Here is a 60,948-nt window from a genome sequence, read left to right as displayed (position 1 = left end):
GGGAAAGCTGACAAATGTAAGGAAATGTTCCTGATGACAAACCTCAGTTGGTCTCTTCACCGTCTGTATCCTGCTCTTAGTTCTGCTCCCTGGAGCCAAACAGAACAACATCTCTCCCACGTGCTCTCGGCTACTGGTTCAGAATCAGGATTGCAATGAAATGAGACATGTAGATCACAGAACAATTAACAAAAGGAAAGTTGCACAGTAATAGCAATTTCTCAGCTGTGCAGAGCTAAGTTCAAACAACACGATAAGGTTTTCTTCCAGTTCCCACAACTGAATCAGTTTTTCTCACAGGATAGAATTTCGACTAGACACATAATTGAATAGAAAGGGAACTGAGCTACCTCCAGAACTGAGTCACAAGATGAACTCACTCCTTTCTCACAATTAACCACTTGCTGTCCTAATCACTTTGATTCCCTCACATATACACAAATGCACATGCACATATGCAAACGTACACACACATAGTCATATAATAATGCACATACACTCACACATGACCGCAATGCACATATACACATTCACCCACAGACACATATCACCCACACACATGTGCACACGCATACACACACACTACAAAAATGATCCCCAGGAATACTCAAAATCCAAAGTCCCAGGCTTTGCATGGCATACCCCATAGAAGAACAGCTTCTGAGATCTTGGTGATTTTGTCCATGTGGTGGGGATGGATGATATGAGGGTCAGGTCCAAGGCATCTCAAGATAAAAAACAGTGATGATGAGCAGAAGTCTCACCAGGGACATCAGGGCCATGGTGCCAACAGTAACAAGAGTTTGTGGCATTTAGATAGCACTCCAGGGTTTGCAAAGAATATGATTTATATTGCCTCAAACTCAGGTCTTCCTGACTCCAAATCCAGCACTCTATACATTTCCTGGCATTTCCAGCACAATAGCATGTACTTATCACATTTAAGGATCATTTCTAAGATGGTCGTGGTGCTAAGAAAAGATGGTGCCCTTCCTTACAACCTAGACCAGGGCCTGATTTACTACCAAAATTAGCCTCATCCCATAATCCTTTTCATGATCTCTGACCAGAATTTCTCCCCACCCCTAAAAGTCCCAACATGGGATTCATGCTAAATCTTGGCCCCTTTACAAGTCTTTCTGAGGTACTGACCCCTTCTTCTATGAGAGCTAGATAAAGAATCTTCCTCATCTTCAATCAGAGACTCAGAATAGATACCAAGTTATCTAAGAAAATTTGAGATTCAAACACAAGACTCAAGAGAAGCACAAGAAATCATAAGGGACTTAATAAAGTTAAACTGTTTATATTCTTCTATAAGAAGATGATACAAACTCCTAAAAAATTTATCAGTATTTGAATAGAGTCAACAAAGACAAAGGACATGGATATGAGTCCATTATGTTGCAATGATCTAAAAAAAATGAAAAGGTGAAAAAGAGGGGTGCACTAGGAGAAGGGGGAGAAGAGAAGTAGAATAGTGAAAATTTTTCTCACATAAAAGATGTTTGCAAGGAAGAGCTTTTACAGTAGAGGGGAAGGTGGGGAGAGGGAGGAACAGGCAATGCTTGAACCTCATTCACATCTAAATTGGTTCAAAGAGGGAAAGCTATGTGTACACACTCAATTTAGTGTAGAAATCTAACTTATCCAACAAGGAAGTAGGAGGAAAAGGAGATAAGAGAAAGGGATTGGAAGTGACAAAAGAGAAGGTGGATAAAAGAGGGCAGTGGTCATAAGCAAAACAGACAAAAAAAGCAGGATCATTATCTCAGATGAAGCAAAAGCAAAAATAGACCTAATTAAAAGAGACAATCAGGAAAACTACATTTTGCTAAAAGGTATCATAGAGAATCAAGTAATAGCCAAAAAAAAACTTACAGCAAGTTACTTTGATAAAGTTCTCATTATTCGAATATATGGGAAAAAAAGATATAGGGAACTGAGTCAAATTTGTAAAACATGAGAGCCATTTTCCAATTGAAAAATGGTCAAAAACATGAACAAGCAGTTTTCACAAGAAGAAATCAAAGCTATCTATAGTCATTTGATTAGAGAGATGCAAATTAAAACAGCTCTGAGGTACCATCTCACACTTATCAGAAATGACAAATGATGGGGAGGATGAAAGAAAATAGGTACACTAATGAATTGCTGGTGGAGCTGGTACAACCATTCTGGAAAAGAACTTGAAACTATGTGCAAAGGACTATAAAACTGAATACACCTTGCTTTAGCAATACTACTACTAGGTCTGTACCTCAAAGAGATCAAAGAAAAAGGAAAAGGACCTATATGTACAAATATATTTTAGCAGTTCTATTTGTAGTGGCAAGGAATTGGAAATTGAGGGGACGCTCATCAAAGGGGGAATGGTTGAACATGTTATGGCATATGATTGTGATGAAGTAATATTGTGTGTAAGAAATAACAAAGTAGGGTGGTTTCAGAAAAACATGGGAAAACTTATATGAACAGAAGACATGTATACAAAAGGAAATAAGTAGAACCAAGAGATCATTATGTACAGTAATAGCAGTACTGTAATGCTGATCAACTGTGAAAGACTTACCTGCTCTCATCAATTGCTCCAAGTTCAATTCCAAAGGACTCATGATGAAAAAAATATTATCCACCTCAAGAGGGAGAACTGATGAACTTTGGGCACAGATTGAAGCATAATTTTCTTTTTTTTAATTGTATTTATTTTTAGTTTTCAATATTCCCTTCCACAAGATTTTGAGTTCCAAATTTTCTCCCCATCTTGTCCCTCTCCTCACCCCAAAATGGCATGTAATCTGAATTCCCCTAATCTGCCTTCCCTTCTATCTCTCCCCCCCCCTTCTCTTATCCCCTTCCCCTTCAATTTTCCTGTAGGGCAGGATAGATTTCTATACGCCATTTCCTGTATATCTTATTTCCCAGTTGCATGTGAAAACATTTTTTTAACTTTTGTTTTTAAAATTTTGGGTTTCAAATTTTCTTCCTTCCTCCCTCCCCATCCACCCTCATTGAGAAAGCAAGCAACTTGATACAGGTTATATAAGTGTAGTCATGCAAAACACTTCCACAGTAGTCATATTGTGAAAAACTAAGTATATTTCCCTTCATCCTATTCTGTCCCTGACTTATTCTATTCTTTCTTTTGACCCTGTCCCTCCTTAGAAGTGTTTGCTTCTGATTACCCCTTCCCCTAATCTGCCCTCCCCTCTATCATCCTTCTGCTGTCTTTTCCCCTACCCCCCTTATTTCCATACCCAATTGAGTATGTATGTTATTCTCTCCTTAAGCCAAATCTGATGAGAATAAGATTGACTCATTCCTTCTCACCTTCCATCCATTTCCTCTCCACTGTAAAAGCCTTTTCTTGTCTGTTTTATGTGAAATAATTTACCCCATTCTACCTCTCCCTTTCTCCTTCTCCCAATATAATCCTCTCTCAAACCCCTTAACTTTATTCTCCAGATATCACCCCTTCATTTTCAACTCACCCTGTGCCCTATATATATACATGTATATAAATATATATATATATATAGATAGACATACATGTAATTTTCCCTCCAACTACTCTAATACTGACAAAGAGTTACATGAGCTACAAAGAGACATGAATAACAAATATCATTTTTCCATGCAGAATGTAAACAGTTCAACCTTAATAAGTCTCTTATGTTTTCTCTTTCCTGTTTAGCTCTTCATGTTCCTCTTGAGTCTTGTATCTGAAAGTCAAATTTTCTATTTAGCTCTGGTCTTTTCATCAAGAATGCTTGAAAGTCCTCTATTTCACTGAATGTCCATTTTTTCCCCTGAAGGATTATGCTCAGTTTTTCTGGTAGGTGATTCTTGGCTATAATCCTATCTCCTTTGCCCTCTGGAATATAGTATTCCAAGCCATGCAGTCCCTTAATGTAGAAGCTGGTAAATGTTCTGTTATCCTGATTGTGTTTCCACAATACTTGAATTGTTTCTTTCTGGCTGCTTGCAATATTTTCTCCTTGACCTAGGAACTCTGGAATTTGGCTACAATATTCCTAGAAGTTTTCCTTCGGGGATCTCTTTCAGGAGGTAATTGGTGGATTCTTTCAATTTCTATTTTGCCCTTTGGTTCTGAAATATTGGGGCAGTTTTCCCTGATAATTTCTTGAAAGATGATATTTAGGCTCTTTTTTTGATCTTGGCTTTCAGATAGTGCAATAATTTTTAAATTCTCTCTTCTGGATCCATTTTCCAGGTCAGTTGTTTTTCCAATGAGATATTTCACATTGTTTTCTATTTTTTCATTCTTTTGAATTTGTTTTACAGTGTCTTGATTTCTCATAAAGTCACTAGCTTCCAATTGCTCCATTCTAATTTTTAAGGAAGTATTTTCTTCAGTAGTCTTTTGGACTTCCTTTTCCATTTGCCCAATTTTGTTTTTTAAGTAAGACATTCTTCTCCTCATTGGCTTTTTGGACCTCTTTTGCCATTTGGGTTAGGCTATTTTTTAAGGCGTTATTTTCTTCAGTATTTTTTGGGTCTCCTTTAGCAAGCTGTTGACTTGTTTTTCATGATTTTCTTGCATCACTCGCAGTTTTCCCTCTATTTCTCTTACTTGCTTCTCAAAATCCTTTTTGAGCTCTTCCATGGCCTGGGACTAATTCATATTTTTCTTGGAGGCTTTGGATGTAGGAGCTTCGACTTTGTTGACTTCTTCTGGTTGTATGTTTTTATCTTCTTTGTTACCAAAAAAAATTCCATGGTCTGATTCTTTTTGTGCTGCTTGCTCATGATCCCAGCCAATTACTTGATTTATAAACTCTTTGTTAAGGAAGGAGTCTGATTCCAGTGTGGAAAATGTACTGTCCCAAACTTCAGGGGTTTTGTGCAGCTGTTTTCAGAGATACTTCTAGGGACCTGAAAATTTTCAGTTCTTCCAAGGTGCTATGATCAAGGGTGAGGTGTTTACTCCTTTCCTGGCCTGTGCTCTGGTCTATGAGTGACCACAAGCACTCTTTGCTGTCTTGAAACTGTGAGGATGATTTCCACTGAACCACTACTACAAGCTCCACCATGTCAGTGTTCCTCCTCACCACAGGACTGCCACACAGAACTGTGACTCAGATCCAAGCACAGGCAAAGCAAGAGAATCCTGCACCAGCAGAGAGATCCCTGCAATGCCCCTCTGATCAGCCACTCGATTCCCCCTCAGTCTGTGGGCTGGAAGCTCCAGAGGCAGCCCCCACCCCCAGGGCCTACACTCACGGAATGGGGCTGGGACCCCATGCTTCTCTCTCACCCCCGGCAAAGACTTTTCCTACTGACCTTCTACTGTCTTTGGTGTTCATGGGTTAAGAAGTCTGGAATCCACCACAGCTGCAGGTGATTCAGTCCTCTGAGGCCTACTCCAGGTTCACTGTGGTCTGCATGCTCACACTAAACTGTGTTCCTCTCCCAGCCTGGCATGATATACCTTTCCAATCAACCATCCAGGTTGTCTTGGTCTGGAAATTTGTTTCACTCTGCCTTTTTGCAGGTTCTACTGCTTTAGAATTTGTGTACAGCCATTTTTTACAGGTATTTGGAAGGGTTTGGGGGACACCTCAAGCAAGTCACTGCTTTTACTCTGCCATCTTCACTTCACTGAAGTATAATTTTCTCATTTTATTTGCCTTGCTTGGGCTTTGTTTTGTTTTATTTTGGTTTTGCAATATGGCTAATATAGAAATATTTCTCGTATGATTTTACATATTGCTTGTCTTCCAATGGGTAAGGGAGGGAATTTGGAACTCAAAACTTTACAAAAAGAACACTAAAAATAAGCAATTTTTTTAAAAAACACACATATTTTATGTGAGTGTGTATATCTGTTTAAAAAAATAGAGCACTTTCCAAAATTCTACCCTTTATTTTCCCAAGGTCTCCTTGGAAAGATATTGTCCAGATCGTGGAGGTAGCTCAAGGCCTGAGTGATTCCAGAGAGGTAATAAAATAAGAAAGTACCTAAAGACAGCCTGACCTCACTGAATGAGTCTTGGAGGTAAGATCCAAGAAACTGCTGGATCAGAGAGCCCTGCCTCTCTTCCTAGGCAGCTGGTGTGCAGTGAATAAAGAACTGGGCACAGAGCCCCAGAGACCTGGGCTTTCACAAGTCACTTAACCTCCCTCTGTCTCAGTTGCCTCAACTGTAAAATGGGGACAATAATTGCACCTACCCAACAAGATCATTGTGAGGATCAAACAAGATAAAATTTGGGTTTTTTTTTTAATTTTTAAGAGCACTTTGCACAGAACCTGGCATATATTACATGCTATACAAATGCTTACTCTTTTTACCTCCTTAGGCATTTATTTGTGGAATTTGGTTCTGGGAGGAAGAGCCTGGTAATCAGGAGCACAAAAACAAAATCATTGTTTTGAAACTGATATTTCAAAAGTCTATTCTAGCATTAGTCCAAGATCTCTCTTCTAACAACTTATTCTTGGGTAGACAGCAATCATGGGGTTGACCCCTGGATGCTGTACTAGAAGCAATGTGGAAGGACAACAAAACAACCCTTCAAATATTTGAAAACAAAAGGCCCTATCATGGGCCTTCTCAGTGTTTTCCTCTAAACATTTCTTTCAACCAGGTCTTGGCATGAACTCAACGCCCTTCACCATGCCCGTCACCTTTGGCTTGATAATTTCCAATGTACGTGTGTCTTTCCTAAATGTGGTGTCTAGAATTAGACATAGTAAGACAGATGTGGTCTAGCCAGGGCACAGGACAACAGAACCTTTCCTCCCCCCTTCCCAAATGCTTTGTCCCTGTGAGCACAACCCAAGTTTGCATCAACTTTTCTGGTTGTCCTAACACACAACTGTCTCACATTACTCTGGAAGTAAGTTCACTAAGACTTCCAGACTTTTCTTTTAGATGAACTGTTATCCAGCTTGGGTTCCCCATCTCATAGGCTTGTAAAATAAAATGAAAGTAAAAGTAAAAATAAAAACCCACATGTTTTAGACAGTTTTGAATTCTAAATCTGTCATCTGCAGTATTAATTATCCCTCCCAGCCATGTGTCATACAAAAATCTGTTAACATGTCATTGATAACGATACGTGCTGTTTTTCCTACTAGAATGTAAACTCCCTGAGGGAAAAGGCTCAATATTTCGGCTTTTGATCAGCCTAAAAACTTACATTATCTAGGAATGAATGTCATACTTGATAAAAAATACTGGGAAAAGTAGACATAAGTCTAGCAGAAATAAGTCTTAGACCAGCAGCTCACACCATATTCCACAGTGAGTTCAAAATGGAGTGACCTGAATACTAAAGATCATATTTTTTTTTCAATTAAGGGAGAGAGAGAGAGAGAGAGAGAGAGAGAGAGAGAGAGAGAGAGAGAGAGAGAGAGAGAGAATTATATTTGTTTCAAAGACCTGGGTAGGGGATGAAATCTTAACCAAACAAGGGATAGAGGCAATTTCAAAAGACGAAATTGATCATTTTAACTGCATGAAACTGAAAAACTTCTGCACAAAATTAATGCATAAAGGACAGGAAGGGAAGCATTGTTTGGCCCACTACTGGTACTTTCCCTTCTGTCTCTGGAAGCAGAGGCCCAACTATTCCTTTTCAGAGATAGGACCTTTGAACAGAGAGATCGAAACAGCAGATTTTCTTTGACCAGCAGAGGGCACCAAATTCAAACAATTGTCCGCTAACGTAGCCTTTAAACATTCAGTGTAGGGTTTCCCAACCAGCTAAGGGCGCAGGACAAGAAAGATCAAGAATTCGAACTTCTGCTTTCTGTTGGGAATGGAATTTCGGTAAAATCATTAGCTGGAAGACATCCACCTCCTTCTCCCCACCTCCCAACCTCCTTCATCTAACTGAAAAGCCTCCCTCTTCTATCAGGAAAAGGCAGCAAAAGGGTGAAGCGAATGCGAGAGGAAAGCACAGTGCGCGTGGAGGCAGGAGAACCTAGGTCATTGCTGTGTGACCTCGGGCAGGTTACTTCTTTTCTCGGAGCCTCAGTTCCCTTATCTGTAAAACAAGATCTAACAGGCTGTGATTCTGTGGATGAAGCAGGGTATGGAAATAAAGGGAATCAGACAGGAGGGGAGGAGAGAGGGAAACGGCAGGGCAAAGAGGTGCTTTCTGGAAAGATGAAGGAAATCTCGGGGTAAAGCGGTTTTATAGACCTCACAGCCCGCAGCCCGGGTCTTTGACAAACCCCTTAATTTGTAGATTTTGTCCCAGAAGACACTAAGTCCGGGAGAAATGGGAGAATGAAAGCGGGGAGGGCAGGAAGGGGACTGGATAAAGAAATATTAAGCTTACTACTATCTGTGTGACCCTGGCAGGTCACTTAACCCCGATTGCCCCACAAAAAAAAAAGAAAAATAAAAAGAAGAAAGAAAGAAAGAAAGAAAGAAAGAAAGAAAGAAAGAAAGAAAGAAAGAAAGAAAGAAAGAAAGAAAGAAAGAAAGATTACGCCTGAGTCTTTCCTGCCTAATGACAAAGCTCAGTACCCCTCCCCCAGTTCCTCCCCAGCATTTATCCTTAGGCAAGAATTTATCTCAGCCCGGAAGACTCAGAAGCCGATGCCCAGTCTCTTGGATTCCAAGTCCAGCTCCATTCCTCAGAGGGTCCCGGAACCGTTTCACAGATCACCTCCCGTGTAGACGGGACTCGATCTCGCAAGGTTAGACAAGGAAAGATGCCTGGAGATAAATGTCTTACCCCTCAGTGAGGGGTGCTGTTACTAGGAACCAGTTGGGGTTCGCAGGTGCTTATCTATCACTATACAGCAAAGGTTCTTAACCTGAAGTCCAAGACCTTCTCCCTTCTCCATGGATGGATTTGAGGAAGTCCTTGAATTTAGGTGGGGATGGAGTGGGAAATCATATCTTTACATACAATTGGATTTCTTTGTAATTTTCTGTATTTTATTTGTGCATTTAAAAGCATGATTCCCAGAAGGGGTCCCTAGTCGTCATCAGACTGTCACAACCACAAGGACACAATAAAGGTTAAGCACCCCTTCTCTACACTTCCCCTCCTATCCCTGACTCCTGTAGCTCAGGGCTAAGAAAATTCCAAGATCCTCGGGATCTCAGGTCAGGCTATGGTCACAGGACCAGCCACAGACCGGGAAATTCCCCGGTTTAAAGGAAAGCATGAGTTTCTTTTTCCTGCAATAGGAGCCTTCCCTAACCAGACCGATCAGTAATCAGTGACGTTTCAGCATCTCGGAGTCTCGTTGGGTGAGGAGTATGCGTGGGTACAAACAGATCATTGTTAAATTAGAAACACCTCCTTTCCCCACTGTAGGATGTCTGCTCTGCCTCCTTGTTTTACTGGCTGTTTCAAAAGGACCAAAGCAAAATAACTGCCCAAGAGAAACAGCATGCTGTAAAGGCAAGATTTCTGGGCTGGTGTTCAGGAAATCTGAGGTCTAGTGCCCTTTCTGCCACCTTGCTGTGTGACTAGGGAATCAGTCATCTCCTCAGGCCTAAGTTTTCTTATCTGTCCTAAATAACATTTTAATACTTTGTAATTATATTGTAATTATAGCTCCATATGTATATATAAATACATTGAAATTATAATAGAGTATTCCATTACATTAACATGTCGCAATTTTTTCAACCATTCCCCAATTGGTAGGGCATCTCTTCTATTTCAAGTTCTTGCTACAACAAAAAAAGATAGTTACAAATGTTTTTGTACATAGACCTATTTCTCTTTCTTTGAGCTCTTTAGGCTAGGAGTGATGTTGCTAGTTGTTCAAAAGGTATGCACAGTTTAATGTTTTGTTGTTGTTTTTTCATAACAGTTCCAAATGGCTTTCCAGAGTGGCTGTATAACATTCAGCTACGTCAGCAGTGCATTCATGCCTACTTTGCCGCAGCCCCTCCAACATTCGTCATTTTCTTTTTCTGCCAACTTTGCCAGTGGGATGGATGAGCAATGGAACCACAGAATTGCTTTAATTTTAATTACTCCAATTAACAATAATTAGGAGTATTTTTCTTATGGCTATTGATAGCTTGGATTTCTTTAAAAATTACTCATTCATATCCCTTGACCATTTATCAGTTAGGGATAGCACTTAACTTTATGAATTTGAATCAGTTCTTTATAGATCTTGGAAATAAAACCCATCAGATAACACTGACATAACAATTTTCCCCAGTTACGTCCTTCTCTTTCTATTTTTACCTGCATAGATTTTTTATGTGAAAAAAACCTCTTAATTTTCTGTAATGAAAATTGTCTGTTTAACCTTCTGGGATCCTCTCTATCCACTGTTTAATCAGGAACCCTTCCACTTCCTGTAGGTCAGGAAGGTAATTTCTTCCTTATTCCTCTCCGTTTATGATGCCACCATTTATGTCTAAGCCATGGACTCATCTCAAGCTTATCTTGTTATACAGTGTGAGATGTTGGTCTAGTCCTAGTTTCTACCAGACCTTTCCCACTGTTTGTTGAAAAATTAGCTCTCCCTGCAGTAGCTGGGGTCTTTAGGTTTATCAAACACTCTGCTATACTGTTCATTGCTTCTACACGTTGCGTACCTAATCTGTTCCTCTGATGGAGCCAGTACAAAATTACCTCTGATGATTAAGGTTTTGCAGTATAGTTTGAGACCTGTTGCTACTAGGCTCACTTCCTTCCCACTTCCATGATTATTTCCCAAGGGGTTCTTGAGCCTTTATTTCTCAAGCCGAATTCTGTCTACATGGCTCAGATTCAACCCCATGTCAAGAAATTGCATAGCCAAGATGAGGGGGCAAAAGTAAGTTTTTGCCCTTGATCAGACCATTCTGAGAGCACTGAGAGCTTGCAGGACCCTGTCTTGAGTTGGCCCTGAGAACCTGGAATAAAAATAACACTTAATACCATAAGAAAGTTCCAGCAAGACCAGCTCAGCCCTTCCCTCCAGAAGTGTGCAGAGCCTAGCACTAACATCAAGTTAGTCCTCTCTTTCTCACCATCATGTTCATCCTTAGAAAAATGCTTTATTGACTGGCAGGCCCACACCCAGGTATGCAGAGCTCTGAACAGAAGCCGGGAAACAACATAGTCTCTTGAAAGGGATATCCCTGGGGGTACCTCTTGTCCAAGGCCCCATCATCTCCCCAGCTATAGTGACTATTGCACAGGCATTCGGGCTAGAGGCACTCAGAGCAAGGATTGCCCTGCATCCTAGAGACTCTGACCCAAACCCAATCGCAACCGTACATAAAAAGCTCTCCTTCCTCCAGGGACTCAGTCTTCAAGCTGTCGCTGCACCAGGCGATGATAGAGGCCTCTCTGGGCCATGAGCTCAGTGTGGGTCCCCTGCTCCACCACCTTCCCTTGCTCTAGCACCAGAATATGGTCAGCAGCCTGCACTGTCTGCGGGCGGTGTGCAATCACCAGTACTGTCCGACCCCCCTGCAGCATCTTCTCCTGAAGCTGAGGGTGAGAAGACTGGGCATTAGAGAAACAAACACTAAAACCTCCATGCCTACCCCAGCACTGCTTACTGCACCTAAGATAATAATGGAAATGCGGCATGTTAGTGGGTAGGGCAGGATTTGAAGGAAAAAAGGGAGGGAACCATGGAAACCCACCATTACCACCAATATCCAGTATCCACTTGTGCTCTGCCAAGTGGGATGTAGGATACTGAGAAGAGATACATGGGTAATTTCCCTACTATCTTCTTCATTCTCAGGGTCCATAATCATCCCAAATCGTGGAGACACCTGGCCCAGGAATGCTTTCCCCCATCTCCCTTGCCCCACACAGCCCCTGTCAGCTCTGCCTATCTATGACACCACCACCGTATGTGCCTCAGGCCCCGACCTCATTTGCCTCCAGAGTTCTGACTCTTCCCAGCACCTTTCCCTTACCTCCTGTTCACACTCCATGTCCAGGGCGCTGGTGGCCTCATCCAGAATGAGGACACGAGGATTCCTCACCAGGGCCCGAGCGATGGCCACACATTGCTTCTGTCCTGCAGACAACTGGCTTCCCTTTTCCCCCACAGCTGAAGAGACAGAGACAGGGTCCTGTGACTTCCACGTGGAGGAAACACTTTTGTCTCCATCCTTACCCTCCGCCATTTCCCCTTAGATCAGATTAAGAGAATCATAGGGATATATGCCCAGTGGTGCCATCCAGGGAGAGGCGGCATCACATTTCACACAGATCACATGGTCTTCTAGGCAAAAAGCCTGGATGAGTAGGCCCAAAGTACTTTTTTATAAAATAGAAGACCCAGGGTAGAGGGAAAAATAGGGAACAATGCCAATTTTAGAACTAGTATACCCAGGCACCCTGCTGACTTCATTAAGGAATGGTCAAGTTCTCTTTTATCTAGAAATTCATTGTTACAGTCTTGAAGATTGGTGAATTTACCTGTGTCCAGTCCATGCTCCATACTGGCAATGAATCCATCAGCATGGGCTGCCTGGGCAGCAGCCCTCACCTCATCATCCCCACAGTTCTCCAGCCCATAGGCAATGTTGTCCCTCACAGACCCTGAGAACAGCACAGGCTCCTGCCCAACCACAGACACCTAGTGCAAGAAGGGGACCCTGGGTGAGCTAAACCAGGACAGGGACCCAAGGCACCCTCCCCTACTCCATAGGTCTTCAGGAGAACAAATCTATTTCTCTCTTCCTTAGCCCTGCCCACCCTACTTCTCCCAGTGTTTCCTTCCTCAACTTCATCTCCCTCTCCTCCTCCTTATCTCTGGTCACCTGTGAGTGCAGGTATTGGTGCTGGTACTGAGCCAAGGGCTCCCCATCCAGCAGCAGCCGGCCCCCTGTGGGCTGATACAGATTCTGCAGCAATGCAGCCACTGAGCTCTTCCCAGCCCCATTGGGCCCTACTAGGGCTGTCACCTTCCCAGGGTACAGAGTGAATGTCACTCCCTGGAGGGGAAAGGGAAAGGAAGCAATAATCAGTGAGAGAAATGGGTGAAGACCTCCTCCCTCACCTTGAGGTAATCACCATCTTGTGACTCAGGAAAATCAGGATTAAAGACCAGGGTCAGCCCCACCACATAGAGAAAAGCTGAGGGCCACAAAACTGGATCCTGGGTTTCCTCCCAGTCACCTTGAGTACAGGCTTGGCTGGCTGGGTGGGATAAGCAAAGGAGACATCTTGGAATTCCACGAGGCCCTGCAGGGAAGAAGGGGCCAGTGTCCCAGGAGGAGGCATCTGTGGCTTACGTTCCAGGTATCGGAAAACTTTCTCTGCAGCACCCACATTGCTCACCATGTCCCCACAGATGTGCACAAGAGTCTAGAGAAATACAGTGATGCAGAGTCACAAATTAGAGTCACTGAGATCTAATTCTTTAATAACAGAGCTATAGAGCCACCACTGTTTCCTTACATAGAATCAGGCATATGGAAAAATCAGTCTTTCAAAACTTGGCATTCCACCCCCCACAACATCTGAAACTGAAATAAAGACAGAGCAAGAGTCTGTTGCCTTACCTGCATGTAATTCCCCACGTTCCCCTGATAGAGCAGAAAGGAGACAAGGCCTCCCCTTGTGAGCACCCCAGCCAAGATCTGCCTTAGCCCACAATTCAGCATTAACACTTGCATCCCCAGCTGAAGTCCCTGAGGGAGAAGAGGAAAATGGGCTGAGGATAAGGCTGGTCACCTCACCAGTGGTCCTTCTCCAACTCTTATCCCTATTCTTCTTACTACAAGCAGAGATCAGTGGTGATGAGAGTCATTGGGAAAGAAGGGACAAAAAGGTTAGGAGTTGAAGAGGTAAGATCACACATCAGAGATCAGAGGCTGAGAGCAGCATCACTTAGGGATATACTTACTATCTTTGAACCCCTTTGGCCTGGCTCACCCTCCTGAAGAGCAGATACACTGCCTGCTCCCAGTCTCGGTGCCACTCTAGCTGACGCTTGTGCTCCAAGGCTTTCTCATAGCGTTGGGCCTCATCCTCCTCTGCTCCAAAACTCCTCACAGTTTTCAGGCTTCCCACCGCCTCCCGCACTATCTGACCAGCCTCTGCCACAGCATCCTGGATCTGCTGTAGCAATGCCTGAGGAGAACGTATCAGAGGAAAGGCGAGTGAGGCAAGGGAGACCCCCTCCACACGCCCCAGAATCCTAGCTCCCATATTGGAGCCAACCTTCAACCTCAATCCCAGCTCTCTCTTTCCCCAACCTTTATCCCCACCCTTTCTTCCAAGGATCTATCCCACCAACACCAGTCTATGCCTCTCCCCTAAGCTGTGCTCCTGCCCCACATATACCTGGTATCGGACATTGTAGACCCTCTCAGTAGCCATTGAGAGGGGCACTTCAAGCATGGAGAGGAGTGTGAGTCGAGGTGAGAGACTGAACATGAAGCCATACAGCCCTATCACCTTTACCAAGCTCCGAAGGAACACATTGGCATTTAAAGGGAGCCAGCGGCTCATCAAGTTGGTATCTGAAGATAGGCGTGAGTTTAACTCCCCTGGGGAAGAAAGAATGAAGCTATGCTCCAGAATGGGACAGACAGACCTAGAAACCACAGTTGGGGAAGCTCACCCTCAAAACTCAAAGAACAGCTTCTATGCCCCTACCTCCTCCCCTCTGCTTGGGGAAAGAGACAAGGTCACCACAACCCACCCTGACAGGGACCCAGCTCAATGTGCATTCAACTACGGAAGGAGAGGGGTAGGGCATGAAAGGGACCCTGAGGGGTTAGGAAAACCCAGAGGAACCAAAGATCCAGGTCTAAACCCCACCTGTCTTGGTCTCCTGGAAGAAGCTGAGGTCCTGGCGGAGCAGAGAGGAAAAGAGCATACGTCGAATACGCAGGTTGTTTCGGGACATGACGAAGGTAAATAGGCCTCCTCGGCAGCCAGCAGATAATGAGCTGGGGAATGAGAAAGATGAAAGCATAAGAAGGAATATAGTTGGGGAAGAGTCAGCCTGAGGTGTCATAGGAAGAATGGATGAGGAAGAGAGGAGAAAGTCAATGGGGAAAGAGGGATATGGGTGAGGGAGAGACATAAAGAGGACACGAGAGAGGGAAACAAAGGGAAAATACCACCAGAAAGAATAGGTGCCAGAATGGATGGATGGGGATAGAGGGGAGACATGACAGAAGAAACCTAAGTGGAAGAGGGAGGGCAGTAGAACCCAATTCCACAGACATAGTGAGGACTTGTTTTGTGCACAGCTCTCCACCACAGGCTGTTGGGGCTATAGGAGAAGCGAAGAGCATGGTGTGATGAGATAGCACCATCAGAAAGGGAATAGGGATTCTGCCTCCCCCCAACAACTTATCTGATTATCTCACCTAGACTCTCACTCTCTGCCCCAATTTTTCTGGTGCTTTCTGAATTCTAGAGTTGGTTCATTCACTGCCAGAACGTCCCTAAGGATTCCTCTCTATCTTCACAAAGGGAACAAATCCCTTTTCCCACTAGTTCAGCAAAGACATGGAAGATTTTCACAGGAAGTAATGATAATAAAAGCCAGTATTTATATAGCACTTACTCTGAGTGAGGAACTATGTTAAGTACTTCAACAAATATCTCATTTGATCCTCAACACAATCCTAGGAGGTAGATGTTATTATCTCCATTTTACAGTTGAGGAAACTGAGGCAAACAGAGGTTAAGTGACTTGCCCAAGGCCACACAGCTAGTAAGTAAGTATATGAAGCTGCATTTAAACTTAGGTCTTCCTGACCCCAGGTTCACTTCTCTGTTCACTGCACTACGTAGCTATCTCTAAGCCTTTACTGAGATGCTAAAAGAAAATAAAACTAAATGCCAAAAAAAAAAAAGAAAGAAAGAAAGTACAGAATGGGATGAGTTCTGCAAAATGAAGCTCCTATGAACTAACCTCAATTCAAATCCCACCACAAAGCTAGACTGCTTGATAGAGCTAAGAGGACATGTATCTCCAAGTCCTATTCTTTCACCTCAATCTTGTTTGAGAGGTTGAAAACCTACCCAGAGCCCTCTTTGCAGAGTGTAGGCTTTTTCCCCTCTTATGAGCATGAATAGTCAAGTGACAGCATTACACTATTTTCTGGCTAATAGGTCAGCCTCCCACCAGTATGGAAACCTTCACATACCAAGAGCTACACACTTTCACGAACAATTCTCAGAAATGATACCCACACTGAATAGGGACGTTCTTCTCTCTTCTGAAAGGCAAAGGGTCATGCTACCACCAGAGAGAAGTTATTCCTACCTTTAAGGACTTATCAATTTATTTATGAACTTGTCAAACAGTTAGGATACAGTACAAATCATATACAAAGTAGTACAAAAATTCAATAGATAGAAGTGATGCAGGATTTGAGAGAAGAGGGTGGTCAGGATAGTAGGAACGATTTTATAGGAAACAATTTTGTCTTGAGGTGGTTAGGATTTACACAGGTTGAGAGAAGGTGGGAGGGCATCTAAAGGAGGGACAAAAGAATAGCGTGAATGAAGAACCTAAGAGCCTTGGGAAGAGCTTTATCTCTCAACACAAGACCAGCTTCCCTGAATCCATTAATGAAGAGAGAAATCATCATGGAGATAGGGACATGTTCCTCAACACAACTCACAATGACAGCTGACCATCTGCCATCAGATAAGCATAGAAACTGTGGAATTGGCATCAGATCCCTGACCACCAGCCCTGATTCTAGGCCAGTCACTGTGGGCATCATTTGGGGAGACAACTCCTGAAGAGAAGGGGCCAGACACAACTGCCACTCACAGACTAAGCTAACCTTGCTGAGACAGCAAGGCACACTGAGGGGGGGGGAGAAAGAGAGAAAGGCTGGGGGAGAGAAAGGTGGGGGGGAGAGAGGAGAAAGAGGAGAGAGAGAGAGAGAGAGAGAGAGAGAGAGAGAGAGAGAGAGAGAGAGAGAGAGAGAGAGAGAGAGAGAGAGAGATGACAGCATATGTTAGGGAAGTCAAAATACCACATTACCACTATTTCCACTCAGACCCTGATGGAGATAATCTTGAACACAAGAATGTTGGAAATAACAATGCTTCTAGCTCAGTGCCCTCAGGGATTATCCTGGATAGCAACTCCTGTGGAGATACAGCCTGGCAACTGTTCCTGCAGGTCCTATAGCCACACACTAATAAAGACTCAAAAGCAAATATCCTTGACCCCAAAGTCTTTGGCACTCTCAGATGATTCGATAGCAGAAGCTGAAAATTTTCAGTGGAAATGACATTAAAGAGACATTACTATCTGCTTTACAGCTGCACCCTAAGGACCTTTCCCTCTGATTTGCAGCTGAAACCTTCTGTACCTGTTGATTCTCCCATTAGAAGGTGAGTTATTTGAGTGAAAGGACTCTCACTCTTCTATCTGTATCCCCATTGCTTAGCACAGTGCTTCTCACTTCTCACAGAAAGAAGGAATGGAAACCAGAAATGTTAATGATAGAAATGGAAGGAATCAGAATATGATCAGAGTAGCAAAAAATGTCCTGAAGTTTTGATATTCAGTGAATAGAATTCTGATGCCATAGACAAGGAAGTAGAGGTTGAAGTAGGGTGGTGGGATGTGCGGGTGGTAATAAGTCTGTTGTAGGCAGTCTGAGAAGACTATGATGAAATTAATTTCGGAATGATTTCCAGAAGTGAATCTAAAATGGTGGAGAGAAAGCACTCAGCTGAGTCCTCCCAGCATCCTCCTCCAAATAACTTTAAAAATAACACCTAAAATCGAATTCCGAAGTGGCAGAATCACCAAAACATCGAAGTGAGACATTCTTCCAGCCCAAGACAACATAGGAAGTCAGAAAGAGATCTGTGACAGGGGCAGGAGACTGACTCAGAACCCATGTGCATGAAACACTAGTGGTGGGACTAGGTGGTGATGACATAAACATTAGCAATTTGGCGAACTCTTTGTTTGTTTGTTTTGGTTTTGGTTTTGGTTTTTTTAGGCAATTGGGGTTAAGTGACTTGCCCACGGTCAAGTGTTTGGTCTGAGGCCGAATTTGAACTCAAGTACTCCTGACTTCAGAGCCAGTGCTAATTTTGGGAACTCTTAAGCCAGTAACAGTAAGGTGATAGGGCAACGGGTCAGAAAAAAATTATAGGAGACCGACCCCTGTGCTAGCACTAGACATAGGATAAGATGCTGTTTGGTAACTCCATTGCCTATACCCACTTCTGAGTTCAAGGGTAGAAAGGAGCACTTTTAGTCAAGAGGGAATAGAAAGTCCTGAAAGTATCACTTCTGGTCCCAAGGGACTTGGGATCCTGAGGAACAGTGTTATTTCTGAAACCAAGGGAGCAGGGGACCCTGAAGAGCAGTGTTGATTGTAATCCCAGGGATCAAACGCCCTTCCTAGGTAAGAACCACAGTGTACACAAGAAGAATGAATGTATTTTTGGTGGAGTTGTGAAATGATCCAACCATTTTGGAGAGCAATTTGGAACTATGCCCAAAGGGCTGTAAAAATGTGCATACCATTTGACCCTGCAACAGCACTTCTAGGGCTGTATCCCAATGAGATCATAAAAATAGGAAAAGGACCCACATGTACAAAAACACTTATAGCAGCTCTTGTTGTGGTGACAAAGAATTGAAAATTGAGGGGATGCCCATCAATTGAGGAATGGCTGAACAAGTCGTGGTATATGAATGCAATGGAATACTATTGTACTATAAGAAATGATGAGCAGGCAGACTTCAGAAAAACCTGGAAAGACTTACATGAATTGAAGGTGAGTGAAGTGAGTAGAACCAGGCAAACACTGTACAGGGTAACAGCCATGTTGTGCGGTGACTAACTTTGATAGACTTAGCCCTTCTCAGAAATGAAGGATCTAAGACATCTCCAAAAGTCTCATGATGGAAAATGCTATCCACATCCAAAGAAAGAACTATGGAGTTTGAATGCAGATTGAAGCAAATTATTTGCTCTTCTTTTTTCTTCTGTTTTGTTTTGTTTCCTCCTTCTTGTGGTTCCTTCTATTGGTTCTAATTTTTCCTTACAATATGACTAATATGAAAATATGTTTAATAAAAATGTATTGTATAGCCTATGTCAGATTGCATGCTATCTTGGGAAGGAAGGTGGGGAGGGAGAATGAGAAAAAATTAAAACTCAAAAGATCATGAAAGTGATTGTTGATAAATCAAAATAAATTAATTTTTAAAAAAGAGTGACCACACCTTTACCAAGACTACACTACCTTGGAAGCACCAAAAACTTCCAAATACCCAGAACTAGCTCTAAAAACAGCAGTGTGGAAAGGTCTGAAGCTTAAGAGAGTACTCTTTCACTCCCACACTTAGGACAAAACCAATATTAACATAAATGTTAATATTAACACATTATATTAACATAACATAATATTAATAATATTAATCTAAAAATCAAGCAATAGAGTGGAAAGATGAGCAAACAACAAAAAAGAACCTAACCAAAAAATCTACTATGATGACAGGGATAACCAAGACACAAACTCAAAAGAAGATAATGAATTCAAAAGGTCTACAAGCAAAGCCTCAAAGAAAATTTTGAATTGGACACAAAGCCAACAAGAATTCCTGGAAAAAGGGTTTGTTTGGTTTTTTAATTATTTTAAAAATCAAATAAGAGCAGGAGAAAAAAATAGGTTAAAATGAAAAGGAAGAAAAATATGAAAAGACAAAAAAAAAAACTTGGACTTTTACCACAAAAAAAAAAATACTAAAGAAAATAACACCTTAAAAAAAAAAACAGAAAAAAAAGAGATACAAAAATATACTGATGAAAACAACTCCTCAAAAAACAGAATTGGCCAAATAGAAAAAAGATACAAAAGCAATTAATTAAGAAGAAATTAATTCCTTAAAAATTAGAATTGCACAAGTAGAAGCTAATGACTCTATGAGACATCAAGAAACCATGGAAACAAAGTTAAAAGAATGGAAAAATAGAAGGAAATATGAAATACCTCATTGGAAAAACAATTAACCTAGAAAATAGATTGAGGCAAGATAATTTAAGAATTGTTGGATTATCTGAAAGCCATGATCAAAGAAAGAGACTAAACATTATATTTCAAGACATTATCAAGGAAAACTGTTTCAATTCTGAGGGTAAAATAGAAATTGAAAAAAATCCACCAACCACCACCTGAAAGAGATCCTAAAATGAAAATTCCCAGGAATATTATAGTCAAATTCCAGAGCTTCTAGGCCAAAGAAAAAGTACTTCAAGCATCCAGAAAGAAACTATTAAAGTACCATAAAGCCACAGTCAGGATCACACAAGATTTAGTAGCCTACCATATTAAAAAAGCAGAGAGCTTGGAAAATTATATCCTGGAAGGCAAAAAAGCTGTGATTACAACCAAGAATAAACTACCCATCAAAAGTGAGTATGAGCCTTCAAGGGAATAAAAGAAAGTTTAATGAAATAGAGGACTTTCAAGTATTCCTTATGAAAAGACTAGAATTGAATAGAAAATTTAATTTTCAAATACAAGACTCAAGAGAAGCATTAAAAGATAAACATGTTAGAAAAATTAAAACAGATTCAATAAAAGTTAAATGGTTTGCCTTCCAAATGGGAAGATGATACCTGTAACTTCTAAGAACTTTATCATTATTAGGGAAGAGAGTGCTGGAGTGAGTTGATAATGTTGGGGTGATTTTAAAAAATGAAGGGGTGAGAAAGAGGAAAGCCCTGGGAGAAAGAGGAAGCAGGAGGAAGAATGGGGGAAATTATGTCACATAAAAAATAATGCATGCAAGGAAAAGCTTTCACAGTGGAGAGAAAATGCTGGGGTTGCCAGCACTTGAAACTTGCTCACATTTAAAGTGGTTCAAAGAGGGGAAAATCACATGTTATATGTATATATACATGTTTGTGTGTGATAGGTAATAAAAATCTATCTTACCCAATGGGGAAGTAGAAGAGGAAGGGAACAAGGGGAGGGGTGATAAAAGGGAGGACAGATAAAAAAAGGCAGCAGTCAGGAGCAAAACAGACTTTAGAATGGAAACAGGATAAAAAGAGAGAAAGAGGATAAACAGAAGAAATTAGAATGGGGGGAGCAGAATGCACAGTTAATAATCATAACTGTGAATGTGAATGGGATGAACTCACCCATGAAATGGAAGTGGGCAGTAGAATGGATTAGATACCAGAATCAGAAAATAGGCTGTTTACAAGAAACATACCTGAACCAGAGAGACATACACAGAGAGTTAAGATATGGGGCCAGAGCAGAATATGTTATGTTTCAACTGAAGTAAAAAAGGCAGGAGTATCAATCATGATCTCAGACAAAGCAAAAATAAAAATAGACATAATTTAAAATGGTAAGTAGGTAAACTACATCTTTCTAAAAGGTTACAAAAATTACATTTAATAAAGGGCCACAGAAGCATAGATTAAAAATTGATTGGAAACTAAATAATCTAATCCTAAGAATGAGTAGGTCAAAGAATAAATTAGAGAAATAATTAACAACAAGACAACAAGGAGATAACATTCCAAAATTTGCAAGATGTGGCCAAAGCAGTACTTAGAGGAAAGTTTATATATCCAAGTGTGTACATCAATAAAAGAGAGAAAGAGCAGATAAATGAATTAAGCATGCAACTAAGAAAACTAGAAAAAGAACAAATTAAAAATCCCCAGTTAAGTACCAAAATGGAAATCCTGAAAATCAAAGGAGAGATAAACAAAATTGAAAGTTACAAAAAAGAAAAAACTATTATGCTAATAAAGAAAATGGGGGGAGGGTGCAAGTAGGTTTCATAGTGCAGAGTATGGGCCCTAGAGTCAGGAGGACCTGAGTTCAAATCCAGCCTCAGACACTTGACACTTACTAGCTGTGTGACCCTGGGTAAGTCACTTAACCCCATTGCATAGCAAGAGAGGAGAGAGAGAGAAGAGAGAGAGAGAGAGAGAGAGAGAGAGAGAGAAAGAGAGAGAGAGAGAGAGAGAAGTAGGAACTGGATTTATGAAAGAGCCAATAAAATAGATAAACCATTGGTTAATTTGATTTAAAAAAAGAAGAAAAGAACAAAACCAAATTACTAGTATCAAAAATGAAAAGAAGGGTAAATTCACCACCAATGAAGATGAAATTAAAATAATTATTAAGAATTATTTCACCAAAAAAAATAAAAAAGCATTATTTTGTCCAATTATATTGCATTAAAACTGACAATCTAAGTGAAATGGATAAATATTTACAAAAATATAAACTGCCCAGATTAACAGAAGAGAAAATAGAATGCTTAAATAACCCTATCTTAGAAAAAGAAATTGAACAAGTAATCAAAGAGCTCCCTAACCAAAAATCCCAAGGACCAGATGGATTTAGAAGTGAGTACTACCAAACACTTCAGGAACAATTAATCTCAATACTATATAAGCTATTTTTTAAAAAAGGTAAAGAAAGAGTCCCAGCAAATTCCTCCTATGACACAAATATGGACTTGATACCTAAACAAGACAGAGTCTACGAAATCCATAGACCCATTTCCTTAATGAATGTTGATGTAAAATTTTTAAATAAAATACTAGCAAGGAGATTGCAGCAATATATCACAAAGATCATAAATCATGACCAGTGGGATTTATGCCAGGAATGCAGGGTTGGATCAATATTGGGGAAACTGTCAGCATAATTCACCATATCAATAACACAAACAACAGAAATCATATGATTTTGTCAATTTTGTTGTTCAGTCACTTCAGTCATGTCTCACTCCTCATGACCCCATTTGGGTTTTCTTGGAAAATATACTGGAATGGTTTGCCATTTCCTCCTCCAACTCATTTTACAGATGAGGGAAATGAAGCAAACAGGGCTAAGTGACTTATTCAGGGTCACACAGCTAAGAAGTGTCTGCAGCTGGATTTGAACTCATGAACATGAGCCTTCCTGATTCCAAGCCCAGTGTTTTATCCACTATACCTCCTAGCTGCACATGGATGCAAAAAAAAAAGTCTTAAACAAAATGACACATATTCTCATTAAACTAGAAAGCATAGGAATCAAAGGTGCTTTTCTTAGGATAATAAGTAGTATTTAACTAAAACTAAGAGCGAGCAGTATCTGTAATGGGGATAAGCTAGAAGCCTTCCCAATAAGATCAGAGGTGAAGCAAGGATGTCCATTATCACCACTATTATTAAATATTGAACTAGAAATGCTAATTTTAGCAATAAGCCAAGAAAAGGAAATTGAAGAAATAAAAATAGGCAATGAGGAAACAAATTATTACTCTTTTTGGATGATATGATGGTATACTTAGGGAATCAACTAAATACTAGTTCAAACAATGAACAACTTCAGCAAAGTTCAGGATATAAATCATCAGTATTTCTATACACTACCAACAAAACCTAGTGGGAAGAGATACAGAAATTCTATTTTAAACAAGTGCAAACAATATAAAATACTTGGTAATCTACCTGCCAAGACAAACTCAGGGATTATATGAACATAATTACAAAACACTTTTCACACAAAGACAGATCTAAACAACCGGGGAAATATTAGTTGACTGTTGGCCACGCCAATACGGTAAAATGACAATTATACCTAAATTAATTTACTTATTCAGTGCCATACCCATCAAACTACCAAAGAATTGTTTTATAGAGCTAGAAAAATAGTAACAAAAAATCATCTGGAAGAACAAAAGGTCAAGAATATCAAGGAAATCAATGGGAAAAAAATGCTAAGGAAAGCAGCCTAGCAGCTCCAGATTTCAAACTATATTACAAAGCAGTAATCATAGCTATAATCTATTACTGGCTAAGAAATAGGGTGATGGATCAGTAGAATAGATTAGGTACATAATACATAATGGTAAATGACCATAATTATCTAGTGTTTGATAACCCAAAGAGCCAGTAAGAACTCACCATTTGACAAAAATTCTGGGAAAACTGAAAATCTGTTTAGCAGGAACTAGGCATAGACCGACATCTCACACCATACACAAAGATAAGGTCAACATGGATAAATGATTTAGATCTAAAGGGTGATATCATAAGTAAATTAGGGGAGCATGGAAATTTACACTCATCAGATCTATGGATAGGAGAAGAGTTTGTAACTAAACAAGAGATGGAGATTATGGGAAGCAAAATAGATAATTTTGATTACATGAAGTTAAAAGGCTTTTGCACAAACAAACTAATGCAGCTAAAAATAGAAAGAAAACAGGAAACTCAGGGGAAAAAAATTATGCAGGTTTCTCTGATAATGGCCTCATTTCTCACATATAATGGTAACTGGACCAAATTTATAAAAATAAGAACTATTCCCCAGTTGATAAATATGAACAGGTAGTTCACAAAAGAAGAAATCAAAACTACCAATAGTATGAATAGTCACATGGAAAAAATGCTCTAAATCACTTCTTATTAGAGAACTACAAATTAAAACAACTCTGAGGTAAAACAACTCATACATATCAGATTGGCTAACATGAGAGTAAAAAAAATGAAAAATGCTAGAGGGGAAGTGGAAAAAATTGGGACACTAATGCATTATTGCTAAACTTATGAATTAGTCCAGACATTCTGGAGAACAATTTGGAACACAATGTGTATGTGTATACACAAAGAACTATAAAGTTGTGCTATATTCGACCCAGCAATACCACTCCTAGATCTGTATTCCAAAGAGATCAAAGAAAATGTAAAAAGACCTATTTGTACAAAAATATTTATAACAGATCTTTTTGTGGTGGCAAAGAATTGGACATCGAGAGAATGTACATCACCTGAGGAAATGACTGAACAAGTTGTGACATGTGATTATCATGATATGATTGTGATACGATTGTGCTATAAGAAATGATGAGCAAGATAGTTTCAGAAAAACCTGGAAGGACTTACAAAAACTCATGTGAAGTGAAGAGAGAAGAACCAGGAGAACATGGTTCACAGTAATAACAATATTGTAAGGATGATTGGGATGGACTTAGCTACTCTGATCAAGACAATGATAGAAAATGCCAAAGGATCCATGATAAAAGATGCTCTCCACCTCCAGAGAGAAAATTGATGAACTCTGAATGCAGACTGAAGCATCCTTTTTAAAATTTTCTTTATTTTTGTTTTACTTTGTTTGTTTTCCTTTACAACATGGCTGATATGGAAATATGCTTTCATGACCACACATATATAATTGATATTAAATTGTTTGACTTCTCATATAGGGGAAGACTTAGAAGGTAAGGAGAGAATTCAGAACTTAAATTTTCTTAAATATAACTGGAAAAATATTTAATGAAATAAATAAAAAATAGGAGTTTTTTAAGAGATTGATTTGGTATATACTGAATTGAGGAGACATAGAGACATCCAATGGAGATGTCTAGCAGGCATTTGAAGATGTAGGCCTGGAACTCAGGTGAGGCATCAGGACTAGAAACATAGAGACCAACATCTCACACCATACCCAAAGATAAGATCGACATGGATAAATGATTTAGACCTAAAGGGTGATATCATAAGTAAATTAGGGGAATCATCAGAATGGAGGTGTGAAACCATGAACATAAATCAACCCAAAAAATACAGAATAAAAAAAATTGGAGGTCTGAAGACAAAAGTTGAGCTTTAGGAAATTCCCACATTAAAAAGTCTGGAGATCATGCCCATAAAAAAGGAAAGAGTATAGTCAGAAATATAAAAGTAATAGCAGTGTGCGGTGACACAGAAGTTAAAGGAGATATCAATCATCTCAAATGCTACAGAAAGTAAAGCATTAAACTTTAGAAATGGGGCAAGATGACAAAAAACAATAATTGCCAGATGTTGGAGGGCCTTTGTGGGAAGGCAGGCACACAAATACCCTGTAGCTAAGGCTATAAACTGGTCCAACAATTCTGAATTGTGCAAGTAAAGTGAATACACTATCCAAACCTTCTAACTCGGTGATCCCACAATCGAGCTTATACCATAAGCAAATCAAGAACAGAAACAATGGTCCAAAATGTACCAAAATGTTCATATTAGCACTTTTGACAGTAACAAAGAACTGTAAACATAATGTGGACCCATTGGCTGGGGAATGATTGAAAAACAAAGTTATATGAATCTAACAGAATGTAACTGTGCAGTAAGAAATACAAGGAATTCTGAGAAACATGGGAAGATTTTTTATACACTGATACAAGATAAAATAAACAGAACCAAGAGAACACTATATAAAATGACCACCACAGTGTACATGAAAAGATAGCTGAAAGTAAATGAAACTGCATATCTAAAAAAAGACAGGAAGGTCCTTGAGAGAAGATAATGCACCATACCTCCCCTCTCCTGGAAGAGAAGGCAGGAGACTACTAGGACAAAATAATGTTCCCACTGTCTGACACTAAAGAAATATTTCTGAATGAATTAAAAAATTGAATAAGTACATTCACATGTTGTTGAACCTTTTGTCAAATCTCTGACCACTGTCTGTCTTCCCCATCAGTCATAGCTCAGGGATTACAGGTTATTTCACCTACATCAACAGAAAAAGAACTTCCCAAAGATGGAAAATGTATTCCTTCATTAAAATGGGTGCTCCCTGAGGGAGAAAGGCGTTCATGTCTCCTACCTCAGAGTAGGAGCATCTAAAAAAAGTAGCATTCCCAGATCCAAGTCTTGTGGGAGAGATGCTTTCCCTGCCTTTCAGGAGGGCAGCTTCTATATCTAGAAGCAGCTGGACAATGGATATCACATTGGTTTTGGTGATGAGAAATCTCCTCAGGGTCACAGGATTTGTAATTGTTAGCATCTGCTCCAACCCCTTTCATTCTATTAACGAGGAAACTAAAAGCCAGAAATATGAAGTAATTTTCTCAAGGGCACACAAACAGTAGGTGGCAGAGCCCTAAAGGATATGGATATGATTTCCCTACCTCCACCTGCCCCTACCAAGTCACTAACCTTCCAAAGGAGAAGAGGCACATGAAGAAGATGGCGGTGGCAAAGGCATCAGGGTCAAAGTCCTGGCCCAGGATGTCAATCACACGACCAGTGTAGTGGGGGATGAACATCTCACCTGGAGTGGGGCATGAGCAGATGGACAGGAAGTAACAGCAAGGACCCTTTTCCATGTTAATTTAGATTCATGCTGTCCCCCACACACTCCCACCTTGCCCATTTACCTATGACTGCAGCAGCCAAGAAGAAGAAAGCAGCAACAAGGATGGGGAAGTCAGGCCAGGACAGCTTCAGCAGCCTCCACATCATGGCTTTGTTCTCCTGGACTTGCTCCTTCTCCTGTGCTGAGGGAGGGGCTTCTGAGGGACTCAGCACCTTCCACACAGCCCAGCCCAGTCCCACTGCTCCATAAGCCAGCAGGAGCCAGGTCCATGGGGCTGAGGCTAGGAGCACAGGGGGAGTACTCAAAACCCCTGGAACCAGAGCCCTCAGGGACAGGAACAGGGGGGTGCTCAGGCACAAGGTAGGCAGTAGTTGCCCCACCTTTCCAAGCTCCCCCAATAAACTTAGCACCCCCCACAGGACCCCCACCCGAAAAGCCCCCTCCAGCCAGAGGACAAGGAGCCCTGGAGGGAAGAGAGTTCCCAGCAGCCCCTGCAACAACCAAAGCAGGATCAGGTCAGTCAGAAGGAGGGGAGCCCAGGGCCTCAGGGCAGGAAGCTGCATGTTGGGGCCTGTGAAAGAATAAGGAGAGATCATTATTATATTATTACCATTGTTAATATAACAATAATAATATGTAGTTATAACAATGAGAGACATTATTCTAAGAAGCAACACCTCCAATCAAGTCTACCATTTATCCCTTACCCAAGATCACTTCCCTCCCTAGCTCCCTAGCCCAACCCCAAACTCCTCAGCAGATTCTCAGTCATAGCTTGATTGATGGACTCGTAGGAAGTATCGTTGTTAGGGGCCACAGGGACCATCTAGTCGAACCTCAGGCATTTTTACAGATGAGGAAACTGAGTCTCAGAGAAATGAAGCGGCTTGCCCAGGGTCAGAAAGAGAGTAAGTGGCAGAGCAGGGGTTCAGGTATGAGCCCTCCACCCCCAGAGCTCTTTCCACTTCCCCAGGGCTCAGGGTTTGGTGCTGCTTCTTGGGAGGAAGGGGCAGAGAATTCCCCGAACATTTGGTGATGATGAAGGAAGGGGGGCACTTCTCTAAACCAGCAAATATCCTCGTTCCCACCTTCCCAGTTCCTAACTGCACGGGCCTGCCCCTGCCAGGACTTGCCTGCACGCAGCACGGACTCAGGGGCTGCAGTCGGAGTGGAGCTCGACGCACGATCAGGGTACTGAGCAGCGTCCAGGTGTGTCTCCAGCGCCTGCTCTGGTTCCCCAGTCCCTTTTATCCCTTCTCTTTCTGCCTCACGCCCCAGCCCAAGAGCCTGGGTTTTCACTTTCGCTTCCCTGTACTGCCTTCCCAAACCGGGGAGTCCCAGACCTGAGTCGCCCACAAGGGGGCGCCCAAAATTCTTAAGTCAAAGAATCTTTTACTGAAAATCTAACTTTATTCCTGTGTTGGTCACCTCTGTCTATCCCACCCCAAAAAGACTTTGTATGGCAGCTACTGTGAAGTTTTAACATGATGCTCTTGAATTATAATTTTCAAGCTTAGCCCCCAAGAAGACACAAAAGACACCTTTCATTTTCTGCAAAGGTGGGCAACTATATCTGTGGAACATTAGATATATCAGACTTGTTCTATATGGTGATTAAATTTGATGAACTGTTTTTTCCTCTTTTTTATTCTTTATTGTAAAGGATGGCTTTCTGGTAAAGGGAGGAGGAGGGATACAATGGGAAATGTACATGATATTTAAAAAAAGAAAAAAGAAAGAACAATTTCAGTTTTTTAATAGTAAACAGATGGGGAATATCTAAAGGAGACCAAAAGGTATGGTCAAGCCCAGAGAAACTGACACTGTGGGGTGAGGAACTGAGGTGTGAGTATACTACATAGCTTTAGGGAGTTCTGGAAAGGAGGTGGAGATAGTGAATAAGGGCATCAGCCTTTGAAGGGAGATACAGAGAATATGGGCTGGGATAGTGACGAGCTGGGCCTGGAGGGAGCACAGGGATCATGTCTAAAAATCAGCTGGGGAAGAGGAAGGAGGAGCCTGTAGAGAGGTATGCCTTTCCACCCATCAGTCCTCTCCTAAGATGTTTCCCCTCTCTCTTCCCTTACAAATCACCCCCAATTTCTGCCAGCTGATTTCAGATGTGTACAGTTTTCCTAACGAAGTGGAGGGATGTGTCTTCCTTGGGAAGGAAGGATGTAAGACTTTCTTCTTTAGGGGAGGAGGGATTGTGGAAAGGGAGGCAATTACCAATATTATTGAATGCTATCCAGTACAACTCTGACACTAAAAAAAACTCCAATTTTTAAATATGAACATGAATTTGAAATCAGTCACCAAAATTGGGCTAAGAAAGGAAAATTGCTCCCACTGAATTCAGTCCAATCACCATCACTCTCAGTCAGCATTGGCTCATGACATACACAGACTGTCTTTCCCAGTCCTTGCTGCTGCGTAAACATGAAGTTAATATTTGTATAAAAGTTAAATTACTAAAACATCTGTTGTATTATCTGTTATATTTCTCAACATCATTCATTTTGTGTAGTATAATTAAAATCACTTGGATTCCAAAAACTTTAACTTTAGAAAAATTGAAATAACTTGAAAACAGTGAAGAAGTGTTTAAAATTTTCAACTAGCAAACCTTATTGTCTAAAACCATAAGTGGTGTGAATTTGATTTTTTTAAGGTGTGGTGGGGTTAGGGATTGCTACATAAAGTATGGAAAGCAGTGAGTGAGGCCATAAAGTCTGCCTTGGGCTCCAGCCTGTGACAGTCTAATCTGCCTAGCACCTAAAACGTCATGAAACCAGGCCTTTATTGATTGGAAGATGGGGCTAACCATGGGACCTTGGTACAGCCAATAGTACAATGGACAGTCAGGAGCCCTTGAGGAAGGGAAGAAGTCAACTAGTCTTTCCCACCCTGAGTGCTGGCACCTCATGGTCACCTCTCCTGCTCCTCATTCACTTCCTATATTGGAAAGTCTCTGTTTCCAGAGTGACAGCTGTAGGTGCCCTGGCTGTCACTAGGTATATCTCCCCTGGGAAGAAGTGAGAAGGGGAAAGAGAGGAAGAAATGGGGGGGGGGGGAAGACTGCCAGGATGGTTATGTAGTGGAAAAGTAACCATGATAAACAATGCCTACATTTGCCTACACCTTGACGGTTTACAAAGCTCTCTCACACACATTCATTCTCATCTGCTGGTGGGGACGGTGATAATTGTGGCAGCAGAAACAGCAGCAGTTTCCTCTTATCTTTACTTCAGATCTTCATGTACACTATCTTATTCAGTCCTCTCAAGAACCCTGGGATATTTCCCAATTATATTTTAATATGGCTCCACCTCTAGTCTAGATCATTAAAATCAGAGACTCAGATCATCAAAAGGAGGGAGAAGAAGCTTAAGATTTCTGGCTTTTGTCATTCTCTACTTTTTTTTCTTTTTGTTGACTTTTTGGTGGGGTAGTAGTTTGTTTTTTTCTTCTTTTTCTTTTCCCTTTATTACTGCCTGGAACAGGATAATTGTCCAGTGAAATCCTAGAAACATTTAAATTGTAGAAGTACCTTGAGAAGATCCTTGGGGTGAATATACTATCAATGAAGGTGAAATTAAAGCAATTATTAGGAGCTATTTTGCCCAATTATATGCCAATGAAACTGACAATCTAAGTGAAATGGAGGAATATTTACAAAAATGTAAATTGTACAGATTAAGAGAAGAGGAAATAAAATACTTGAATAATTCTGTCTTGGGGGGAGGGGGAAGGAAATTGAACAAGCCATAAATAAGCTCTCTAAGAAAGAAATCACCAGGACGAAAAAGTCTTACAAGCAAATTGTACCAAACCATTTGAAAAAACAGGTAAAGAAGGAATCCTACTAAATTGCTTCTATGACACAAATGTGGTCTTGATACCAAAATCAGAGAGAACAAAAACAGAGAAGTAGAACGATAGACTTATTTATTTAATGAATATCAATGCAAAATTTTTAAATAAAATACTGGCAAGGAGATTACACCAATATATCACAAAGCTTATATACTATGACTAGGTGCAAATTATACCAGGAATATAGGGCTGTTTCAACATTAAGAAAATTACAATCATAATTGGCATATCAACAACAAAAACCACAAAAAGCATTTTATTATCTCCATAGATGTAGAAAAAGCTTTTGACAAAATACAACGCCTATTCCTATTAAAAAGATGAAAAGCATGGGAATAAGAGGAGCCTTTCTCAAAATGATAAGTAGTATATATCTAAAACTAGCAGCAAGCATTATCTGTAATGGGAACAAACTAGAAACTTTCCCAGTAAGATCAGGGGTGAAGCAAGGATGTCCATTATTATTTAATATTGTACTAGAAATGCTAGTTGTAGCAACAAGACAAGAAAAAGAAATTAAAGGAATAAAAATAGACAATGAAGAAATAAAATTATCACTCTGAAGTATGTTTATGTCTTTGTCACTGTGTGCTTAAATATCTTCTGTTCTTTTAATAACTTATTTTAATGGAAGAAAATAAATAGCTGTCCTACATCTACTCTACACCGGACATTGATTACCTGTCTACATTCTGTTGAAAGAACCTAAATATGAAACTAATATAAGGTTTCAGTCAGAAATATCAAACTCAGCCCATAGGCTGCATATGTCCTGAACAGACTAGAGCAGCAGAACCAGATTAAAATGAAATTTGGAAATGTTTAACAAAATAAATGCTCTCAACAATAATAGGGAAGTTAGGAAGAGGGGAGAGTTTGGAGGGCAAGATAATAAGTTCATTTGGGGACATTTTCACTTGAAAGTGTCTATAAGGACTTCCAGTTTGAGATGTCTCATAGGCAGCTGAGATTTGAGATTGGTGGTCAGTGGAAAGATTGGGCTGGATAAGGAGATCTGATAATCACCAGAATATCAATGATAATTGAATCTACTGGAGATGAGATCACCAAGTGAAATAGCATAGAGGGAGAAGAGAAGAGGGCCCAGGACAGAGCCCTATGAGCTAGCTAGTAACCTAAGAAGTTATCAGGTATGACCCTAGATGAGGGTCTAGCAAAGGAAAATGAGAAGGAACAGTAAGATATGTAGGAGGAGAAGCAGGAAAGAGTAGTGTCATGATAACTTGAGACAAAAGATATCCAGGAGAAGTGGGTGACCGACAGTGTCAAAGTTGAGAGGGGGTCAAAAAGGATGGAGTTAGAGAAAAGGCCATTAGATTGTCAATGAAAAGAATGTTACTAAAATGGGAGAGAGCAGTTTCATTTGAACAATAATATGGGAAGCCAGACTGCAGCAAGTTAAGAAGAGAGTGAGAGGAAAGGAAGTAGAGGCACCAAATGTAGACAGCCTCCTCAAAGAGTCTAGCTACAAAAAGGAGGAGAGATTGGGGGTGATAGATAGCAGAACTTAATGAATGAAGGGAGCATTTTTTGAGAAGAGAGGAGACATGGACATTTTTGTAGGCAGTAAGGGAGCAGCCAGTAGACAAAGCAGGATAGCAAATGAAAGAAAGAGTGGGAATGATGGAGGAAGCAATGTGCTGAAGAAGACAGGAGGGAATGAGATCACTTGTACATGCAGAGGAGTTTGCATTGATAAGGGGAATGGTCACCTCATTATGGGAGACTGGTGTGAAGGCAGAGATAGTGGCTGATAGCATTTGGGAAACTTCAGCTGAGGAGGGGGTGAGAAGAGGAAGCTCTTAGTAAACGGCCTCAATCATTTTCATTTTTTTTTCTTTTTTTCCCTTTTTTTAAAATCATTTTCAATGAAATATGAAGCAAGGTTCTTAACTGAAAGAGTTGGGGAGAAGGAACTATGAAAAGTTTGAAGAGGGATGAAAGAGTCTCTGTGGACAGTGGGATGGTGAGTCAATTAGAAAAGTGCAAAAAGATTGCCTAGCAGCAGTGAGGGCCCAGTCAGGGCTAATTAACATGAATTTGTAGTGGATCCAGTCAGCATAGTTTCATGACTTTCTCCAGCTTTATTCAGCAGCATGTGAGTGAGAGGGAAGGCAGCAAATGGTGAGACCCATCCAGGGCTGAACCTTGGCAGAACAATATTACTGGTAGGATAAAGGAGCAAGGGATTCAAGAGATAGTGTAGAATTGAACTGCTTCACTTTCAAGTCAAGATTTGGAAGGCAGGAAGATGCAGTCTGTGATAACCAAAACATGAGCTATTATTATTATTATGGGTCACATGACCCTATCTGAGGAACTGATTTGGATATTAGATGAGCTCTGAGATAGGTGCTGACACATAGGAATAACTGGCTAATTTCAGGACCTGAGTATTCATGAGTAAAATGAGGAGAATAACATTTGCTTTACCAGTGATACTCAGGCTGATAAGAAACCAGATCTCTTGCTTTGAACCTGTGAGCTACAGGGAGACTGTTAGGAAAGGAAGAAGGTAAAGCAAAGGCCCTCATAGGGCAAGCTAATATTTGGGATTAGAAGGCCTTTGCTTGCCAGACCCTGACTCCTGCATACATATATGTAACTCTAGAAGGATGTTGACCCAACAATTGTTCACAATGGGCAGCTTCAGCATCCTTCCATGGGCCTATATGTGTTAAGTGAGTAGTACCAAAAGGCCAGAGAACCCCTTGATATTAACCAACTATAAGTGTAGGGGAAATCAGAATCACAGAATCTGAGAGTTGTTTGGGCCCTCAGAGGTCAGCTAGTCTAACCAGTGATGTCAAACTCAAATAGAAATTTGTTGATTTCTGGTCATTTTCAGTCATGTCCAACACTTTGTGATCCCATTTGGGGTAGTCTCAGTAAAGACACTGGAATGATTTGCCATTTCCTTCTCCAACTCATTTTACAAATGAAAAAACTGAGGCAAACAGGGTTAGATGACTTGTCCAGGGTCACACAGCTAGTAAGTGTCTGAGGCCAGATTTGAACTCAGGAAGATGGGTCTTCCTCACTCCAGGCCCCGTACTCTATCCACTGCACCACCTAGCTGCCCCCAGTAGAAATGGGAGCCATTAATCTAGACATAAGGACCCCTGCAGGCCACATATTGACTTAGATTTAAAATGAAATGTTACCTGCTTTATTGTATTTTCACTTCTTTTTTAAGTATTTCCTAACTACACTTTAATCTGGTTCCAAAGCACTCCAGAATACTGCAGCCAGTCAGTAGGTTGTGTATTTGACACCTCTGGTGAAACCTATACTTGCATGGAATCCACCCTGTAAGAAACCCCATAAGATTTGGTCACTCAGTTCCTCCAAGGAGTAGTGTGGGGTCCAGAACTGGGGAAAAACCATAAAATACAATAATAAACAAAAAGCCATAAAACTTTAAACTCTGTGAAAGGTTGAAGCCTGAACATGGTGACCTGTTAAAAAATCATAACTTAGATACTGAATCATAACTCAGGCACTGAGTCATAACTTCAGATATTGTGACCTATGAAAGCCACAACAAGAATAGTGTGACCTATATATGACTGGTACATGATCAATACACAAACTTATATTGGGGCATAATATTGGCTTAACTCCCAAGCTCATTGCTAAGCAGAAAACCAAAAATATCCACCAATAAGTGGTAATGCATTCTCTAGCACCTCCTCCCTTTGTTTTTTTTTTTTTATAATTGCCACTGGGATTTTGGGAGTTCTTTTGTGGGGATCCACTGAACTGTCTGGAAGCTACCCCAGATTGTGCTTGTATGTAAGTAATTATAATGAATGCTTAAACTACTACCAATAATCAATCTGGATATCCTTGGCCTCTTCCTTTGGTATCCAAAAGATCATCCCAAGGTTATGGAGGAGGTATAGGGTTCCCCAGCCAGTGGAATTCCAGACCTTATATCAGGAGCCTCCTGAAACAGTCCCTTCTGCTAATAGACACAATTGTTAAGGAGGGGGTGGGGTCTGCAAAGCTAGACTGTGGAGGTCATGGATCAGGTCAAAAAAGCAACTCCAATTCTATGAGAGATGTTTCATATTTCAGTGAACTAATTATTCATCAGAGATAAAAGGAAAGTTTTTTATCCTGCTACTTGTAAGCCACAGGGGGATAGGAAGTCTTGTGGGGAGAGAGAAGATAAGCCCTCCATGGACAACCCTCCACAAGGGGATGACTTAGGCAAGAAGAAGCTGCTGCACTCAAAGAGGAACATAGTTCCCCTCCCTCTAAGTTCTTTCCCTACTTCAACCCCAGGGTCCCCAAATCATGTCTGACCATGGTATAAGATGACTTACATCCCAGGGGAGATCATCCACCTGCTTATTATCGCAAAATCCTTGGCCTCTAACCTTCTGTTGCAAAGCACTAACGATGCTTCCCTGGGGTTTGGCCAGTAGAGTACAGTGATGACCACAGGGGCCAATGCTACAGAGAAAAGTCAGAGGTCAACAGGAATAAAACAGGAACTAGAGACTTGAATATCCTTCTTTTCTTTCTCAAGGCAATTCTCTCAAGCTGAGAAGGAAAGACAGATTAAGGGGGACCCTCAAAGTCACTTCTGGCCTCAAGCTTCTCATTCTGAAAAGCCTGGCTCACCACCCATCCAATCCTCACCCAACCACTCACATACCCACCCTCTTTGCTTGGCTGCCTTTACACCAGCCCCTCTCCACTTCTAGGGTCCTCAGAGTCTCACCTTTGGCTACAAGAGAGACATCTGACCCCTGTGCAGTGTCATTGCCTGGAGAAAAAGGAGGGAAACAACCCAGGCAGGGACATATTTAACAGAACAGTGACATGGAAGGAGAAGAGGAGAGTGAGGAAAAGAGACCAGAGTAAGCCTCTCCTCTGACTTCTCAAAGACACCATGAGCTGGCCCCTTCTTTCGACCTTCCATGTTAACCCTTCACTTACTTGCAACCCAAACATAGTTCCCTCCTTTTCAGAAAAGAAAAGAAAAGAAAAAAAAATTCCAGGGGAGAGTTCAGGAGAGGAGACCATACTAAGGCCCCAGAAGGTCACTGATTTGTTTTGGAGACACAACAAATTACAAGTAAGACTCCACGCCCAACCACACCTCAGTCCAGCAGAATCCAAGAGAAGAGAGTAAAGAGGCACTACAAGTGGGCACTTCACAACCTCAGGTACCTGCATCAATAGGTTTCCAAGTCTGCTCTACAACCCCCAGCTGGGGGACACCTAATTCCTTTGGCAGAAATCCCTGTATTTATTTCTGATATGAGTCTGAAGCAGTTGCCCATTCAGCCAGTCTGTTATACCACTGCAAAGCATTCTCCAGAAAAATGTTTTCTATTTACAGATTTGTTCATCTAAAGTTTTAGGGTCTATCTAAGTCTCTTATATGGAAAAGAGAGAATTTGGGGACAGAAAGACAAGCTTCCAGTTCAGAGGAAGTCAGAATCTCCACTGTGCCTGCTACCTAATGTGACCCCCTTCCTGTGTCTTGCCTACCTGAATTTCTGTTCCTCCAGATCACAACTCCAGCAATGACTGCAATGAGGGGGGAGGACAATAGCAATGATGCCCACAACGAAACAGGACTGCAGCTCTAAGGTGGAAAAGGGAAGTGAAAGGCCCTGATCCCTCTCTGGCCTGAGACTCGCTAATCTCCTCCCCAACTCTTCCCCTTCCCCCCCTCCTGCCCCCCCGCAGTAACTCCACATCCCTCTGCACTTTCTGGGAGGTGGGGGATGTCCTTTTCCCCAGCTCCTCCTCACTGTCTTTACCCCATTTCAGGGTGAGGGGCTCAGACAGTCCCTCATGCTGAACTCGGCAGGTATATTTCTCTTCCTGGCCCGCGGTAATTCCCATAGCTGCCCACTTCTGGAAGGTCCCATCTCCAGCAGGCCTGGTCTCAATGAATTCCGTGTCCTGGAGCTGTTCCTCCCCATCAGTCAGCCAAGTCAGATAGATCTCCGCAGGTTAAAAGTCCTGGGTCAGGCATTGCAGGGTCACCTGTCCATCTTGGGCTGTGTGACGAGTCACTCGGGAAGAAGGTGGGTCTGGGGGCAAAGGTTAGAGGCTTTTCCAGGGTCTCCCTTTCCCCCCACCCCTCTAGGGGCACAAGGACAGACTGGGCGACGGGGAACAGCCCACAATCCGAGCCCTGAGGTCCATGAGGTTGCCGAGGTCAGGAACGCGGGGTTGCGGCTGCAGGGGAGGTGGAGAAGGGCCGACAAGGGGCCTTGAGTGCTACGCACGCTCGGTCAGGGACCCTCAGCCCCCCACCTTGTGTCCTCACTTGCCCCTAGCCTTATCCCACCCGCTACCACGAGCCTCTATTAAGCTATTTAACAAAGCCGTTGAATACCGGGAGCTCCCAGACAGCTGTGCTCACTTCTTAATGCCTCCAGGACATTACACTAGTTCTCCCTTCTGGCACCTCTGCCCCACGTCCTCACACCCACCTATATGAATCCACTCACACGCTAAACTAAGGTCCCAAACTAAGGAACACCCCGCCCCACACACCCTCCTGCCAAAGCCCAGCTGAGGGATGGAAGACTACTGGTCCCCAAGTCACACACACGCTTAAGTCATTGCTTCTTCCTTTCACCACTACCTTGACTTCACCTAAGATTAAGGAGCTGGCTCCTGGAAAATTCACTCTGGACTGGTGTTGGAAGAGTTTTCTGCAGCAAAACCCCATACTTTGTCCAGTCTCCAGGCAGCCTTTTAATACTATTCTCTACTTACCTGTCCAGGTCTCTGTCAGGACCAGGCACCTCAACAAAAAGAGAGAGAGTATATAACACTCCATGGTCAAAAGGCAGATGAAGCACAAGATTACGGAAATCGATTTACACTGGGTTTATGGAAGAAGAATCCTTAACTTCTGGTTGGCTTCACAGAGTCTCTGCCACCCAATAGAAAATGTAAGATAAAAAAACGTCATTGGTGAATGGGCAGAATGAAGGTTAGGAGACCAAAGCTGAAATTGACACGGAGGAAATGCCCAACTTTATACATTTTTCATCTTTCTGTGTTATTCACAGAGCAGCCTCTAATTGTAGGTAGTACCTCTCTCCCTGCCTCCCATCATCACTCCAGGAACACAGAGCTCTTGCACTTCCAGCTTGAATCAGATAAAAGTAAGGTCCCAGCCCTCAACCCTCCTCTGCTGGCCTTCCAACCTCCAGCCCTCCTCAGTGTGACCCTTTCCTTTCCTTTCCTTCCACACAAAAAAATTGAGGGCATCTGAGGACTGAAGAAATCTGCAGACTAATTTGTGGAGGGGTGTGTTGCCACCTCCATTTTAATGACATCCATCCTAGCTGTGACTCAGGCAAGTCTTGTAACCTTCCTAGGCTTTGTAGATAACCAAACAAGGGATCCAAGAATAAAGGGTAAATCAGAGTAGAAGACTTTGTCTCACTGTAAAAGGGGCAGGTATGGGGCACAGTGGATAGAGCCCAGTGCCTGGAGTCAGAAAGACCTGAGTTCAAATCCAGGCTAGATGTGTGAACCTGGGGAAGTCACTTAACCCCATTTGCATCTGTTTTCTCATCTGAAAAATGAGCTGGAGGAGAAAATGGCAAACCACTCCAATTTCTTTGGTAAGAAAACCCCAAATGCATTCAAGAAGTCAGACACAACTCAATAGTAACAAATGGAAACAGCTTACTTATTAAAATGGGGTAGAGCACTATTTCAGCAGAAGATTGCTTCTGAATTGCCTGAAATACGAAAGTGTGAATCTCTAGTAAACTTTTTGTCAGAAACAAAGAACCTGGGCACATTTGGTAGGATTTTCCCTCTTTCTTGTCTCATCACCCCAATTAGGAAACCATGAAACTTCAATTGTTATGAAGAGCATAAAGTTAACCCTGGAAGGGATTTTACAAATAATCTTCTTTATTTTACAGATTAGGAAACTGAAGACCAATGATGTTAAGAGATTTTTCCAAGGTCATAAAGTTAGGAAGTGGCAAAATTGATATTTGAATCTACATCCTATAGTTCCAGATTCAATCCTCTTTCCCCAACACTGTGCTGGTCTAGAGGCAGACGTGAATTAGGCATGAACTCACTGACTTTCACCATCCTGGTTACCTTGGCTGGATCATCTCCAATGTACCTGTGTCTCTCCCAAGTGTTGTGTCTACAGTTGGGTGTAGTAAGACGATGTGATCTGGCCAGGGCAGAGGACAATAGAACCATCTCCCTCCCCACCACTTCCTCAAGGCTTTGTCCCTGTAAGCTCAGCCCAAGTTTGCATCAGCTTTTCCGGCTGCCCAAGCACACAACTGTCTCACGTTGACCTGGAAGTCAGTCCACTAGGACCTCCACATATTTTTTTTTCAGATGACCTGTTATACAGATAAGTCTCCTCATCTTATGCTTTTAAAATTAAAATTAATTTTCTGAACTTGCATGTCTTAGCCAGTCAAAATGTTTTTGAATTATAAATCTGTCTTCCATGGTATTAATTATCCCTTGTCACCCCCAAATCTTCTAACATGACATTGATGGTACTTATTGTTTCCCCTATTAGGAGATCATCTCCCTGAGGGCAAGGGCTCAATATTTCAGTGAGCAATTAACTTAAAAAATATATAAATTATCCGGAAAAACTCCATATTTAAGAAGAACTGCTGAGAAAACTAGACAGCAGTCTGACAGAAATAAGTCAGACCAACATCTTATGCCACAATCCACAGTAAGTTCAAATTAGGCATGTGACCTGAATACTAAAGATCATATCATTTTCTTTTCAATTAAGAGAACATATTCATTTTAAAGCCTCCTGTAAGAGATGAATTCTTAACCAAACAAGGCAGAGAGGCGATTACAAAAGATAAAATCGATCGTTGCAATATCATGAAATTGAAAAACTTTATAGAAGCAAAACGTATGCAAAAAGGATAAGGAGGGAAGCATTGTGTTGTCCCACTAGTGGCAGAGTTCCAAAGATCTGTTTTCATAGATAGGACTTTGTTTGAACAAGGCAAGAGGTGGAAACAGAATATTGCCTTTGGTCAGCAGAGGACAACAAATTCAAGCAATTGTCAGCTAAAGCAGTTTTAAATTTGCCAGGATTCAGTGGGGGTTTGATTAATCACTTTTGCCTTCCTCTTCCCCTAGAACAGGAGGGGGAAGTTAGGTAAAGTCCTTTGTTGGAAGGCATTCAGCTCCTCCTCCTCACTTCCCATCTTCCTTCATCTAGCTGGAAAGCCTCCCTTCTCTTAACAGGAAAAGGCAGCAAAAGGGGTAAAACGGATTAAAAGAAAGCACAGTGCACCCGCAGGCAGGAGACCTTAGTTCACTGCTGTGTGACCTCCAGCAAGTTACTTCCTCTCTGAACCTCAGTTCTCTCATCTGTAAAACACGATCTAACAGACTGTGACTCTGTGGGTGAGGCAGGGTCGGGAAAACAAAGGGAAACCGAAGGAAGGATAAGAGAGAGGAAAATGGCGGGGGAAGGAAGTCCTTTCTGGAAAGATGAAGAAAATCTCGGGTGAAACTGGGATCATTAACATCATAACACGCAGCGGCCCCGCTTCCTTCTGCAAACTTACAGAAAACACCCTGACTCGGGGAGGTGAAGGGGAAGCACAGAGGTTGAGGAAAGGAAGAAGGGGAGGGGAAGGAAGGATACAGGACATAGAAAGATATGGAAACATTAAAGCTGCTTGAAATTTTCCTGCTTAACAAATTGGCTGCCTCTGAATCCCACACGCATCAGTCCATACGCACAAGTTTACAGCAGCCCAGGAATATAAAAGCCATTGCTCCCACACTTTGTTTCCGAGTCTAGCTCCATCCCTGATAAGGGCCCATGAGTCTTTTCTCAGACCACCTTCCGGGACTAGGGGACTCGACATCAGAAGGTTGGACACAGGGCTAGAATTATTATAACTACGCCAGTGGGAGAGGGTGGGACTGGGTCACGGCAGGAGATGCAGGCGTCAGGGGCGCCAGTAGCAGAAGCCAACACTCTACAGCAAGACTTAACCTGAGTCCAAGACCTACCCTTCCTTTGCCTCAAGGAGGAATATCAGGTGGTCCATGAACTTGGGTGGAGGGGTGGGGTGAGGAATCACATCTTTATTTCCGTGTAATTGGGTTTCTTTGTAATTCTGTGTGTTTTATTTATGTATTTAAAAGGATTGTTCCCAAAACGAGTCCCTACTGGTTATCATACTGCCAAAGGGGTCCAGGACACACACATACACACACACACACACACACACACACACACACACACACACACACACACACACAACCAGTTAAGCACCCTTTAAACAGTTTCCCTCCTAATAAAAAAGAAAATTCCAAGGCCTGCTGGTTTTCAGGTCAGAGTCTGATACAGGATTTGGCCATTTGGCCATGGATTTGGGAAGTCCCGAGCTTTATGAGAAAGCCTGAGTTTCTTTTTCCTAAAATAGAAACCTTCTCTAACCAGACTAGCTAGTAACCAGTGAAGTTTCAGCATCCTGAGGTCTCATTGGCTAGAACAGATTGGTGGAGACAAACTCGCGATCAAAGAAACTCTGTGAAATTAGAAACGCCTCCTTTCTCCACTTCTGGATCTCAGCCCTCCTTCCTTGCAAACCTTGCCCTGTGACAAGTGAGTCAGGTCACCTCAGGCCTAAGTTTTCTCATATTACATTAATGTATTTTAATACACAGTAACTGCATTGTTTGTGTATACATACATCAAAACACTGTCATTCTAATAAATGATCTCTAAGTTCCATTTCTCTCCTTTGCTGGACTCATTTCAAAGGCAGGTGCCAACTAATTCCCTAGCCTTTGTGAGGTACTTGTGGTGAGACACACTGCTGATCTCCTGCCAGTAATCTCCCTGCCTAAAGCCTCACAGACTTCCCATCAATTTCCTAGAAGATCTGGGTGTAAGCAGCCACCCTGAGACAGCTAAATGAAGAAGCTCAAAACTTCCCACAGGAAAGTGGAGTCACCCTATCAGTGTAAGACCAGTAATAACTACCCAAAGTTCTTTTTCTGCCCACAGAGAGTGTGAATATCAACTGGCCTCCACTTACTCAGGAGTCTTTCGTCCCCCCACTAGCATGAATCAGCATCAATCTCCTTGATCCCTGCACCCACTGCCTGGTCCTGTAAGACCCAGCAAACTCTATAAAAACTCATCATGGTGGTTTGGGAGGGAGTACCCTAATTCCCTCTGGGACCCCATTGTGATGCCCACATCCACCCAGGAGCCCAGCAGACTTATTTCCATTGGCCTTCATTTTGTGACTGTCTTCCCTCATAAAGCTGAATTACTTGAATATCTTGAGAATCCTGTTTCTTTGCACTGGGCCCTTGGGATTCTGGTCCTTCCTGAATCTATCCTTAAGATACTGGCAGGAAGGCAGTCTCCGGGTCATGGGGAAGTCAAAAAAGACAGCAGGTTCATTATGAACAGAGGTCAGAGAGAATGTCTACTACTCAGCTGCATTCCACATTGGACTGTCTTTGACAAGCCCACTTGCCTTCCCAACACTGCCTATCTTGTTTCATCCTTTTCTGCCCCCAAAACACCATCACAATTTTCAGGCTTTCCACTGCCTCCTGCACCACCTGTCCAGTGACTGCCACTATATTCTAGATCTGTCAGAGCACTGCCTGGGGAAAAAGTATCAGAAGAAAGGAGAATGAGGCCAAGGGGTAGGAGACTCCTCCAGTATCCCATCTCCCACCCTTCCCACCTTAATCCCACCTCTCTCCTTCCCCCCATCTTTGACTCTATCCTCTCCCTTGAGGCTCCCCCTACAGCCACTCACCAGTCTGCATCTTTCCCCTAATGCCTGCTCTTTTCCACACATACCTAATTTTGAATATTGTAGACCTTCTCAGCAGCCAAAGGGCTCAAGACCATTTTCTTTAGGGAGAGGGGTTGGGGAGGAAGGGGGGGGAAAGTAATTACCAAAATTACTGGATGCTATCCAATGCAACTCTGACATAAATATTTCTAATTTTTAAATATAAAAATGAAGTTCAAGGTACAGCTAGGTTGTACAGTGGATAGAGCACCAGCCCTGGAGTCAGGAGGATCTGAGTTCAAATCCAACCTCAGACACTTGACACTTACTAGCTGTGTGACCCTGGGCAAGTCATTTAACCCCATTGCCTAGCAAAAACAAACAAAAAAAAGTGAAATTCAAATCAGTCACCAGAATGAAGCCACCATCACTTTCACTCAGCATCAGTTCATGAGGCACACAGACTCTTTCCCAGCCTTTTCTGCATTTGAACTTCTTCTATGTAAACATAAAGTTCATCTTTGTATAAAAGTTAAAAATACCAAAACATCTGTTATATTTTTCAACTTCATGCATTTTGGGCAGTATAGTGATAATTAATATCTTGACTTACAGAAACCTTAGACCAGGGGTGGGGAGCCTGTGGCCTCAAGGCCACATATGGCCTTCTAGGTCCTTGGGTACAGCCTTTTGACTGAGTCCAAGTTTTATAGAACAAATTATTTTATTAAGGCTTTAAAAGTCTAAGGCTTAAACATTACAAAAATTGAAATAACTTCAGAATTCTGAAAATTGTTTGAAATTTTCAACTCAAATTTATTGTCTAGAACTGTATGGTATAACAATTTGATTTTATTTTTAAAATGTGGGGATGATGGGGTGCTTGGGTGTTTGTGTTTGGGTGCTTGTGCTTGTACTTGGACCCCAATTTCTCCCTAGCCTCAGAAACACTATCCCCTGGCAGTTTCTCCCCAAACCAAGGACACTGTGCCTACCAATTACTCATGAGTGGGCCCCAGTAAGACCCTTATCTCTCTCCCTGGTGCAGTTACAAACAGCACCTGAGGGAATTATTAGTTTGAACTGGCTTTGCACTGGGTCATAAAGATATTCTTACCCACTGCACTATCTATACTACTACCCTACCTCATTATCTACATCCTGGACTCCTCATTAACTGTATTCTAGACCTAAGACATGTGTATACTCCTTACATCTATCTTGTCAAACAAGGCGTTGACTGGTGGCAGACTGGACAACGTTCAGTTAAACTTGACCTCTAGCTAACTTAGTGATGTAACCAGCCTAAAATCACACCCCCATGTGGTCCCCCTTGTGGGCTTTTCCTAGTGAACTCTAGGTAAAACGCCTGCACAGTAGATACAAAAAGTGCATGTTCCTTTAAGAACTGACCACTCCTTAACCATTCCCTGATCCCACCCTGAATCACCTAGTTAGCATATCTGGCGCATGTTTTATTATATTTTATCTTATATAAACTTCAACTGTACCCCTCTTAGGTAGCAGGTTCCGCTAAAAAGTGTAACAATAAACTTTTTGCCAACTTGACTTAAAGAATGCTTGAGTCTGTGAATTCATTCCAGATGACCCCATCATGTACTCCAGTCTTTGAGGGGTCTCAACCTCTCAGATTGCAACAGGGAGAGGGGGAGAGATTGCTGCATAAGTATAGAAAACACAGGCTGAGGCCATGAAGGCTGCCTTGGGCTTCCACCTATGGTAGCCTAGTCTGTCAACCACTTAAGAGGTCTTGAAGGAAAGCCCTTGTTGATTGGCAGAAATTCTCTGGGGCTCACCTGGGGACCTTGGTCCAGTCAGTGGCATAAATGGCGGTCACGAGTTCCTGAGGAAGTAAAGAAGCTGCCTTTTGGAAATGAGAGGAAGAAAAAAAGGGGCACTTCAGTCAAGCCTTTCCTCAGAAACCTGGCTGCTCTTGCTCAGCTCCCCTGGCTCCTCAGTCACTTTCTATATTGGAAAGTCTCTGCTCCCAGAGTGACAGCTACAGGTGCCCTGGCTGGCACTGGGTACATCTCTCCTGGAAGAAGTGGGGAGGGGGAAGGGAAGAGGAAATGGGAAATGGGCCTGCCAGGCTGGTTATAAGCCCTACAGGGGAAAGGTAACAACAATAAACTATGCCTATGTTTGCCCACACCATGCCAGTTTCCAAAGCTCTCACCTACACACATTCTCATCTGCTAATGGTGATGGTGGTAGTAGTAGCAGCAGAAGCTGCTGCAGTTGTTTCTTATTTTTACTTCAGGTTGGCATGTGTACTATGCTATTCTGTCCTCACAAGACCCCTGGAATGTGCACCTTCTTTTTATGGAGGAGGCTTATGGGATTTACAGCTTAAAGTGCCTAGATATCATTTAGCCCAACCCACTCATTTTACAGAGGAAGAAGTTAAGGCCCAAGGAAGAGGAAAGTGCCCTGAATCTTTCCACTACAATTCCATTGAACATGCAATTTAGAAGCCCTACTGTGGGCAAGGCTGTGGGCTGGGGATACCATGACAAATATGAAAAAATGATTCCTGCTGCAAGATAAGCAGGGAATGCAACTTCTAAACAAGTTAGCACAAGATGATTTGAGAAGGGTGAGAATAGTAACAAGTAGGCAAGCAGGGAGTGGTTTCCAGAGAAGACACCCGAGTTGAAAGTTTAAAGAAGCCAAAAGGTTTAGAGAGTGGAGGAAGAACATTTCAAACAAGGAGGACAGCTTATACAAAGGGATGGAGGTGGGAGACTGAATGGCAAGGTCAAGAAACAATAAGTAGGTCAATCTGGCTAAAAAGTCAAGTGAATTGCTGTTGTCTTTTAGTCATGCCTGACTCTTCATGATCCCATTTTATGGGATTTTCTTGGAAAACATGCTAAAGTGGTTTGCCATTTCCTTGTGCAGGGTCCCAATGTTACAGCTGAGGAAACTGAGGCAAACAGAGGTTAAGTGACTTGCCCAGAGTCACACAGCTCATAAATGTCTGAAGCTGGGTTTGGGCTCAGGTCCTACTCACTCTAAGCCCAGAACTCTATCCACTTCACCACCCAGCTGCTCTCATGAATGAATTATATAGGAAAATAAAATGTCTGGAAAAGGTTAATGCTTTAAATGTCAAATAGAAGACTTTGCATTTTATAGTAGAATAAATAGGGAGCCATTGAAGATTCTTGATCAGGAAAGTGACAGGATTCAGTCTTCTGCTTTAGGAAGAATATTTTAGCAGCTGTGTCAAGGATGGGTTACAGAAGCAGAGAGAACAAAATGGGAGATTATCACATTAGTTCAGGCAAGAGATGATGACAGCTTAAATTACATAGTGGTCCTCTGAGTGGAAAGAAGAAGGAGATGGACAGTAGAGATGCTATGGAGGTAGACTTAGAAAGGCTTGGCAACTGATTGGTTATGGAGGAGTAGTAAGGGAGAATAGAGAGTGAAAGATAACTGTGAATTTGGATAAGTCAGAAATTGTGGTGTCCTCAACAGAATTTGGGAAAGTTAGATGGGTTAAGTGGGGAGGATGAGTTCTATTTTGGACATGTTGAGTTTGAGATGCCTCTTGGACATCCAGCTGAGGTTGTCCAAAAGGCGGTTCTTAAATCAAGACTAGAGCTCAGAAGAGACAGAGGTTGGCCACATTTGCAGATTTGGGAAGTCATCTGCATACAGTTTAGAGGTCAATCCAATAATCTGATGAGATCACCTAAACAGCTAAGTAGTATCATGAATTGAGTGCTAAATTTGGGAGTCAGAAAGAGAAATTCTAATCCTGCCTTAGGCATTCACTAGCTGTGTTCCCCCTCAAGTTACTTGACCTTTCTCGATCTGTTTCCATATGTGCAAAATGAGGACAAGTACATATCTCACAGGTTTATTATGAAGGTCAAATGAGATAACATACATAAAGTGATTTGAAAACCTTGAAGCACTAAAAAAAATGCTGGCTAGGGGTAGTAATAACAGCAATAATAGTAATAACAGTAGCAGTAGTAACAGCAACGGTAATCAATCAATACACATTTATTCAGCACCTATAAGGTGCCAGCTGCTATGCTAATCCATGAGGATACAAATAGAGGCAAAAGACAGTCCCTGCCCTCAAGAAGTTTACAATCTAATGGGGGAGTCAATGAACAAACATGTATATAAAGAAAATAAATAGCAAATAATTAACAGAGGGAAGACACTCAAATTAAGAGGGTTTGGGGAGGGCTTCCAATAATTGATAGGATTTTAGTTAGGACTTAAAGTAATTCAGGGAAGTAAGTATAGGTGAAGCTGACAAGGGAGAATATTCCAGGCATGGAGGCTAACCAGAGAAAATGTCCAGAGCTGAGAGGAGTGGCAGCAACAGCACTAGTAGTAGCTTTAACAGTTGCACTAGGAGTAGGAGTCACTCCTACTACTAAGTAGTGATGGTGGTAGTGGTAGAGAGTGGGTAAAGTGGGAAAGTGGGTAAAGGGGAAAGTGAACACAGAACAAAAATTTAGGACACTTCCAAATGAGAAGGTAGGTCATGAATACGACGACCCAGCAAAATAGAATGAGAGAAGCAATCAACATGTTAGGAAATCTAAGGGAAAGCAGTGAAACAGAGAAAAAAATCCCCAACAGTGGGAGAAAGTCAATGACAAAAGTAGTAGAGAAATCAGGAAGGATGAAGACTGAGAAAAGTCCATTGTCTTTATCAACTAAGCTGGTTTTAGATTCTTTGGAGAGAGAACTTTCAGTTGCATGATAGACAAAAATCATACTAAAAGAGGTTGAGAATTGAGTAGCATATGAGTAGATAGTAATTTTTCTAGCTTAGTTGTCTAAGCCTTGCCTCAAAGGGCCAGGTACATGGTTACTCTCTCCTGATTGGTGGAAGTCGATTCCTCAATGTTTCATGCTTGTGTCAGGGGCAGGTAGAGTTGGTGAGAGTGGGAGAGAAGAAAGATCCCAGCTCTTCTAGCTTCTGGGATGTAGAGAGAAGATGGGCAATTCCAACTTCTCTTTAGGTTCTGTTATCATCAGCTCTGCCTTCTTCACAGAATTTTTCTTTCTTTAAGGACTTGCCCAATGTCACACAGGGAGTAAAGGTCAAAGTAGGATTTAAAGCTAGATCCTAGGACTCTAAAGTCAGTATTCTTTCCATTGTTGTGCATAACTTGAGGGGATCAATTGAAGGTTTGTTTGCTTGCTTGTAAGAATGAAGGAATCTGGGAAAGGAATCAGAAGATTGTATGATTATGTTTCTTCTTTCTCAGCTAACCTCCTTGAAAAAATCATATGCAAATTGGTGCACCTATTTCCTCTCCTCTCACTCTCTTCCAAACCTTCTCTAGTCTGGCTTCCATCATTCCACCAAAACTTTTCTCCAGAGATACCAATGATGTCTTTCATCACTAAATCTCATGTCTTCTTATCAATTCTCATCCTTCTTCACTAAGGCTACATGATTTCACAGCATTGACCACCTTCTTCTCTTGCATTTCATCTGTTCTCCAGGTTTTCATGACACTGTTTTTTCCTGGTTTTCCTTAATCACTTTTTACTGGTTCTTCATGCATCCGCTTATTGTTGGTGTTTCCCAAAGCTATGCCCTGGACTCATTTCTCTTTTCTCTAAACATTCTCTTACTTGGTGATCTCATTGGCTTTCATTGGTTCAATTATCTCAGATCAATTTTTCTAGCCCTAGTCTCCTCCCTCTTTCATGGGGCAGCTGGATGGCTTAGTGGATAAAGCACTGGGCCTGGAGTCAGGAAGACCTGAATTCAAATCCTCAGATTTACTAGCTATGTGATTTTGGGCACTCAACTTCTGTTTGCCTTAATCTACTGGAGAAGGAAATGGACGGTATGGTCCATGGGATCACAAGATTCAGACATCTTAAGCAACAATGAGGATTTCTCCTAATCTTAAGGCTCACATCATGAATGCCTTCTAGGACACTTTAAACTGGTTGTCCAGTAGTAATTAGCTCATCTTTAATGGCTCTCCACTGATACTTTCATCCTACTTAACTAGTTGTCAGGCTGGGCCATTACCAGCTGTCTTAACTTTTTATCTTGCCAGAGGACTCCTCTGACTCTGGAGGAGTAAAGCTGATGACTTTGCACAGCTTTGTCTCATTTAAACGTAATTCACACCCTTGTGATGTCATTGGTCCTCTTCAATCATGAAGGATGAATGAAATGTCAACCAGGCTAAGCCCACACCTCAAAATGCAGAGAAGTCCAAGCTGAGTTGAAAGCAGTTTTATTAGAGGGAAAATCAGACACTAGTGAAGAGGAACCCCAGTACAAAGTGCAAAAGGGCCCAGAGCCTAGAAAAGGCAGGGGTAATTTGTGCTTGAAAATTACAAATGAGAGATTTGGCAAAGGATTAGGGTAGAAAATGGGTAATCTTTCCCAGGAACAGGTGGAACACAGAAGCAGACTGTTTCGTAGAAACAGTTGACCACAAGGCTGGTTTAAGCCAGTTTGATGTGTACAGCTTAGCAAGGTCAGCCAGCAAAGAGGTCTGGGATTGAGCAAGACTTTTGCCTCGCTGCCATCTCCTGACTGGCAACTTTCAGCAAACAGTCTTACTCTGTGTTCGGTAAGGTAACTCATAGAAAACAGACATATTAATCTCCGGGGCACTCTCACAAAAACAGTTGTTGGAATCTCACCTATGATTATGAGTCATCAAAGAAAAAGAACCAAGTTATCTCTGTAGTGCAAAACCTATTTGTAGGTTTATGTTTTTAAATTACTCAGTTTTTCTAAATTACTTAGTTTCCTCAGTTTCAGAGATTTCTCAGCTGTTATTAGAATAACAGTTACTACCTTATTCAAAGAATTCATCATAGAATCAGAATTAGAAGTCACCCAAATAGCCATTCAATCTAATCCAAACTTCCCTTAAAATCTCCTTCTATTAATTCTCTTCTTTTTTTACCTAATTCTGTTTCTTCCATAAATTCCTTTAGCGATTTTTATTGTATCTTGAGAAATATCTCGCTTTTTTGATTGCTGCTAATATTTTCATAATTCATTTTTTTCTCATTTTTCTCTGGCCAAACTTCCTTTCCCAATAGCTGCTATTCCAGGCTTGTGCCAGCAAGCCTTGCATCCCAGCTCCTTTTAATCCATAATAATTTTTCCCATTATATTATAATTATTTTGGTACACAGTTTCTCTTTTGAGAATTTTTGACACTTGGGTTTTTTGTCATTTTTATTACTCTTTTGATGATGATTTTGAGGCAGTAGGCTCCCTTGTAATTTCTTTGTAATATTTTCCTGGAAGTCTTGATTATTAAGATACTTCAAATAGAGGAAGATTCTAAAAGAACAAAGAAGTTCAAAGTATTTCACCACCACCTCCCCAAATAAACAAAGACAATGAAGAAGACAAAAGCAACTATCAGCAACCCATGAGACCATGAGACTATGAGCCCATGAGCAAAATCATTATGAGAATAGTCTCTGCACACTTTGAGGACAGTTCCTCTTAAAAACTGAGAAAGGGCAAGACTTTACAAAATCATTTCAAAGCACATATCCTTGGTCAGGTAATTGACAGACAAGTATAGAACATATGAGACCCCACAGTGCCTACTGCTAATAATTGTTTTAAGCATTTGACTTGGTAGAAAGATGATAGTCTTCAAAGGTCTATCCATTGACTACCGTTTGACTCGGTAGAGTCAACCTTTGAAGACTATCATCGAACTAGTCATCTTCCACCACATGTTTAAAAGATAGAAGATTCTTTGATAGCTACAATATAGAAATCTCATATGAACTACAGAGCACTGCCATGAAATGAAAAATAAAACAAATATTTCTTCAACTATAGTCCTGTGGCTTAGACATTAATGAGGTTTTAGACTTCATTTATATCAATCCTCTTATTTTATAGAAAAGGAAACTAACTCTCAGTAAGTAAAGTCATAGTAAATAAGAATGCCAGCATCAGAACCCAGAACATTGAGTTTCAAAACTTATTTATGTTCCACTGCACCAATCTGCCAGTGGCATGGAGCATGTTATGCCCTGAATCCAAACAAAAGGATAATTCTCTCTGCATGACGGGATTCTCCAATTCCTACCATTCCCATATCACACAAATTGCATCCACCACTACAAAATCTCTGAAGGGAAATCTATGGCAATACTAAAATGAAGTGGAGAAAACCTCCATATTGCCTCAACTCTGAATGACATGTACCTCAAGGGGTGGTCTGTTCATTCAGGCTGTCAGTCTCTTGGATAGGAATACCAAATGGACAATGAGCTGGATCCAGAATTAAATAGGAAGAGAAGAATAGACTGTATTTCATTTGAGAAATTGTGTGGTGCTTTCAATAATTACAAACTGCTCATCTCATTAATGTCTATTTCTACTGATAACATTGCATGCCTATGAATCATAGAACACCATGATCTAGTTGGGGGGGGACTAAAATTACAATTAAAATGAGACAATAGAAAAAGGCATAACTTAGGCATAAGTAGCCCACAGTGGGTTACCAACAACCTGCTCAGGAGATAAATGCCAGGAGTGGCATAAAATCCATTATTAGGTATATATAGACCAGAAAGGTCATGACCAATTGTGAAGTAAGAATGAGAAACAACAAAGGGGTGGACATTAGCAAGATGTTAAGAGAACTAGAGGGAGGCAGGCTTATGGCAGATGTATTGAAAGACAGACAAGTATCAAGGAAGAAAATATCGCACTAACTCACTAAGTAGCTGTTTTACATGAGCCTCAGGTTCCTTACCCATAAAAGTAAAAGGTTGGATTAAATTGTCTCTCCCCTTTCTTTCAAGAAATCTCTCTTATCACTGGAATATCGGTACTAGTTTAGGAAATGATAAGAAATCTCTCCACTACGATTTGCCTGCTTCTATCTCAAATCTAAAAGGTGCTTACCCATTCCCTAACTTTAGTCAAAGTCGAAGGTAAGATTTTAGCTGAGACCTGGAAGTGAGGAAAGGGAGAAGGCAGAGATAAGAAGGGAGAGCATTTCAGGCATGGCAGACAGACAGTGAAAATGCTTCAAGTGGGGAGGTGGAATATCTTAGGCAAGGGACACCTAGGAGGCCAATGTCTCTGGATCACGCAGCTTGTCAGGGTGACTAACATGGAAGAAGACTAGAAAGGATGAAAGGGGCCAGTTATGAAGAGCTTTGAACATCAAACTGAAGATTATATATTTGATCCTAGAGGTAACAGAAAATGACTGGAATTTATTGAATAGGGCATGAGGTGGGGGGTGGAGAGAAACAGGTCACACCCGCACCAAGTTCAGTTCGACAGCTGAGAGTGGGATGGACTAAAGTGGGGAGAGACTTGAGGCAGAGAGATGCCCCCACCCACCCACTGCAGGCTATTGCAATAATCTACCATGAGGAGGTTAGGGTCTACAACAGGATGGTGGCAATCTCAGAGGAGAGAAGGTGGAATACACGCAAGATGTTACGAAGGGAAAATCAACAGGACTTGATAGCAGATTATGGAATGGGCTTCTCCAGATGGAGAAATGAGTTCTGAAAATCTTCAAGTAAATGATTGGATTGTCAGGTATGTTGCAGAAAGAGCTTTTGGGTTAGAATAAGTGACCTCTGAGGCCCTTTCCAACTCTAAGATTCTGGTGTTTCAAGTCTTCCCAAAGAGAAGCTGATTTTCTGATGTTTCTTCACTGGGGGAATCAGAATCCTAAGGCCCTGTGCCTAACAAGAAACAGGACCCAGCAACAGACATTGCTGAGGTTTGAATGTCTGATAGGAACATGGGCCCGCAGAAGACTCTTCATGATTCTGCTTCATAAGTGAATTCAGCCTTCTTTTCAAATTTTAGTCCATATGAGAGTTTCCTTTTTTTGGATTCCTAGAAGCACAGGACACATAAATTAGAGTTGAAAGAGGATTCAAAGATCACCTATTCTAAAGGGGTAAGACCTCCCCCCAAAGGGATTAAAATATAATTGGGAAATATTTAACACAATAAAAATACAATAAAACATAAATAATATTACACTTTAGAGTTAAGTCAATATGCAGCCCAGGGGGATCCTTAGGTATGGATTAGTGGCACCCCCATTTCTATGAGTTCATTCTCCCTGATTTAGTCCAACACCCTCATTTTATGGTGATTGAAACTGAGTCCCAGAGTGCTAAGGTGACTTGTTGGAAGTCAAACAGGTAAGTAGCAGATCCAAGATCTGAATCCAGGTCCTCTGGATGCCAGTGGTACATTGTCAGAGAGTCAGTGGGAGGAGGTTCACAAGGCAGAGGACTGGGCCAGGGTTCCATGACAGATAAGCACATGGCTTCCTTGTTTTTAATAGACCATGTAGCCACAGAAAAGTTGCTTGCCTGTGTACCATTGATATAAAAGGTTGAAATGAGCTAGGACAAGAGTTCTTAACTTCTCTTGGTTCATGGACTCTCTTGGTGGTCTGGTGAAGCCCATTCCTGGGTCCTCAAATGTAGCTCTTTGACTGAATTCAAACTTCACAGAACAAATCTCTTTAATAAAAGGATTTGTTCAGTAAAACTTGGACTCAATCAAAAGGCTGCACCCAAGTACCTAGAGGGCCACATGTGGCCTCCAGGCCACCTCTGGATTAGGCCACTTTGGCTGGAATTAGAGTATTTGAAGGGGAGTGATGTATAACAAGCCCGAAAAGGCACAGTAGATCCAAATTATGAAGAGCTTTCAATGCCAGATAGAGGAGTCTGTAGTTTACTCTAGAAGCAAGAGGGAGCTTTTGAAGAAGAGGGTAACATGGTCAGACTTAGACGTGAAGAATATCAGTGTGGCAGCTGGGTGAAGGATGGATTGAGAAGAAAGGCCTGAGGCAGAGAGACTGGCTAGGAATCTATTACAGCAATCAAGGTAAGATGGGATGAGAGCCTGAACTTGGTGAATGTGGACCCATCAGCATGGAGCAGCTTCAGGCACAGTAGGTTGGGAAAAAGCTGGAACTTTGGGGAATGTCCACAATTAAGGGTTTGGAGAGCACATCAGAACCAAAGACAAGGATGTTAAGTAGGTAAGAAGAGAACCAAAATTGTTCAGTGTCACAGAAGCTGAGAAGAGAAAGCAAGGTCAGAAGAAAGTGCTCAAAATGTCAAATGCTGTGAAATGCTCAAGGAGAATGGAGACTAAGAGAAGGACATTGGATTTGGCAATGGAGAGGTCACTGAGGAACTCTGGGAATGCTGTTTCAGGATAGACATAAGGACAAAAAATGGATAATAGAGAGTTAAAGAAGGTGAAAAATGGAAATAGTAGAATTGTTTCTCTCATTCTAGAAGATTAGCGGTCAAAAGGCAGGCATGAGATGGGATAGTCAGGATCACCCACACCTGAAACCCAGGTCTTAAGATTGATGAAAGATTGATGTCTCAACACTGCCAACCTGTGGGAGGGGCAGAGTTGATGCAAGAGTTTGGAAAAGAATAATATTCTTCTTCTTGTTCCAATAGAGGATACACATGATTCTGATTGCAGAGAGAGACAGAGAGAGGGAGACAGAGGGAGAGAGACTTTGGAAGGCAGACATGTAGGGGAAAGCCAATACCTTAACATGGCTTTGATTTCCAGCTTGGCTCCCTAGAGACTTCAAGGACTTTCACCTTGGGTGAGATTGGGGACTCTTTCCTGGTTGAACTACAGTATCTAAAACCTGAGGGGAACAGTTTATTCACTCTGTGTATATATTGTCTGATATATTCTAACCCACGTAACTTCTCTGGTTTCTATTTTCTATCTGCTCCACTAAATGAGTTTACTCACTATTCACTCTAGAATTTGATGAGAAAGGTTTAATAAAAGCTTAGAGCACCCCTTCCTCTTTAAAGACCAGTGACTAATAAAGTAGTATGAATCTAAGAAAAAACAGTTTCCTCTAGACTAACAATTATTGTGGTACCCTTTGTCTAAGCAGTGCAGAGAAGGCAGCTTTAATGGCCCCTTCTGCTTTTCCCCTCCAGGCAAGAATCATGTCCCTTGGGGATGGGTGGGCAAGATTCCAGAATACACACACACACACACACACACACACACACACACACACACACACATGGATCTATAGCTATACATACGCATACATACATATACAAATATGCGTGTATGTATAGATATACATGTACATTTATTTATATATATTCTCATCACTCTCCCTGAGCCACATTTAGACAAATCCATGTGGAGATATACATAACCTATGTGGGTCACACACACATCCTCTAAATGTGTGAAATCAGTGTTACACAGGGTTTTTTTGTTCATCTTTTGAGATACAGGAGGCATGAGCATCTTCGAAAATGGAGAAGGTGGAGTCAGTAAAGAGGAAGACATAGAAGGCATAGAGAAGAAGGCAATAATCCTGGAAGCAAAGTCCTTCAGGAGCAAGAAAGGGAAATGGAGTATGGTAGAGGGTAGTGTCCATCTGAAGCTTGAGGGAGAGACCTGATTGAAAAGCTATTCCGGAGATAAGCTTACAAATGTAAAGCAGCCAAGAGTGGAGATGGAAATAGAACCACTTTAGGGTTGAGACATTAAAGGTACCTGGGAGTGTGGAATATGACTCACCTCCAGAAGAAAGACATAGCATCCCGCACTTATTGACCCCTTTGGCATTAGATTCACTTACTGTGTGTGCTGTGCACAGAGGGGGTGCTCCTTAAATACTGTTGGGGAGAGTGACAATGAATGCTCATGTTTCTTAAGCCTTTCAGATATGTGGGTCTTGTCTCATCATATTCAGGATTCCTGGAAGACAGTCTTTCTGTCCCCCATCAGGCTTAGAACTTTCTAAAAATGGAGATTGTTTCATTCCCATAAGATTAGACCTAGCACTTTGTCTTATGGGAGAGGTGTGTTCCCCAGCCTTTGAGAGAGCAGGACTCTGTATGTAAGGGGCAACTAACCAATAGGAAAGGCTTGGGGACTGAGAAAAACCTTAAAGTTCATAGCATCAGACATCTGTATGGTTGAAAGAGACCTTAGAGGACGTCTAGTCCCACCTCCTGTCATTTTACAGATAAGAAAATGAGGCACAAAGAGGTAAGGTGACTTATTTAAGGCTATGCAGGTACCAAGTGGCAGAACCCTTAAGGATGTAGAAGTGGTTGTCCCCCAACTAGGTGGCATAGTGGATAGAGAGCTGGGCTTGGAGCCAGGAAGACTTGAGTTCAAATCTGACCTCAGATACTTACTAGTTGTTTGGGCAAGTCATTTAATCTCTGTCTACCTCAGTTTTCCCATTAATATAATAGGGATAATTGTGTTAACTTACCTCACAGGATTGTTATGAGGATCAAATGAGATACTTGTAGCTTAATAAATGCATTTTCAAAATTAGAACATGCATTCCTATTTCTCTTCCATTTCCTAATCACTGACTTCTCAATAGAAAAGAGGCACATGAAGGCACTGACAAAAAGGCATCAGAGTCAAGGTCTTACCTCAGAATGCCAGCCACACAATCAGTGAAGTATGAGATGAATGTCTTACCTGTGGAGAGGTGGAACATGATAGGTGAGCTTTGGAAGTGGGGTGAGGAAGCTGTATCAAGAGCACTTTTTCTTCTTTTTTGGCTAGGCAGTAGGGTTAGGTGACTTGCCCAGGGTCACACAGCTATAGGTATTATGTGTCTGAGGCCAGATTTAAACTCAGTTCCTCCTGAATCCAGGCTCGGTGCCCTATCCACTGTACCCCTGGCTGCCCCAAGAGCACTTTTTGACACACACATCACCAGCTGTATTCAGCTTTCCCTCACTCACCTATGACTGCAGCCAACAAGAAGAAGGCAGCAGTGAGGAAGGGAAAGTCCACCTAAGAAAGCATCAACAGCCTTGACATCATGGTTTTGTTCTGCTGGGCTCAGCATGTTCCATCCAACTCAATCTGGCTTTGTATCCTCATATCTCAGTAGTTAGACTCACAGAGCTGCCTGAGGCCAGCAGTCCAGCGTGAGGAACCAAGGCCCTCAGAGTCCTATGGGGGTGGGACCAAACACAAGGGAAGGAGTAGTTCTGCCATCTTCCCAAACTCCTTTAATAGGCTGAGCACCCCACTCTCCACAATCCTTCCATTTGTAAAGCCCCACTCCAACTAGAACTCAAGGAGCTCTGGAGGGAGTCAGACTCCCAGAAGTCTCTGCAACAAACAGAACAATATCTTGTGGGTTAGAAGTAGGAGAACCCAGGGATTCAGGATAGGGAATTGTGTAGTAGGCTCTGTGAAAGAAACCTGAAGAAATAATAGGGGACAGAACTTCTAAGTCCCACATTCACCCCACCATCAGTGTCATCTAGGCAACAGTACCACCCATCAGATCTGCCCTTTCTATGACTTCATCCTCTTCATCAAGGTCTCAGTCATAGGATTTTTCTTTTTTTGTCTTTTTTTTTTTGCCTTCAGATATTTCCTGCCCCTTCCCCTCTCTAGATTGAACGATAAATTATAACAAATGAGAGCAATCAGACAAAAATCTCTGATTGAGCTACAGCACGTGGCATGTAAAGGATTCTCTGTCCTAGCAGTCTCTCAACTCTCTGCTCTGAGGGAAGTGATGTTCTTCATTATCTGTTCTCTAGGACATTCACTGTTTTTTCAACCAGACCTAGGATTTAGAGCAGTAAGATGCCTTAGAAATCATCTGTCACAGAGCTAGATTCAGAGTCCAAAGGAATTGGTTTTAAATCTTGACTCTGCTACTTACTCCTTGTGTGACCTTGGCCAAGTTACTTAACCTCTCTGGTTTTCTGTTCCTCATGAGGAGGTCTTTAAGATCCTTTACAGTTTAAAGTGTATATTCTGCTCCCCAAGCCCATCATTTTGGAGATGAAGAAATTATCTCATAAAGGGGAATTACATGGAGAGTGGTGACTTGGCCAGTGGCAGAGTGTGGATCCCTCTGGCTCCACATTCAGTGAGAGTCTTTTCCAGTCCCTTACATTGCTTTTCTGTTAAGCCCCAGCCTTGCAAGTTGGGAGTTGGTTAGTTTATTTGTATATGTTTCCTTCTGTGGAGGGTTCACCCCCTCAATCTCATAGGAAAAATCAGGATGGCAAAGATCATTCTCTAATATTTGTTAATGATGAAGGGAGAGTTCCTGAGAGAATCAGAGGCAGATAAGGGAAAATGGGGGCAGGTTTCCCGCAAAAATTCCCCAACTAAAACTAATCCTGGGGGCAGCTAGTTGGCCTTGGAGTGAGGAGGACCTGAGTTCAAATTCAGCCTCAGACACTTAACACTTACTAGCTCTGTGATCCTGGGCAAGTCACTTAACCCCATCGCCTCACCAAAAAACAAAAAAGTAAAACTAATCCCCTGGGGTATGAGGCCAGGGAGGTGGGTTGGGGAGGAGGTGCTCGCTTAGCAGTCGAGGAGCTGAGCGTTTGCTGCTCTGTGAGGTTCCAGTTCCAGCTCTAGCCCGGGCTCCCACTGTGTTATTTCCCTTTTCTTTCTAGCCTAGGACGTCGCCACTTTCACTTTCGCTCTTGTTATCCCAACTCCCTTCTTCTGAGCCCTCAGATCCCAACCTCGCGAATAGCGCGATTCTGAGCGGGCCACTGATAAATCCGCCAGAGTTTTTTCCTCAGCTACCACGTGTTGGTGCCCGAGACAAGGTAGCAAGTGGGAGAGAGACTTAAGCCAAAGTTTCCTAAATTTTGTAACCATGATGATCGGTCAAACTTAGTCGGATGCTATACTTTTTTTCCCTCAGCTCTCCAAGGAAAGCACTGTGGATCATAATAAGATGAGTTTTACAACTCGAAGTGAATTAAAATGAATTGTTATTTGGAGAATTTTGTAAACCATGATTGGAAATCACGGACCGAGCCCTGAACCTAGGCCACTCACCTCTATCCCCAATCTCAGCCACCCCAATATTTGTCTGAGTACAAATCAAGGATGGTCCCTTTGTGACCAACAGGAAAAGATACACCCAAACTGAGATTTCCACTGACTTCCACTTCCTCCGCCTGAGTTTTGTCGGTTTTGAGGGAGAAGGGTGGGGCAGAACCTACCTGGACCTTACCGTCACACCCCTTACTTCTTTTGTATTGTTGTAACCATTCTCCACAGTACTTCATGCTTAGGCAACCCTTTAGGGTGCAAAAAAATACTAGGACTCTGCAGGAGTAGGGAGACAAATCCTTTAGTGCAGACAATATATAAAAAGGTAAATTACAAGTGCACCATTTCACAGACAGTAAAGTTTGCCAGTGATTAACATAGTAAGCAAAGTTGGTATGAGTCTTAAAAGTGAAAGAAAGAGACCTTAAGGACCACTTAGTCCAAGCCTCCCCTTTTAGGGATGAGAAGACTCAGGTAGGGTAGGTGACCTCACTCAACTAGGCAGTGGCAAGGGTGAGAATCCTGGATATTTTGACTCCAGAACCAACGCCCCCTATCACAACCTTTAACAATTACAACCTGTTTTATTACTGGGATAGACCCTTTTAGGGTCTCTTAGATGTCTGGCTTTCATGGGACCCAGGGAAAATCTCCAAGGTCAAGTTGTAGCTTCACTTCCTCCAAATCCCAATATACTGGTTCCCCTATATTCTGGAGAAATTTTTCCCTTCCCTAACCCTCTGTTCCTGGAGAAAATCCCATACTGTTGCTGCTTTCAAATCTTTGACTTTCTTTGCTGCCTACTACAACCCTAGCACTTGGTTCAAAATGGCCCTCTGTCTCATCCCCTTTTGCCTAAGCCGGTTCCTTTCTTCTGTCTCATACCTCAGCAGCTCGCTGTTGTCTTTCTCTCTCCTCTATTGGGAATACTCTGAGAGGCCACACAGAGGACCACTTGGACAGAAGGACTCAGAAGATCTCAAAAAATGGGGTTCTTAACTGAAAAAGGTCAGTGCTGCCCTAAACAGATGAAGTCCAATCCCCTGCAGGCCTGGAGTTAAAGAGGAAGATAGAAGACACTGAGAAGGAACAAGACCATATGTCTGAAAAGATTGAGGGTCAGGGTGAAAACTCCAGAGTGTATAACTAAGGGGAATCCTAATGTCTCCCCATTTCTGCACTAATTCTTTCCCAATCCCACAACCCTCCTAATAGCCATAGCTCCACTCAGCCACAACAGAGTCCTTTTTTGAGCACTTATTTTATTTCGCAAGACTGAATACAGAAAATGCTACTGTTAGAAAATCAATGGAATATTGAATTGTGCCTCAAGTCTGTTTTATCTCAGCTGGGCTCAGGCTGCTGCTCTTTCTTCTCCTGGGGAAACCTGTCTCCAATTTCTGGGGCCTTGGCTGGATCAGCTTCCTGAGTCTTCCCAGTGGAGTTAATCTTGCAGTCTCCAAAGTCACCCCTGGGTCTTCAGGTACTCATGGAATAGGTTACTGACATCTGAACTCTCCACCTTCACCCAGCCATCCTCCTTCATGTGGTACACTGTGGGAAAATGGAAGAGAAATGGAGAGTTCTTTATCACTGGTCTAAGCCTCTTTGTAAGAATTCCCATGCCCCTTATCTCAGTAGACTTAAATTTTGAGAATTAAGGTGCACTTTTTAATTCAAGATTCTAGTCAGGATATTCACTACCATGAATATCTCTTATTCCCACACACACATACTGGCAACACAAGTCTCCCACTTCCTCTTGGCCTCCTGATCCCTCTAAGGGGACTAGGAAAGGAAGTTGGAGTTAGTCTCTTACTATTGACAAAACCCCCAGAGTAGCTATCCCGGTGGGTGGCATGGACGATGGCCCGCCGGCCAAGGGCATAAGCTTCCTGAGGACCGAGGTCAGGCCGGTAGCCACTATCCAGAACTCCATAGGCATAACTATTTCCACTGCCTGTGGAAAACATAGTCCCTGAGAGTCTTGTCCCATTCTCATCCACATAATACAGTCCAGGGCCCTGAAGGAGAAGAGGAAGAGAGACTTAGGGGGAAGGCAACAAAGAATTCAAGAGAAGCAATAAAATGAGTCTAAAACCAAGACAATGATCATGGAACCTGGGAGATTCTTGTAGAACTTTGAACAGAAGCATGGGACCTTGGAAGAAGTTGTGGAATCAGGTGGCATAGGAAAAAGGTTATAGACCTGGTATCAGTAAACCTGGATTTGAATTCCAGATGCCATTTACTAGCCATGTCTGAGGAACAATCACTTAACTTCTCTGAGCCTCAGTTTTCTCATCTGCAACATGGGACAATAATGTTCATAAGAGATTTTTGTGAGGAAAGGGCCTTCTGA

At 41.9% G+C, this 60,948-nt stretch overlaps 2 protein-coding genes and 2 long non-coding RNA genes across 6 annotated transcripts in view; 2 read left to right on the top strand and 2 right to left on the bottom strand.

The window, feature by feature from the left end:
• Positions 1–8,328: 8,328 nt before the first annotated feature.
• Positions 8,329–10,010, top strand: LOC144457606 (uncharacterized). The gene is made up of 2 exons (XR_013487062.1): positions 8,329–8,676; positions 9,811–10,010. It is a non-coding gene; the product is annotated as an uncharacterized LOC144457606 (long non-coding RNA).
• Positions 10,011–10,976: 966 nt separating this feature from the next.
• Positions 10,977–36,587, bottom strand: TAP2 (transporter 2, ATP binding cassette subfamily B member). Of its 2 annotated transcripts, none has more exons than XM_078155439.1 (12): positions 36,441–36,587; positions 27,097–27,606; positions 26,876–26,990; positions 14,736–14,866; positions 14,256–14,461; positions 13,845–14,042; positions 13,472–13,600; positions 13,086–13,274; positions 12,728–12,901; positions 12,384–12,543; positions 11,876–12,012; positions 10,977–11,435 (listed from the first exon to the last, which is right to left on the bottom strand). In XM_078155439.1, the coding sequence occupies exons 2-12, from the start codon at positions 27,596–27,598 to the stop codon at positions 11,247–11,249; spliced, it is 2,130 nt and encodes a 709-aa protein (XP_078011565.1). In that variant the 5' UTR covers positions 27,599–27,606; positions 36,441–36,587; the 3' UTR covers positions 10,977–11,246. The 2 variants fall into 2 exon arrangements, with proteins under 2 accessions (XP_078011565.1, XP_020829773.1); XM_020974114.2 differs by lacking the exon at positions 36,441–36,587 and adding an exon at positions 28,169–28,362.
• Positions 36,588–37,696: 1,109 nt separating this feature from the next.
• On the top strand, positions 37,697–39,357 carry LOC144457607 (uncharacterized). Its single transcript, XR_013487063.1, has 2 exons — positions 37,697–37,864; positions 38,855–39,357. It is a non-coding gene; the product is annotated as an uncharacterized LOC144457607 (long non-coding RNA).
• A 20,471-nt stretch (positions 39,358–59,828) lies between these two features.
• Positions 59,829–60,948, bottom strand: part of PSMB8 (proteasome 20S subunit beta 8) — a 3,578-nt gene continuing 2,458 nt past the window's right edge. For both annotated transcript variants that reach the window (XM_020974298.2, XM_020974297.2), the window contains exons 6-7: positions 60,406–60,610; positions 59,829–60,140 (exon numbers count right to left, since the gene is read on the bottom strand). In XM_020974298.2, coding sequence (XP_020829957.1) covers positions 60,052–60,140; positions 60,406–60,610 — 294 coding nt within the window. In that variant the 3' untranslated portion in view covers positions 59,829–60,051. The remainder of the gene's footprint in view (positions 60,141–60,405; positions 60,611–60,948) is intronic.

Source organism: Phascolarctos cinereus, unplaced genomic scaffold (genome assembly GCF_003287225.1).
Source record: "Phascolarctos cinereus isolate Bilbo 61053 unplaced genomic scaffold, phaCin_HiC Scaffold_5;HRSCAF=322, whole genome shotgun sequence".
Taxonomy (NCBI): Eukaryota; Metazoa; Chordata; class Mammalia; order Diprotodontia; family Phascolarctidae; genus Phascolarctos; species Phascolarctos cinereus.
Note: the sequence above shows the minus strand (reverse complement) of the source record. Positions and strands in the feature narration are given on the sequence as shown.

What these genes read in the sequence shown, in the direction of transcription:
- TAP2 (XM_078155439.1), bottom strand. Translation starts at nt 27,598, where the DNA reads ATGCAGCTTCCTGCCCTGAGGCCCTGGGCTCCCCTCCTTCTGACTGAC. An exon ending in TGCCTCTTCTCCTTTGGAAG is followed by an intron (nt 14,867 to 26,875) that starts GTTAGTGACTTG and finishes CTCATTCCCCAG; the next exon opens with CTCATTATCTGCTGGCTGCC. An exon ending in GGAGCATGGACTGGACACAG is followed by an intron (nt 12,013 to 12,383) that starts GTAAATTCACCA and finishes CTGTCTCTTCAG; the next exon opens with CTGTGGGGGAAAAGGGAAGC.